Consider the following 72089-nt stretch of genomic DNA (forward strand, 5'->3'; position numbering starts at 1 on the left):
TGATTATCAGCGACTGAGGTAAGCATCGCGTAGACCGGTAATTCGTCGAATGCAGTTTCACCAAAGTTCTCCCTCAAATATTCGTGAAAATTAGAATTTTGTGGATGAAGACAGAGGCGCTTGGAAATAACAAATGATGGTGCGGGGAGAGCGCCCCAGTTCACCTTCTCGTTCGTTGGCGCGATGCCGGCTTCTCGTGAGTGGGCTGTGCTCGACCATGACGTCGGCGTCACGTGACGTCGCAATCGGAAGTGGATCAATTGTTGAACCCCGGAAGTCAGTTGTTCCGCCCCTCACGCCAGAGCCAATGGGCGCTCGTGCATTGTGCTCGCTCGGTGCTGTGCCCGGGTCGGGCCCACAGCATCATGAAACCCTAGCACGCCATCGGTTAATTTCCACGGCATACCCTCCCGTGTGCCCTTCCCCCTCTCTCTCTCTCTTCCTCGTAGGGACCCACTTCTTTTTTGGTGGCACTAGGTTTGAAATGGAAATAAGGAATGCCAAGCGTATTAGGGCAAAAGGAAATGTCGTTCATCTATGTATGTGCATCTGCAAATCACTCAACAATCCGATATGTGGCAGGCATATAAGGTCATCAGCAATACTACATCCAATCCAATTCTTCCACCACCACATGGCACCCCGTGATCCACGTGGAAGGGTGGCGACTAAGCGCACCAACTCATGTAATATCCGTCACAAGCATTAGAAATGTAATGATGAGTAACCACGACACTGACTACACTCAGAAGACAAAGAAAGAGTCCCATTTAAAGATGCGGGCTCACATATAACGCAGTTGCTAGCTGTGAGGTAGCATTCCACTCATGCAGGAAAGACAGTTCACAAACCCATAGCGATGCTCATTGCCCTCGATCGAAAGAGTCCGATTGTGTTGTCGCAACAGCCGTTACCCCTGGATGGAGCGTGGCAAACTGCCGTGGGGGCATGCGGCCGGGAGTGGTCAGTCAGCCAGCCATGGCATGCGCAATCATAACACAAATACCAGTTTGATCACGAACTCGAACCAAGTTAATCACACGAAAGAAAGTAATTACACGCATGGATGCATATTCAATCGCAGGGTATATTCGAATCACGTGGGAGCAATGCCACAAAGATGGGTCTTCCTAAGAAGCATGCTGCATATCGACACATATGCACACGATCAATATTAATTTTCATCCCCTCCGCGCCCGCGGTCACACTTATTTTGATCTCTAAAGGTGCGAGAAAGGAATGCAAATTTTAAATCTATCCGTTCTACAATAGATCTCCCTGATTTTACGTTGGTGATATGATCTACCATAGTAAGTAAGTCGGGCCGATATAAACCACTGCTGCTATCCCGTATTGTCCGTGGGAAGAATGAGTATTTGAATCTGCTAGTTCGGCATCTATTCCCCGAATTACATAAACATGATCCAAGCGACCAATATTACGCTTTTCGAACGCGTCTGGGGAAAAGGTATTTCTGGTCAAACTTAGTTTCCCAAAATCAAAACCCACTGCCACCCAACCGAGCGGTGGCATGCAGGGTTATTAAAAAAACTAAACTTACTAAATCCAATCCGCTCCTGGTGCGTGTAGCGGGGGTCTTAAGTCACCTTCCATGTAAGCACGATGGGACCATGTATCATGATGCAATGGCTGCCGTGGAATGTTCGTTGATTCAATGAAACTAATGTTTAAAGAATAATTCAATACTAGAAGAATTAGGCCAGCAAATCAAAGGTTTCTTATCCCATTACAACGATTGCGACGTTATAATCGGTGGAGAATCCGATGCCTCATCTATTTATTGGAGCAAATTTAGAGTCAAAACGGGGGGGGGGGGTAGAGACAAAGATATCTGAGAGTCGCTATTCAATTCTTTCACGTTAAAGTCCTCCCATCAACTTGGGGTGATAATATTCTTGACTGGATAGCAACGGATATTCCCGAAAAAGTCTTAACCAAAGAAACTATAAAAGGAATTAGTGACCAAAGAGCAGTAAATGCTAAGTTTTCGCTACATGGGGTCCGACATAAAAGCCTAAAAGGAAAATTTACTTGTTTAAAGAAGGGAACTATAATCGCCTAAAGAACGTGCTACAGAATCAATTTATAGTTTTAAGAGAGATAGTAATTAGCGAAAAATTGAGGACACGTGGAATCAATTCCTTGAGATCACGCGCTCAGCAGTTTAGAAGTTCATTCCCAGTTAATTTATGTAAGACAACACGGTACCTAGAAGGTACAACGCGGATGTTAGGAAAACATTGCGACGTCAAAAGCTGTGTCATGCCATGATGCAAAATATTAGGGATGATATCTCTGTCGACCAAATGATTGAGGTCTCTTGTGATTGCAAGATACCTAGGGTGAATGCCAAGAATGATTTTCCAAAAGCGTTAAGCGAATATAAAAGGAAAATAATAGCGAAATATTTTTACGAGAATCCGAAAACATATTGGTCGCCCGTCAAAGAGGTTCAGGGAAATAAGTCAACTGCTGATTCACTCAAAAATGATAAAGGCGAAAGAGTACCTTGCAGTTTGGAAAAGGCTAACTTATTAAATTCCTTGTTTCAAAGCGTCTTCACCAATATCTCACCGAATGACTCCGATAGCTTACCAAATCGTAGTGGCCAACCGATGCCCAAAATTGAGATCTAATATAGAGGAATAGAACGTTTGCTGAAAAATAATAAGCCTAATAAATCCTCCGGGCCCGATCAAATACCCGCTCGTATATTTAAAGATCTAGCTTTGTAAATTGCGCCGAATCTAAAAATTATATTTAAGAAGTCGCTGGTAGATCACAAGGGTCCCAGAGACTAGAAAACGTCTAACGTAACATTAATATTTAAAAACGGAGACAAGGAGGACCCGAGAAATTGCAGACCTGTTTCCCTCGCATACATTTAGTGCAAGAATGATCTGGTACTTTCCCGGCGAATAATGTTTTCCAAGATTATTCGGGTCTCCCACCGGGTCCACGTTCGTAGGGTTGCCGACGTTTCGATGGACGACTCGGCCATCGAAACGTCGGCAACCCTACGAACGTGGACCCGGTGGGAGACCCGAATAATCTTGGAAAACATTTAGTGCAAGGTTATGGAACATACAGGGTTCGTCCGGAAAATAAGTGTACTGACTCCCGGCTGGGCGCGCTGCCCCAGGCGCGCCCAGCACCGCTCTGACGGGCTGCGATTGGAGGGGGGTATGTTGGCAAGCGACGCTGAAAAAGGCAGTCGGCTCTGAGCTGTGGTGTAGTGAGGAGCTCTGTTAACGCGAACCTCCACGCTCGACCCACGTCACGGAACGCGATGCCGAAGTTTTTGGAGCAGCGTTATTCCATCAAATTTGCGGTAAAGCTTGGGAAATCGTCTACCGAAACTGTCGGTATGATTAACCAGGCTTACGGGGAGTCAGCCATGTCCAGAAACATGATCTTTCGGTGGCACAAGATGTTCGTGGAGGGCAGAGAAGAGGTCGACGACGAGTCTTCGAGAGGTTCCCGATGATGCCTTCGCGGGAGCGTTCCAGGAATGGGAACGCCGCTGGAACAAGTGTATCGACTCACAAGGGTCCTATTTTGAGGAATATTAGCTTAAGATATGTAAAAGTGTAATACATTTTTTTTCCTGAGCTCAGTACACTTATTTTCCGGACGAACCCTGTATGGTTGCTAGTTCGATCGTGAGACACCTCGATAATCAGAAGTTATCCATGAAAAATCAGCACGGTTTCGGAAAGGTCGATGCTGCGGGACACAACTTGCACTTTTTGCTCGTGATACGCTTACTTCGGGAGAGAGAGCGATGTTCCAGTGAACGCGATTTTTCTAGATTTTAAGAAAGCCTTCGACAAAGTACCTCGTGGTAAATCACTCACAAAGCTAGAAGCATATGGCATGGGTAAGAATATCCGGGGTTGGATTAAAGACTTTTCGAATGGTCGGGTACAAGGAGTAGTCATATATGGAGTTAGCTCAAATGCAGTAGAAGTTACTTCAGGTGTTCCCCAGGGAAGTGTTATCGGACTTCTTTTATTCCTACTATTACGTTAACAACATTGAGTCCGTAGCCACTAATAAGGATACGTTTATTTGTCGACAATGCAGTGGTTTACTGACGTTTATATTCGTAATCCTGAGGATAAAGCAACTTTAGCAGTTACACCTATCGGTTAAACAGCACCGATGCGACACATGGAAATAGGAATTAAACTTTAAAAAGTGCATTCTACCAAGAAGTGGTACAAATGTCGGTCATTAACGTCTAAACACGATATTAATTGCAAAAGTGGATATCCCTGCAGTTAAATACATTAATGAAAATGATATGATATTTTATTGGAATAGAATATTTCGTGGAGTAAAAGCGACGGATGGTCATTTTTTAAGAATGCCGATATGTCCTTGTAGCAAAGCTGGCCCTCGAGGCCACGGACGAATGAGATTCATCCGGATAGCAGAAGTACTGCTAAGATTAACACGTGGCTCCCCGATGCTTCCCGATGCATCGCGAGAGTCGTGAGACGTTCCAAGAGTGAGACGCAGCAATTCGCCGCCCTTGAGATAATATGGAGCAGGCGCCACTTGCTTTATCTTTCCGACGCGAATACGCGGAATTTCTTTTTTAATACACTGCAGTCTAGCGTTAGGATATGATGCAGGGGGAGATTACACCGAGACAATCTGGAGCCGAAAGACTACTTCCTTCCCCTAGCGTGGTCGGACAACATCGTTCTGATCCATTATAGTTCGTGGGAAAAATGACACCTTAAATCTATCTGTTCCACCCTTAATCTCTCTAATTTTATTGGCATGACCTCGCCTACCCGTAATCCAGAAGCAGAAGATTGACGCAATGACTCTCTCCGTAAAAGTAATTCTACATCTACATCCACGCAATATCCCGCAAGGGCATGTGGCGGTGGGTGTTAGGTCATCAGCTATGCATGCAAAATCGCAAGCATGTAAACGCTCCGGGGTTCGTTATACTGCCGAGGCATCGCAGTTTGTAGGGCGTAGGTTTCACGAACCCTTTTCGAGGGTTTAGCGCAGATGGTAGGTAAGAGCGCAGGTCATGTATTGGAAACAGTAAAGTAAAATCCAGTGCTTTTTGTCACTTCAGATCAAGCTATGACTCTCAGATCACAAAAATAAAGGAGTAAATAAACACTTGCGTTAAAACGGCATATAACCCACGTAGAATCATTACAATTGGTTCTTCTTAAAACAATGCATCTACATCAAAATAGTACCCCGCAAGCCAACTCAAGGGCGTGTGGCGGGGGGCGTTAGGTCACCACCCGTTAAGGAGAATAAAACCGCTTGCAAAACCAATAAATTCATGCCAATCTACACCCAAGGCTAATATATTCTTGCAAAAACCCTCATAACTTACACGCATACAAATACATATATTATCAACTAAAATACATATGCGCCTGCAAATATACCTTATGTCTTTCCAACGTTAAATCTTGTCCTGACTTGTAAATTAAATGTCTTCAATATTTCTACAGTGCCTTTGGTTTCTTCCTATTATGATTACTGATTGTTCGGGGAAAGAATGAGTATTTGTATCTATCTGTACTGGAATATATCTCCCTTATTTTATCTCTGTGGTCTGATCTACCCAAATAGTGGGGGGATATAATAATTCCTTTAGTGTCGTCGTTCAACTCGCTTGTTCAGAAGCTTTCTAAGAGACTAAGGTCTCACTTGCTCTCTTAGTACTCCAAGTGGCTCCCAACCTAAATCCCCTAAGAGACCTGTCACACTTGTGTTTTCATCATAACAATTTTTAACGAATCTGGCGGATTTTGGAGATCGGTCGGGACCTGTTCCTGCCTGTGAATCCCGGGAAAAACGATCTCAAAAGGATTCCTCCGTCTTCCATCGAATCGTGAAACTGCTGAATATGAGGAAATAATGTCTAACATAAGTGGGAACGGGAATATTATGCGGAAACCAGAAATAATTTGCCATAGTAAATTTCCAGGGGGGAGATTGACACTTCTAATATGATGATTCACATATACTAACCTGGAATAAAGAAAGAGCGAAAACTATTGGAAGAAAGTTGCATTCGATATAATATCTAGGATGGTTTTGAATAGCTATCTTCTATGTATGGGAAATTACAAATACCCTGGGAAACCTCAATCAAGGCTAGCAATTGTGGTCAACACCATTGAGCATTTGGGTGAAGAGTGGGTTTCAATGAGGGACAGTTCATCAAAAGTAGGAGTACAAAAACTGGATGCAAAAAAAGAGGATAATTGGTGTGTCTGTGCCGCTCTAAAAGTACAATGCAAAGATCCAAAACCGTCTGCGTTGGATGTAATAAAGCCTTGCATGGGGAGTGCTTGGCCAAATGCGATTGCTGACGGTGTGAAAAGTACTTTCTTATATAAGGCATTATATTTCATGAACAAATGGGAATATCGGAGTCAAGTTTTGATATGTTTCATTATTCTATGCATGTACAGGTTGTAATAGTTATACAACTGTATTATATGTAACAAAAATTTGGTGTTGCAATTAAATTTTTTTGTGCCAAAAGTTTTTAATGAAATTACTTTTTATTCTGACACATGCTATCAATTTTTAAATATAATCGAAAATATGTTTTCCATTTTCGGGTAAATCTTTAATATCCTTGACCAAAAAACAGAGTCACAAAAATTATTTGGAAAAACGGTTAAATGTATCTTGAGATTTGTCTTCGTGAGATTTGTGTGCGTAAATGAGCGCGGGGATCACGGTGGCAGCTGCCTTTCATGCTAATTTCAGAAAACAAAACATGAAATGGCGACGTATCAGCGATCGCCCTCGCAATGCAACGCAAGCTGGGAGGGAGGAATATGGACGCCCAGGGCAAAATATCCCTAACCCATTGATCTGAATTTTAATATCAGAAGGTGAGACTTTGAATGAAACAATAGCGTCGTGTCCGCGGCGCAAAATATACAATGCGTAGTCAAATTAACGGCGTCACACTTCTTTGCCCATTTAAAACCCCATCGTCACGCCCCGTTACGCTTGGACAAACCCCTCACTCCGTCGCACGCCGACCCGCTCGCTCTTTTTCTCTCCTCGAATTGATTCTGCAGGCAGTCGACGCAGCCGGCAGGGTTGCAGAGACGCTTTCCAATAATCTCGCGGCCGTCACGGCAGCCGCCGGACATTTCCGTGTTGAATGACTGCGGGGAGGGGGGGGAGTTAAACAATTCCAGAGCACATAAAAAAAATACTGGACATTTTAGGCAAAAAAATAAAGAAGTCTCATGCCGTAATGCCCGACTTTTTATTATTTCTACGACGAAGCAGCATCTTAAATGCAAGGGCATGTCAAAAGGGATTGCGACCGTAGGCGATTTAAATGTACTAGTCGAATATGAGTTTATATTATTTATTTATACAAGTAGTAGGATGCAAGATCTCTCGCGTAAGGGAAGTTGAACTCCAAATTTTTTCTGCAATATTCATCTAATTAATTATTGCAATCGTTTTGAAACACGTAAAACATACAATGGACCTATGCATTGCAATGCATGCTATATCTGACTGACAAATGCATTAGACGTACTCGCATTTATTTTACATTGGCTTCCATCTCTCCGCTTCGATCAAATCTTTTGCTTCTGTTGGTGCTTCAGTGGTTTTGCGCCCTGCATGGCATTAGTTTAATCCTCTTCAAGGAGTATTGGGGAAGGAGGCGACCGACGGCAGAGGTCATTTGTGCCATAGGGGATGGATGGGAAAGGAGGAAGGGCGGAGAGAAACCCGGCGTCGGCATTAGCGTACTCTTGTCGAGGGGCGCCAAGGGGCCCGCCGTTTAACTGTCCCATCCGACGGACGGCGCTAAGGGCTCTCCAAAAAGCACCTCAAGTAGGGATCCTGCTTTTCGGGACATGGTGCAATCGATACGATGTACGTTGATCGATCAGCGTTGCGCTTCGAAGAAGAACCTCGACCACTCCGCTTGTCTCATTACGGATTTGTGTGGAGGCTGGACTCGACCACGGCAACGTCAACTGACTGTCGCAATCGGAAATGTATCAATTGTTGGACACCGGAAGTCCTTCCGCCCTCCTCCTCTCCCTGCCTCGTGAGAGTATTGTGTGAAACCACGAGAGGGTGCAGTCCACTCGCCATTCCATTTCATGGTTTTGGTCGCTTCCCGGCGGCGGTCAGTTCCAGCGACTCTCCCTCCGCCCACTCCGTCCCCGAATCGGATTGGGTCGCCGTCGCCTCATCGGCCGCGGACCCACCCTCCCTCCGCGGCGGTAATGCGCACCTGAGAGCCCTCCGATGGGTTGCGGTCCCAGCAGCAGGGCCCTGGACGGGGCCCGTGCTCGAGGACCCCCAGGAAGGAGGCCGCAGCTGGGTGGGGTGTCCACCGGGTGCGAGGCGGGTGCCCGGGAGTGGCGAGGCCGCGGGAAGGACTTCTTCCTGCCCAACACCGGGCTCCGGTTCACCCGGAGGCAGATGGAGAAGCTGGATTTCAAGCTGACCAAGTTGGCCTCGTCTGCCTACGAAGGAACCGAGGGCTCGAACGGTAAGTGGATCGCTGCACGCGCACGCCTGCGAGGAACAGAATTACGTCAGATGGAGTTCCCATAAATTTCTACCGTCAACTTCACGGAGAAAGTGGCCAAAGTGATAGCGCTTCAATTCGAAAAGCATTTTCCATTGGAATTTTGGGATTGATGAGATGAAAACCACACTGAAAGCGAGATAAAACTCTTGATGTAAGTGTATGTACATCGGGGGCAAGGGGAGGTCACGCCTCCCTGCGCCCACCATTACGGGGCACCCATTAATTTAAGCGTCATTTATTTCGTTGACACAGCTATCCAAACCAAACAATGGTGTGCGCTGGAAGAAAACGTACATCTGTGGAAGGAAAGGGGGGAAGTGGAAAGGTAATGATTAGTGTGGAATCTTTGCTTGTACTTGCGTTTCACTGTTCTCCCAGCCTTATAGATCATGCTGATTAATAACAATTAGGTGTGACTCTGAGTTTGAATTAAATTTAAATGTATTAAAAGATATAATTCTAAATCTGAAAACGCCTGTAGGTAACAATGGCCTGGGTCAATTGTTTTACAGTTTTTTGGAGAAACGAAGGTGCACTAATGAAATGTGCTGACTAGCTCGTCCAATGGTGCCATTTTGAAAAAAAGACTTGAAGCTTCTGTGGCTCATCGTGGATTGTCGGTGTTCATAAGTTTTAATTTACTTGGGTTGGCTTCAAAACTTCGCATGTTGTAATACTACTCATATGCTGCAAGAGCAGAGTTGCTCAGCACTACCGAGATGGCATCGCGATTTGGTACCTGGCCAAAGAGATGAGAGAGGACGGCGAGGAGAAGTCGATGGAGAAATTCAGCTAACGCAGTGCTCTTCCGTCAGCGGCGAGCCTCTGTGCTTCTGCGGCTGATGGCGTGATGACTTTTTCTCGAGGACCGTCCCATGTGCCTGGGCCGCTCAAGTAGTAGGTGTCAGGGGAGGCGACCGACTGCTGAGGTTATTTGCGCCGTAAGTGGGTGATCCAGTGGAGGTAGGGTTTTCAGGGAAAATGGAGAAGGGCGGAGAGAAATCCACTGTCGGGATTGGCCCACTCTGAATGGGGTCTGCCTAGGGTTTCACTCAATCAAACGTCCCATTCGACGGACGGCGTATTCAATTCAAGTTTTAAATCATTTTAATATGTCGCGATTACTAATAAACCACGAAGCTCCTGTCGGGCGGAGAAATATTTATCCCCGTGGTTTGGATATGATTCGAGTGAGACTTGTAGGTTTGTGTCTTGTAGTCTTGTAGGTTCGGAAGAGCTGGCAAACGTTTTGAAAAGAGGGTCGGCTTCATTATCTGATGGAACTATGAAGAAAACTAGCAAATAAATAGGTCTATGGGTATATAACCGCTTTCTAATGAAATTAATTGAAAATTTCAAAATTTAGTAATCTTTCCCTGATTTCCGATCGGCAATACAGCTGTGAATAACCAAATTTCTTTAGACAAAAATCGATAAGATATCGGGCACAAACAACCACTTCGTAAAAAGGGCGATAGGAAATACTGATCGGGGAGCATTGATATTTAGACTTCTTTGACGTATTTTCACACAAAATCGTGGAAAGGGAATAAATATACATAGATATATATGTTTCTTGCAAACGATTTGAAGCACCTGAATCCTTTTTCGGGGATCTCTCTATTAATTAAATTCAATCATTTTATCCCTACATTTCCGACCGCTATTGATTGTTTGATGTTTTTACATTAAATAATTATAGTTATTTCTTTGATTGTGCAAACTTCAATGTCATATTAAAAAATAACCTTAAAACATTCTCAACGCCTCAGCTGATTTTATAACGCCGAAATATGTTTCAACCATTCTTGCAGTTCGCTTTAAACATCTTTGGTGAATTCCATGGAAAATTAATTACGTCACCGTAACGTATTACAAGGAACAACTACGCTGAGTTAAACTGCTTGACTGTAAGTGATACTGGAAGGAATTAAATTTTTAGCCTAAAAGCCTCTACTGTGGAACAAAAGTCCCATTTAGCGAGGTTTTTGGTTGGATTAATTTATTCATGCGATTCGTATTATTATTAATATTATTAGTAATAGGATTCTGCCTTTTAAGCTAGGTTTTGGATGGGCATAAATTATACAACGGTGCAACGCGACACATTCGCATGCCTTTCCCAACAATTCAAAAACTGACTCCACAATGAACCCTTCTTCAACTCCGCATCATTCCGTTCCACTCGTCTGTCCCGTCCACTCACACTCAATCTCTTGCTTGCTTCCCCTCCATCGCAGTCCTCAACATCCAATCGAAACGCTCTCACCCATCCCTCTTGCCTCCTTTGGATTTCACCTGATAATCCCCTCCCCTTCCCCACAATGCCTAGCGTCTCTTTCTTTGCTTTCCTTCTTTCCCTTTGCCCACACTACCTTTCCCAGCCTTGTTGCCACAAACACGTTTCGAAAGGCTTCATCACGTGCCTGTCGTCTTACTTCAACCCCCATGCTTCCGCGCCGTATAATACCACGCTCCATATCAAAGTTAGTAAATGCGACACGAAGTTTAAGAAAACGCTCAATCCGTTTGGGCTTTTGAAATAGGGGGAAATGGGAATTCATCTTGTTGGGAAGTACTTCTTTCTCTTTCCGATACTCAAAAAACCTCGTGATGTCTCCACCACCACCAGGCCTCCTCACTGATGGATGACGCGGACAATCTGCTCATCCAACTTGCTATCTCTTACTTATCTATTTCTTGCTCTTCCAAAATTTCATGCAAAAAACTGATAATTACTGATGGCTTTGAGCCGAATAAAATATACCCTTTAAGTGATTGATTTTGATACACTTGAAAAGTCTATTACTTCCTTGCGTGAAACTTGCCGATGGATGAGGCTGCGTATAGTCATTGTTCTCTTCTTGGCAAGCTCTATGAATTCCTCTAACTAGACCCTTGCCTATACGTTCGTCCTTAAACGTCCCTAAACCTTCTTCCGTCCAAATTGTAATAGTTAAAATTTTCCTTTGGTTCTTTGAAATGTTCTTTTTTATTGGTCCTCTGTTTCGTGCTTACAGAAGCTGAGTCAATGGACACTATGAAGTTATTATGATTGCAAGAAATCACAGGGAATCATCAACACAAGGTATCAATCCGAGGATTGGTTGGCAGAGGCTCTCCAATCTGAATCCTGTTCCTACCAATCCCTTCAACCCCTCAGGGCTCCCTGCTCTTACATTTTCCATTGCATGTTTCTTGCAGTTCATCCTTGCTCTTCCTCTGTAGTTTTACCGCTCTGTACGTCCGTGCAGTATTCCTCTTTTATTGTTTCTCTCTCTCTCCATTTTATTCAGCATTCTTCTGTACCGCCATGTTTGCCTGGCTTCCAATCTAATTATCTCAGTTGCTCCTATCGTCCAACTCTCGCATCCGTAGAAAATAAGACTCCATATTGTATGATTTTTAACGAATAACTTCTTTATGCCTTTTTGCAAGGGAGAGTCAAATGAAAGCCTCAAAAGTGCGCTACACTTTCGAAACATCGTGCCGATGCCAACTTTTGATTCCCACAGCCATGCTATGGCATGGTTTGATGAGTGGCCTACAACTAGCAGCACGATACCAGAACGTAACAATACCGTGGAGCAATAGTGTAAACATGGCAGCTCCCCTTTCAACATACCACAAAGAAATAGCGATCTTTCATTGGTTTATTCGGTAATTAGGGGGGGGGGGAGTGAAGCATGTCTAAATTCATCTAGAAATGAAAGTTTAGAATTACGGCCGCCTATTTCACTCTGGCAAATGATGCCTGGACTTCATACAGAAGCTCTTAGACAGAGCTCCAGGTATTTCCGCATCACCGGCTCCGCCTGGGCAGGCACACCGTGTTATGACGGCAGAAGCTTTGAGAGCTGTTTTAGCAGTTTTATTTTCTAGATGGAAGAGGGTTTTCGAAACTCTGAAATACCTGTATTGTATGCCAAAAGGAATAAATATGAAAATGGTATGAATGAGAACCTTCCAATGAAATCAAGATTCAATTTCAATTGAAGATAACATTTCAATGAAATACGAGATAAAAAATATTTGCATTTCAAGGTTTGCATTTGACTCAGCCTCGCAGTCCTATTTACCGCTATAATATTTGCTTTTTCTAATAGGAATCTTCGCCATTCCTATTCCGCTAACTGTGTCCATCTTGCTCATTCCAGCAATCGTAGCACTCGGTCGATCTCTCCTCTGCGATGAGCCGTAGAGTATGAACAACTTCTCCTGTTCCTCTGTTTCCCATTCCAAGTTGTCCCCCACTCCTCAGCACCTTCTGCGTAGCCGCAAGTAAAGCGTCGCCATGTCCCCACGACGCATCTTACGTTACGAACGAGCACCGCTCCGGAAACAATTGAGCGGCAAGGCTGAACCACTCGCTCCACCACGCCAGAGCATCATTCCGTCGCCTAGAAATTTCGAAGTTTGCATTGCGTTCGCTAACAAATACAGCCGAACGTATATTGCATAATTTGACGTGATACCAAAAATAATAATGATGGATACATTTGGTCTTTTGTTTTTGCAATTGTTTGATGGTTTTCTAAGAAATAGTCTTTTCGTTAAAATGATTATGCCGTATTGTAATTTTCAATAGAAACATGATAAAGAATTTTGAAAAAAAGCAATGAAATAACTAGAGACCAAATCTTCGGGACCAGTTTATTTGTTTCAGGATGATAACCATTTTTTTCAATGCATAAACATTAAGATTAGACATGACGTCACAAAGCGTCCGGCCCGACGGGAGTGATGAGCCCACTAAGAGTGGGCTAAGGCAGATTCCCAGTCGCCCTCCCTCCACACCCACGCACTTCTCCAAAATAAGCCATCTGCCCCCGTAAACCATCTCTGCTGCCGTACCCTGATCAACCACCCTCACCTCCAAGCAGCATCCCGTCCGATAACGCGCAAGGAAACGTGTACATTTCTGCCCTGTTTCCCCCATTTCCCGCGGTGCAACCCTGCGCCCGTCCCTCTACTCATCTCTCCCTGGAGTCTCACCCCTGACCCGTTTGAATTCTCGCCCTCTCGAGGCACGGGGAGTGAGCACCGAAGCGCCACGGGCGCGACAAACATGGCTGCATTTCATGGGTTCATTCATTATCTCAGCGGAACGGAAATGGAAACGTAATTGCCGTCCGCCTAATCGTCGTCAGCTCGGGGCCTCCCCCCCCCCCCCGCCACAAGATATCGCCTCCCTTCGCGTCCACGCACGGACGAGTACTTGAGCCGCCCCCGGGTCTCCCCAACCTCCTTCTCTTCTCCCTCCCCCGTCCCTTGCTTGCGCTCTTAGGGCTGCGGTGGACCCGATTAGCAGCCGTCTCCCTCCAAACAGGCCGCGCGCATTCCTTTACCAGCGTCTGTTTAAAATAAACATTTAGAAGGCAAGGAAAGGCTAGCAGACATAGCGATTATTTCGAGATTTATCGAGAAGTATTGGCAATGTCAACTATACCGACACAATGGGCCAAATCGACATTTTCATCGAATTCATTACCTCGTCCAAAGCAAAAATTTTCCTATACCGAAAATATCGGCATGTATAAATGAATGCATATAAATTTAATATATATTATTATTAATATTATTAGGTAATCTACCGGTTAAGGTAGCTTTTTGGATGGACATAATTACTAATTGAATAATTTGTGACCCCTAGCAAAACACAACATCCTACTCTACATCAAGTCCCTCTTCAGTTCTGAATACTTTCTTCCTCCCTTCATCCCGTCCAACATCCCTATCCTGTTCCTTCCCTTTCCTCGTTTGCCTAACATTCTCCCCTCTATTACAGTCTTCAACATCCCGCTGCCGGTCAATACCCCCTTCATGCACTTTTCCTGCTTCCATAGGATTTCCCCTCCTAAGTACTTCCTCATTTGTTTTCTTCTCTGTCCATTTCACCTTCTCCATTCTTCTCCACACCGACATTTCAAAAGTCTCCAGTCTACGTCTATCCTCCTGCTGCAATGACCACGTTTCCGCGCCGTACATAGCTACGCTCCATATCAAAGATTTTACGAGTCTCTTTTTAACATCCTTACTCAAAGTCCCTGTCATCAACTCCCTCCTCCTTGGGAAAGCCTCTTTGCTTAGCGCAATTCTTCTCCTTACGTCCCTACCACTTTGACCGTGTTGGTCCAAAAAACTACCGAGATACGTAAACTATTCTATCTGCTCTAGTTTTTGCCCTCCTATTTTAATGTTTAGCTTAGTCTCTTTCTTTCTAGAGAATCGCATGACCTTTGTTTTATTAATATTGATTCTCATCCCATACCTGTCGCACTGAATTTCCAATTCACTAAGCATTGCTTGGAACCCCTTGGCTGACTGACAAACTAAAGCTTGATCATCAGCAAACCTAACTGATTTTAGGAATTCCCCGCCCACTTTCATTCCTACCTCGAGTTCTTCCCATGCCTCTTTAATCATTTCCTGTGCATACAGGTTGAACAGCGACGGTGATAATGGGCAACCCTGCCTTACACCTCTTCCTAACACTGCCCATTCGGACTCCCCGTTCCCCACCCGCACCTGACCAGTCTGAGACATGTACAGGTTGCGGATTAGCCTCTTTTCCCTCCAATCTATTCCTACTTTCTGCAATTAGTTTTCCCCAATTCACTCTATCAAACACTTTTTCGAAATCTACGAAACATGCAAATACCTCCTGGTTGTGTTCTATAATCTTCTGGATTAATAATCTCATTACTGCAATGGCATCACGCGTACCTCTTCCCTTCCTAAACCCAAACTGATAATTCCCTAAGTAATCATTTGCCCTACTCTCTATCCTTTTGTTTATGATCCTAAGAACAACTTGAGTTGCGTGGGATATCAAACTTATCGTCCTGTAGTCCTCACATGACGTAGCCTTTACCTTTTTCGGAATAGGAACTAAAACTGATCCCACAAAGTCTTCCGGCCAGATTCCTTCCTCATAAATTCTACGGATCAGCCCATATAGCCTCTTCCTCCCACATTTTCCTAAGCATTTTAAAAGTTCCACGGGAATGTTATCCACCCCCACGGCCTTATTTAGTTTCATCTCCCTTAATGCCCTTTCTATCTCATTATCTAGTATGCCTGGACCTAAGCTATCTTCCTCTACGTCATGTTTCTTTTCTATGTCTAACTTTGTTGGTCTAAGCTCTTTACTATACAGTTCTTCTATATATTCCTTCCATCTCTCTTTGATCTTTCCTGCGTCAACTATTACCTTACACGCCTTATCTCTAACTCTCTCGTTGATCTCCCTTTCTTACTTCCCGATAAAGATTTGACTTGGCTGTACAACGCACGGATTTCACCCTTCCTCTGGAGACTCTCCATATCCTCGCACTGCGTCTTCCACCATGCTTATTTTGCTTTATTTGTTGCCCGCCTCAATTTATTGTTTAATTCTTTGTACTTCATTTGGCCTAATTCTGTATTTACATTCTTCCATTTTCGCCGCTCATCCATCTTTGTAATCATCTCATCTATGATCCATGGTTTCCTAGTCCTTTTAGCGTTAACGTTTCCAATAGTGTCTTTTGCGGCTTTAGACAACCCTTTCTTGATACTTTCCCATTTTTCTTCGATAGGACTTTCTTTACCATCGTCCATGATTTCCTCTACCGCCTGTTGGTACTCCTTCCTTTTCAAACCATTCAATGCTTCTACATTCCATTTTCTAACTCGCCGCCCCTGCCTTATCTTTTTGAAACCGACTACACATTTCATAACAAATAAATTGTGGTCAGAGTCCGCATTCGCTCTTGGGAAGCTGTGGGAATTTATCACACTGTTCCTAAACCTGTGTCTAACCAGGATATTTATCTAGCTGATACTTTCCTGAGTCACCTGGCATTTTCCATGCAAACCTGTGTCTTTTGCGTTGTCTAAACCAAGTGTTGGTGATCACGAACCCCTGTGTCCCCCAGAACTCAACTGCTTTCTCCCCGCGGTCATTCCTCGTGCCTAAACCGTAGTCCCCGACCTCGTCACCATCTCTTCCTACGCCTACCGTCGCATTCCAATCCCCCATCACTGTCTAATGTTTCCCTGCAGGAACACACGCGATTATGTCGTCTAGCTGATCGTATATCCTATTGACCTCTTCTTCCTTATGGTTGCTCGGTGGCATGTATACCTGAATAATAACCAAATACGTCGGTTCTGCTTTTATCTCTACAAGTAATAATCCATCCGTTTCAATCTCTGTGTTGACTACGCTTCTTCCTACCTCTTCATTTAATACTATGGCAACCCCTCGTTGGCTCTCGTCCCCGCTGCTGTATATTATTCTATACTGATCACTCCAGTAATCCCCGCAGTTTTATATTATAAAATTTCTCGACGTGAGAAAGATAATAGTTAGTAGTCCTTACACTGGGCGAAAAAATTCCCAGTCGGATGTTCTATTTTTTAAATTAAAAAAAGCCTGCGATAAGTAATTGTCTTCAATCCCGGCCTAATCACAATCTTCGGTGAATGGAGTCGTCCTTCCGTTGGAGTCTGAAGTAGTCTACCTTGGTGCGCTGCTGATGGACCGCCAGCTCAACTAGAAATCTCAGTGCGAGCGTGTCCGTGCAAAAGGATTCTCGGCGTTGAAACGGCTTTGGCCAATTCTTCGTCCACCGGTCTTTAGCATGGATCCAGAGGGAAGGCTATTTCGGACGCACCAGTAATGACGCACGCATCGCCGGCACGGTCTGGGCTGCCGAAGACGAGTCTCGCTCGAATTTAGGTTGTGCGGAATGCTGCACTGCGGTGCATGTTGGAACGAGACCTCCTACGACCTCGTGTCACGCGTGTACCGCGACGGAGGCACACGCTCGACGAACTTCTGCCGAGGACAGCCCAGGATTTCTTCGGAAAAGCAGCCGAGTCTTAGTTTGCTGCTATTCTAAGAACGTCAGATGTGCAAGTCCGGCCTTGGGATCGCCACATGCGACCCATTGCCGGTCTTCATCTCCCATCAGTCCTCCCGCCGATGAAGAAGCCCAGAATATGCTGATGATACCGCCGACCCACAGAGCCAACATGAGAAAAACAAAAACGACACCAATACGTCTTAGAGGACAAACACCACCAGGGAGGAGGACCGGGACGACTCAGCACAGGAGAGGACGTCGTAAAGAAAGGCAGGTAGAGGACGTCGCAAAGAATAGATTTAAAGAAAGTCGCGCTCAAGAAACTCGGCTTCATTAAACGATTGGTGGGAAAATGAAATGCATCAGTGAATGAGAGGTGTAATATCGCTGCAGTTAGTATTTGGAATATTTCCCAAGCACTTGGTATTCTTGGGAGAAATCGTTGATAAAAGAATGGAGTTAGGAAAAAATCCTCTAGATTCGTTAAAAATTGTTTCGGTAAGAAGACGAACGTGATGGGCTTTATAATGGGAGCCGCGAGGGGATTTCAGCAACATACAGAACACATGAGTTTAACAAATTCATGCAAAAGGGCTTATTATGGCCCCACACTATTCAGGTTGGTTAGAGCACAAATATAAGGTTAGATAGCCAGAATCCAGTACAGATAGATATGAATATTCGGTTTTTCCTCGGGCAATCAAGAATCATAAAAGTAACAAAATTACAGCCGATATTGTGTAAAGTGGGACCCAGATTAAACGTGGCGTAGAAATGTAGTGCGTTCGCAGATTATTATGTTTGCGTGTATTAGTTGATTGAATGAATATTTACTTAAGCGTGAGTTAACATAATTTTTGCATGCCCGTGTGGATGTACAATAGTATGTTTTTATTGGTTTTTAATGTAGCTGCATTCTATTTTGGAGGTGGTGTCCCACTACCCCGTACAATATGCCGTACCGACGGATTTTGGGGTAATTTATAGATGCAGATAGATGTGGATGGAGTGCTTGTAAAAAATTAATCAAGTATGTTTTTCCACGGGTAGGCATGAGCATTGCTTCACGAGGTGAGCTTCTCTGCACTAGTTTCAAAGATGAATTGCAAGAATCGTGGTCGCAGATCAGAGTTTGAACGCTTCACTTATCGCGGAGGAGATAATTAGAATTGGCAGTGTACAAGTTGTATATATTTTGTCGATACACTGCATGCTTTTTTAATTCGATAGACCCATCTCTTTAACGGTTCTCCCGCATGATTGGAATACGCGTATTTTATTAATGAATGCTTTGCCTGTAAGTTCCTTCTTTCGTGTGATTCACTTTGTTCCAGTGCGTGATCAAACTAACATTTGTCTAGAGGTGTCATTCCTGGGATTGTGCATGCATGGCTATTGGCCTAAAACCCCTTCCTTGCGGCGGATTGCGGGGTATTACATAGATGCACATTTCCATCTACCTAATTGCTTTCACAAAATATACCGGGAAGGTTCAACGTCATCGTCAATCAAAGCAATGGTGTTATTATTAGATAGTTGGGAAGCCACCGCATTGATAATTGTGTAATAGACTGGATACATTAATCAGACAGCAGACCTCGAGCAGAGGGTCGTTATTGATGGCGTATCGTGAGACAGAGTAAGGGTCTCATCGGATGCTCAACAAGGAAGCGTCATCGTTTCGCTATTGTTCCTTTTATGCATCAATGACATCAGTTTTCAGGTTTACAGTAAACTACGTCTCTTTTCAGAGGATGCAGGCACGTATTCAGCCAGAAAGATAGGGAATCAATTTTTATGACCTCATTGCGATTCAAAAGTGGTGTGAGGTATGTGAGCTAGAATTTAATTTGAAGAAATTTGGAGGAAGAGTATATCACCCGAAAGCGTTAACAACATACGGGAAACCACCATAACAAACTTAGAATCGGAAAAATATCTGGGTGTTTGAATAAATAACGACTTATCCTGGGGAAAACACATTCGCGCCATTTGCGGCATAGCAAATAAAAAGTTGCGGCTCACGAGAAAGATACTTATGAAATATAATGAGAGGCTCAAAGAGCTTTGTTATTTTACATTAGTTTGGCCCCACGTAGAGTATGGTCCGAATGTATCTGATTTTTTACGAGGTAGGGTTATTTATGGAATTAGTTCGAGTACAAAGGAGAGCAGCTAGGTTTGTGAAAGCGTAGTTGCGATGTATAGCGTAATAATTTCACGACACAATTGGAAGAATTGGGGTGGGAACCACTAGCCCCGTCTTACCATGATAGATCGGATCACATGATCACGGAGATTGATTGTAGGACGGATAGATTTAAAATGGCATTGTTCTCCTTGTACAATAAGAGATCAAATTACTAATGATTACAGGCGTGAATTACTAATGATTTCACCCTGGTGGCGGCGGGGTAACGTCCTCGTCTGCCATTCCAAGGGTCGCGGGTTCGATTCCCGCCTGGGTGAGTTTCCCTCCATCTAGGGCTTGGGTGTTTGTAAATGTAACCATTGTTATCATTGCTAATAGTTCGATGTAAAGGCCAAAATGTGCTGTTTTCGGACTAATACTGAATAAATAAATAAAATAATTATTATTTGTAGTGTATATATTTTGTCATTAACATGAATGAATCTTAAATATACCCATTTTATGACTTTGCTCCGGCATCATTTGAGTATTGTCCTATTACTGAGTGTTCTTTCATGCAAGTAACTTCTTGCGTGGTGGCTGTTTTTTTTCGATTGCATGCTCCAACTTATACCTTTTTAATAATTGTACATGTGTAGATTTACGTAACATCTCCCACCACACGCCATTGCGGTGGCATGCGGGGTGTCATGTAGATAGAGTTACACGTAAATGCACGGATTGTTAGAACATCCTAGTAGTTGAAGTAGTATTAGTATTTAGGGGAGGCGACTGACAGCTGAGGTAATTTGAACCATTTAGGGATGGATGGGAAAGGATGAAGGGTGGAGGGAAACCCGGCTTCGGCATTAGCCTATTCTTGTCGAAAGGTGCCAAGGAGTCACACAGTTTAACGTCCCATCCGACCGACGGCGTACTCACACAAAGTGCTCTCCACAAAGCACCTCAAGTAGGGATCGGGATGCCATCGAAAAATAGCTACTGTCTCCAGGAGTCGAACCCGGGACCTCTCGGTGGGAAGCCTGTACTTTAGCCACCACATCATCTCGATACCCTAGAACCTCGTTTACAGACGTGCAGAAGGAGCATAAATTAACGTTTGGTTGATTTGATCGCAATGAGGTTCACAAAACACTTTCAATGTTGTAATTATCAAAATATCTTCGTCTGCTGCCAAAAATAATGTTTGCTTCCAAAACAAACTCCGTTTCCGCGTCTATTACGTCTCCTCCGTCGTTTACCGTATTTCCGTGCCAATAACAATTTTTGGCAAGTGCGTGTCTAATGCCTTTCAGTGTTGCAGCTTTTTTTTTGATTAGTGACGATTCGAACTGACATCCCCGTCTGCAGAGTATCAGGATTTGCATACGAATGGAATGGATTGCATCATCGCGCTACTGAGTTTAAACGGCCGTGTCAATCGGGCGGAAATCCTTCGGGGTTTTCCTTCTGAGCGATAGGAGCGGCGCTGACGTTGGTGCTTCAACTGTCACATGGAATAAGTTGTCACATGGAATTCCAGAACGACCGTCCCTCGCGATTCAGAGGAGGCATTTTCTCCGACTTAAAATACCGTGCATTATACATTATCGCTAATTAATACTCACTACTTAAGTTTAGAATTATGTAAATGATTAATTTTCAATCTGCAAAGGAGTAACGAAAAGTTTATTTCATTTCACTATATTTAAATCTGATACAACTAAAATACAAATACAAGTTACTTGTCCAGGTAATGTACTTTTTCTCTAGCAAAAAAATTTAATTTTCAAGAAGATTAGAGAGAAGCGTTCGGTTTTTTCTTGTTATGGAAAACGGAACTTTTGGATATCAACGATAACAGTGTGAGTCAGATCTGAGTGAGATCAGAGTCCCATTCGTCTGATTCCTGTCCTTCAACTACATGTACGATATGTTGGCACGGCTGACCCAACCAGAAGCAATTACCATTGCTCCAAACCGTCAAGTTGTGAGAAACATTAGAACGCAGAAGAACTTCGTCGAGGCAGTGTTCCACGGGGATTAATTGGCAGCATCAGCGGGGAAGAAGATAGAGGGGATATGGAAAACGTTGACCCAGAGAAGTAGGCCGTAATTCAGCTCTTTGTGCGAACCAGTAGCAATGGATCAGAATATACCATTATTATGCTCCGGAACTAAACCCAAAGAGCAAACAAAAGTTACAGAATACCATCTGAAAGAATTTTAAGCAAAAAAAAGATCATGAAGGAACCATGATATCACAACTGTATTTAAAAAATATATCACAATTATATTATTGATAAATACTTTAACTTGAGGAAGTTATCCTTTAGCTGAAATAGCATAAAATTTATAATTAATAATTTACACCGAATGAGATTTCCTGAAAGAATTTGGAATGAAATTTCATAGTCGTGAAGATGCCTCCATAATAGTAGAATTTCGGAACTTCTAAAGGGTCGAGGAAAACGTGGTAATAAGGGTTGTATAGGTTAATTTGTTGCATTTACGAAGGAGAAAATTGAACGGAAGATTTCTTTATATTAGTATTGGTCCCTGTTCCGAAAACAGAAAGGCGGTCATATGTGAGGGCTATAGAACAATGCCTTTGATTTAGGAAGGAACTAAGATAATATTAAAGACCAAGTATTTTTTACCTTTCACGCCTCTGGTAGCCCAAACACCTACCTCCTACGTAAATAGAATTTTCAAATTTAACCAGTTCTATTATTTTCTTCGGCATTCTCTGGGCTCACAAAGTTAGGCGTTCCTTCGTTTTTGCAAGACGATTGGCATCCCTCGAAATATATTTATCCATGCGTTACAAAGCAACGATTTCAGTTCTAGCGGATGACTCCGTAAAAAGTTACTGCCGTGGCATCTCCCGCAGTTTCTTCGGATGCATCTATCTATCTTACGAGCTCAAAGGAGACATAAGTTTTTCATAAGAACTTGGCAGTGCCATACCAGTCAGTCTGGTGGATATTCCTTTCGAGAACTCACCGTGATGTCGCATTTTCGACATCCGCCCGAGGATTTAAATGGGCGTTGTGCTTCTCCATCGTTTTTCCCAAGTTGATTGAGTACTTCGTGTTTCAATCTCAGACGCGAGGGAAATGAAAACCATATCATAGCTGTCCGAAAGAAATATTACTACCTGCATACACTGGCCCACGAGCTTCAACTAATATCACGATGTGTTGATTGCTGTACGCTTAATTCGTTCTTCATGCCGGGGACTTTCTTTTCCAGGGGATTGGTGCGATACTATGGCCGACGAAGGAGTATTGGCGCTGGCAGAGTCATCTACTGAGCGTTTGGTGCAACGCCTGGTGTGTTCTGTGGGGATGTCCGATCCGCGGTTTGCCTCCAAGTTTTTAATACCTCTTGATGCACCGGAAAAGCGCAGGCATCGAAAGGTCTGTATGAATAAAAAACATATCCTATTATGATCAAATAATAAATATAACACAAACGTAAATATGAAAGCTTGTGAAAGCTTCTTTGCATAACCTAATTCTTCGTCTTTCGAGTATGTACTTTGATCATTTGGTCCAGTGTACATATTTCCTGAGATAGTTAAACTGTTCCACCTGCTCTAGTTTATGAACTCCTTTTTGAATATTTATCATGACTTTATACTAGAGCACCAAGGATACACAGGGTGGGAATCATAGGTTAGCTTTTGTTTTCCTCTTCTATTTAAGGCACTTGGTAATGTTATGATGGGTTCACTTAGGTCTCCGGTTTCACTGCTCCATAAGGCCGGCGAATCCGCGGCTCTTAGGGCCCGCGTCGCCGAATCGGATATAACTATACGGGAGCTTCTGTCTCGGCGGAGGGATTGCCCCTAATGGAGAGGGGGGGAAGACGCTTTGGACGCGAGTCCGGAAACTCACCGATATTAGGGTGCTACTCGGGTTCGCCCCCCGGGCTTTCTCTTCCAAGGAAAGTGTCGTGCCTCTTGGTAGTAGGTTTGATGTCTGGAGGGTCGTCTCTCGGGGGCAATAGGTTACGCTGCGGTGTGGATTGGCAAACGCGGAGGCAAAACTATTCACGTCTCCAATAGGTTCCAGTTACTTTAGGATGATTGCAACGAGGTTCTTGCCGCTCCTACCTCCGCCCCAAAGGCCCCGCTTCGGCGTGAGGGAAGGGAGGGAACCGTAGGATTAGGCGGCACATACTATATGTCCGACGGATAATGCCCCTGCTGCGCCGCGGAGTCCAACTGAAGGGAGATGTTGGATTCTTGTCATCTTGACGTATACCAGGCGACGGGATTCCCCAGGTGTACTGAACTCTGCCCCTACGCCTCCGTAGCATACAAGTCCTCTTCTCGGCGTTTCACCGATCGAGGTTTTTCCAGACTGGAAGCGGTTGTACCAATGAGGACACTCTGCCCGACTCGCAGATTCATTGCCGAACGCCTCTTGAGTCATTGCACAAGTTTCAGTTGCACTTTTCCCCAGGCTAAAACCAAAGTCAATGCACACGCACTGCCTCTCCAACACCTTCATTCTCACCTACACTAGAATTTATACTGCAAGCGTGTTCAAGCTCAGACAAGAATCGCTGTTGTGCGCAGAAAAGTCAAGATAGGGCAGCGAGCAAGGTGCTGTTTTACTTCTCACAGAGGCCGCTTGAAGGCGAAACCTTACTGCTCGCGATCCTAGCATTTCGAGCGAAAAAAACCAGTCTCATATTCTATGTACAGACCATGTACCCAAATGCTCTTCTTTGTAACTGATTTTGCCATATCACCGTGAAAAGTGCCGTGCTAATAATTATTCTGCGAAAAAGGGTATTGCATATTGTTTCTACCCATGTTGTGGATGCAAAAAATGGGATGAAAATGAAAATGTTGAGGTAATGAGAATCTCAGGCGTTTTTAGGGGATGGGGGTGGCAGGCTCAAGAGACCTCACCGGGAGGCACAAACTCCAGTGTCTACGCATGCCTACGGCACCGCTCCAACCTTTCCAATATTCACTCCACATGGCCTGGAGCCTTCCACTCCTCCTTCACAAGGCTGTCTTCTTTTCATGTGCATGCAGGCAGGCCGTAGTCTTCGATACCTCGTGCGGTTGGACGCCCTGTCCTCGCCAGCCATCTACCCTGAGGAAGACGACCACGGGGGCTGCGGCAGCAGTAGTCGGCCTACTTGCATTCTACTGGAGGGCGGCGGCGGAGAGGTGACGTCGGAGGAGGGGGCAGGGGGCAGGAGGATGCCCTGCACCCCACAAGGGTTTGCCAGGGTCAGGCTGCAGGGTGAGGGGGTAGAAACTTGGGCGGAATTCATCGGGCAAGATGGCTACCTAAGAAGGTGGATACGAATGCTTTTTGTGGTTACTTTCTCCAACATAAACGTCTTTTGGGCGCGTTATAAACATTTTTAAGAACTTTCTGGTATTTTTTTAAATTTAAATGCATATCATGAATTATATTCGTCAGGACAATGGGTTGCGATTTTTGCAGCTCTGTTGAAATGTTTTACTTTATAATATTCGTAAATAGCAGTGCATCGCATTGGTGCATTAGTCTTACAATTATTTTCCTGAGTCTTGTCATGGTGATATTTACAAAAATAGATGCCCAATTTAAAAAATATATCGGAATAACATTACACGAAATGTATAAATGTTTGTATGACTAAGGAAAATTAAAGATCCATTTTATGATTCAATGTCAATGTCAAATAAATTTTTTAGAGTCTAATATTTTTATTAATTATATTTAAATAATTCATTTCTTTGATATTTAGCATGTGTTTTCTCCTTCATTGTGGTCACAAAAACTATATTCATGGAATGGCTAAGGGAATGCCGGACAAGGCCAAAAGATTTTGGTTACTGATCAATGCAAGGAGGAAGTCACTCTGAGTCCCAATTTCTGAATTTCACAAAGATGAGTTCTTTCTGGGTAGTGACCATCCCTCTGCTTTCAATAACTACTCTTGCTCCAACTTTAACCTCAAATCTCCCTCCTCCCCTCCCTCACCACTTCAATTCATTTCCCCACTATCCCTCTCCTCTGTTTCAACAAATCCTCAGGAAGTTATGAACTACCAGAAATAAGTATAATTGTATACATATAGTTACTCATGTATCATGATACATGGGGTGAAGTCATAACTAGAATAAATATTTCTTCTTTTTCAATTGGAAAACCCAGAGCCATACCATGTTTTGGATCAACATTTTGAGCTTTTATTTGATAGGTGGGTGTGTACTTTATGATGTAAGGACATTGATGAAGAATTGCTGGTCGCATTTCCCAAAGATTTTGGAGTGAAATTGTGTCACCGCAAGTGATAGAAGTACTCACTCACATTCATTCATTCCCTATACATCTCATCTCGCTCATGCAAATGAAGGATAATATTTGGTTAAACCCCATTGATTATTTGTGTTGCTGGCATGAGTTCCTTTTATACGTTTAAGCTTTGAAAGTATTAGATGAATGCTCCCTGCTCTGTCCACCGACTCTGATCGCCAGAGAATCATGTTTTGGGGCAGAATTATGTGCCGGTCTTTTTGGAATTATTTTTTTGATCCTTTTATAATTGTTGTGCTTCAAGAAATAGGATTTGGTTTTAGAATTGATGGAGTGTTAGTTTACTCAGCAAGTTTGAATACAGACCTTTAAAATTAACATTTCAAATTACTTGGAACTGTTGAAATTGTTAGAATGCTTATTGGGCTTGTTAAGGTACAGAGATCATTTTTATGTAATGCGCATGTAACACTTGAAAGGTTTTTATGATCAAATGTCATTTTTAAATATAATTGCATGGATTATGCATGAATATGAAATTATTTGGTAGATGATTTTATAGGTGATTTTTTCCTGTGCATTGATTCAAGTAATTTCACCATAAGCTCACAAGTCACCTGCTTAAGGTCCCATGCAGCAAGAGAGCACCAGCACCAGGTTGTCCTGAATTGTTGTATTATGAAGTATTATATTCAACTGTATTCATAATGCCATGAAGATTTTTTAGTGAAACTGGGGAATTGGCTAGATGGTAGCTCCAGGGGATATCATAAAAATAGGTCGTAGATTTGGTAAATTATTATAATAATCGGTGATTTTAGTTTGCCAACAATCATTAAAGTTTCTACTACTCTTTAAAAAAATATGCAGTAACCATGCAGTTATATGTATAGCTTTAATTATTATGGCAAATTATGAATGATATATTACTGACTCAATAAAAAATATCCATTATTTACTTTAAAGTCTCTGTAGGATGGAAAGCAGTGTTAAATTGCAATGATTGGAAGGAATTGTAATACATTTTTGAGACAGAATTACGTTTATATGGAATTTCTTATCTTAAGAATTATCATATCCTATGTTCTGGGGAAATTTAGTAATGTTAAATCAATTGGTAGCTTACCTGTCAAGTCATATCTTTTCTGATTGATTCTTAATATTTTCACGCCCATTGATTCGACTACATCTTGCCACCCCAGTTGTTAGTAGCCTTAATACATATCCTTCATGTATATTATGCACTATCTTCCCAGCGAAAATATTCAAAACAATTATAAAATACGCAAATTGCCAGCACTATGTTTCTTAAGTCCAACAACTTTTTTTGGCATAATTGTAAACATTTCAAGAGAATCAAACTGTATATTTTTAAATTTAAATTTGTTCTGAAAAGCATTTGTAATTTAAAAATCAAAAAGAGTGTAATAATTTCTGGAGTAACTCGATTTACTATAGTACCTGAGCACTTAAAATTTATGCCATGAAAATTTATGTTATCAGATGTGATTCCTTGATCCATTTTCTTCTTGATCCTCAGTGATAGACTCCAGGAGCATTTTGTTCACCTCCTGTCAAAGGCTGCCTCCCTTGAAGCATCTTCCACCATCAACTCCTCCTCCTCCCCTGACTCTGCGGAGTCCTTCCCCCCACCTCCACCGCCCCCTCCTCCTCCTCCGCTGTGCCCTCTCGATGTCGACGAGTCCACACTCTGCGGCAGCCCAGGGAAGATCCTGGACCCAGTGACGCTTCATCACACCATCAAGGACTTACCTCCATCGCATCAGATTTTTTTTGGACCAGGTAATATCGCATCTGCTAAAACAAAGAGTAAATACGTGTAACTGTTGGGTGATTGGGCTGGCTTTTGATTCAATGTTGAGTGTGATGAAATTTCATGAATATGTCACAAAGGTTGTATGACTGCAAGAGAAATAGTTGTGAACTTGGGATAAGGTAATATATTTTTATGAATTTGAGAGTTTTTAAAAGCTTAACGAAAGTAACCATGCGGTGCATGAATTTTCTCTCCTTAAATTCAAGTCTCTTCATGAAAATTTTTACTAAAAGGTGGTGTAAGAGGTGGTAAAGATACTAAAATCATAAGATGATTATGCTGTTTATTGACCTTGATTGCAGTGGTTAATAATTCTATAAAATTCTAAGTGATCCACAGTAGTAGGCTGATGGGATAGGCGAAAAAAGAGATCATCTTGTGCTAAGATCAACTGTGTGTGAAATCACACTCTAGCATCTAGGGGTGCAGTGCTAATTCCTGAATTAGTGATGGTATCCATGCCTATTTTCAGGCTGCTTTTTACTCTAAAAAAATAAATTTCCAAAAAATATGATAATGATCGCAATGTTGCAATCATTTGGTAAATTTTCCTAGCATCAATATTTTCTTGGATTGCTATATCACTGAAAGCAGGTCCAGGTGGCCAAGGTACTCATTCATAGGGTTATCATCCATCTTTTGCTCTCTTAAAAGGAGGGTATATACATATATTATTGTGAAAAAAAAGAGGACTAGAAGTTCATCTTGGATGAAATATGAGGACAAATTTATAATGCAAATAAAAAAATAAAGATGATATAAATCACACTTACTAATGTTTAAGATGAGTAACTTCATAACTGTCTTGATAAATAAGTTCTTTCTACAGCTCTGGATTGCCTCTCAAATATGTTCAATGAAAACTCCATGAAATATGTTTGAAATGATATAGCAAAAAGAGAATTCCTTTCACAGAATTAACTCAAAATCAATTCCTTTCTTTTATCCACTGACTTTTTGTAAGAGAGGATTTCTCTCTTTCTCTTAATTTGCATTGTGAGGATGAATGGCACAGAAAAACTGGGCCAGTCCCAACAACTCTGAATAACCTCCAAAGACTTTTTAATTAGGTACTAAAATATGTGGTGCACTTTTCATGCATAAAATGTTTTCAAAGTCTTCATCATTCATTTGACCCACAAAATATTTCTTTAGTTAGTTAAATTGGTCTAAAAACTTGACATCATCAATTGGCTCCCCTTTGTCAGTCAAGTAGCAAATTCTACATTATTTCCATTTGGTAACATATCCATTTTCATCTGCATAAAACAGGAAATGGATTCCATTCGGTGAAACCACCTATTCAAATATTCCATGTATTTACTATATACATATTTTTTTATCACTGGAGCAGCTTCACACTTGAGTGCAAGTCCTTCATTGTATTTTTTGATAGCATTTTCCTTTGTCTTATTCACATGACACTATGACCCATTTAAAAAATATATTTTCTTTCACTGAAATTAAGATATCAAGTATTACTCCAGGTGAGTCACTTTCAATTCATTGTATGCATGTATGAAATGCACTTCATAGTGATTGCATGGACCAACGGTGAATCTCACTTAATTAATTCTCAATGGACATTTTTGTCACTATTAGAGGTATTACTTGGGACAGAAAATAAACCTGTAAAGCTGAAAACACATCTATGATTCTTGAGATGATTGGAAAAAATGAAAGCCATCTTGCCTTGTAGTGAGAAAGAGGTTTTCTAAATGTAGTCAATCATAACATATAATATTTTTGAGCTCTTCAGTCTGGACTCAATAAATATGAAAATACTGTTGAGTTTTAAAATGAAGTTTATTTATTTATTTTTATTTAGGAATTACGTTGCAATTAGGTGATTTTCCTGGTGGCAACGGTCAAGTTTGGTCAATGATCACTTTTACAATGAAAAATACATACATGCACTAGAAAAACAGATAGGAGACAAAATACACTTACATACAATGACACTTCCACATCACATACAAACAAACTTCCACATCACATACAAAATGCTGTCCACATCACATACAAATAATATTTTAATAACTACAATTAAATTTATCACCCAGTGGCTGCTTTACATTTATACTTAAAACTTCTAAAATTGGATGGAAAGGGCAAGTCAATTTTGTGGTATGAAATAATGAAAACTCCAGAATATTCTCTGATAATAATGATAATCCTCGACTCGATTGCCTACTTCTGCATAGTTATTTAACCCTTTGCTACCCATTGATACCAAAAGATGCAACTGTGGTCTTCATTAGATATCATACACTATTGTGAAGTATGTGGACTACTAATCAAATGTCTACCAGGAGGAACATATGTAAATTTAGGTGCAAGTGCAATGGTGAATGTTCATGCTATGTTTTTAATGTTCACACTAAGTTCCAGCTGATAGAAATTAGATGAAAACCACATGAAAAATGCTGTGTAAGTATATTATTGCGTTGAGCCATTTAAGCTCTCACTCAATTTAAAGCATAGCTTTTCCATTATTTTAAACCATTAAAAAATATCCTTTACAATGGTTAGTTATGGCAAAAACAAAACTTTGCTTTTGTTAATTTGGGTATTGGGGATAATAGATGGATCTACAATTTATTTTAGAGAGCTTGATTGAAATTTTTACTGTATCCCTAGTTCTGGAAATTCCAAATTGCCAAACATACATATCATTTGTTTCAAGGGAAATTATCACGTATGTGATAAACACATTACATACCTGCTCCCAATTATTATCCATTGTGGGCTTATCCACCTGAATAAGTAACTTTCCCTACTTAAAATTAAATGCCATATTTATAACAACAGGATGTAACTACAGAATTTGTCTTGCAGTATTATGTTTACTGTAATAATTCTACATTTTCAGCTGAATTGAACTTGAATCGTTTCCCTGACCCAAGAGATTTCCACATAACTATTGCGAGAAGCAATCCTTATGCTGAACTCCTGGTGACTCCACTTTCACCGACCATTCTTGCTTCAAAATCATTCAGTTCCAGTTTGCCTGACCAGGAAAAGGACAGTTTGTCACAGGGGAATAAGCTAAACTCTCAAAGTCAAACCATAAGTGTGTGCTTAACACTTGGAATTGGTTTTGACAGTTGGCCTCAAACAGCAGACTTTCCTTTTAGAATACCTTTGGGACACATCAATGCTCTTCATTACTATCAGACAGCTCTCTATGTAAGTATGATTATTAACATGGGTTATTTTCATTTGTCTTCAAGCTAAGCATCTCATATATATAACACAGTATTAGCAACAAATTTCTCTCAAATTACTAGGATTTAAAATCTAAATTCAATAGTTTGTCTTACATCCATTATTGGGATGTTCTTAATAAATCAATGCATTGTTGAATTGAGAAGTGAGGCCCTTGGCTTAAAATTTCAGCCTTTCAGGCATACCTTCTGGGTGAAAATTTTTTACTGAGATTTTCTGTTCTCTGCAACAAGCTATTCTATATTGATTCATGATTAGATATTAACATTTTTCTTACGTCATTCCTAATGAAAAACGCCCAATATGTTCACTACCAAAGTGTGTTATTTCATTCTAATCAACATTGCCTTTGGGCAGCATTATCAGTTGCATGCAATTCGTTGTGATACCCTCTGTTTTTAATGCAGGGTTTCTATCTGATCCCTGGAAGACCACATCACACATTACGCTGTGAGTCACCTCGAAGCTCTGTTTGGTTGATGGCATCACCTGCCATGGAACTAGCGCTTTTATCTCATTGGTGTCCTACTCAAAGCAGTTCAGGGAGGTCCTTGTCTGCAGTGGAAGCACTTTTAGAAGGGATCCAAGGACAAGGTCCTGGAAGGAAACTCCTTGGGGCAGCAGTGTCTTGCAATAAAGAGAAACAGGTAATGCTGTCTTTGATTAAAACATAACAACATACAATTGGCTAAAGTTTACTCTACCCATTGAAATCTGTTGGTTCCAAAGGTTATTCACATTGTCGATGCACAAATTTCACTTTGGATAATTGAATTGGTAATGTAAGGTAGACAAAGAAACATTTAGATATCCACAAAAGATTTGGTGTTTTCTCAGTGTATGGTTGTGGTTAAATCTTTGCAAGCTTACCACTTGGTCAGGGTATCAGCTGCCAATGTTTTGATTAACACCCTGCAGATGATGACAGAGTTAGTCACCAATATGTCAGTAGCTGACATCCTGACCAGGTAGAAAAACCATGAAGACTTCATTACCTATGCCTCATATGCTGAGTCAATTCCTTAACCAAAACTGAACTGAAGGAATGAGCTCATCAATTGGAACCCTTTGAGATCAATGGAAATAATAAGTTTCAGAAACTACAATAATTAACAGATCAGCTATGATGTATTTGGCTGTACCATATTCACTACCTTTTCGGCTCTGAGCTGCTTGACCTGATCAATGAAGAGTAGCAAATAGCCTTTGTAGTAACATAATAAATAATTATTAATACAACTATATTTAAGGGGATTGAGATGGTGTGGTAGCTATTGTACTGGCTTCCCAACCAGAGGGCCTGGGTTCAAATCCCGGCGGTGTTGGATATTTTTCAATGGTATCTCGATCCCTACTTGTGGTGCTTCGTGGAGGGCACTTTGAGCGAGTACACCATCCTTTGGATGGGATATGAAGCCGGCGCCAGGCTCCTCTCCACCCTTCATCCTTTCCCATCCTTCCCTAATCGCAAAAATGACCTCACCTGTCATTTTTCTTCCTTAAATTCTAACAACTATATTTAATTGGTATTATGTGGTTTAGATGTTTTTTGAGTGTGGCCTAAAGATTTGTTAGTAGTCTGCAAAGGTATCATAATTTGAAGAGGCAAGAATAATACTCTATTGGGGGTAAATAAACGTTAACGATGCAAAATATTAAGCAGAAATAATTTAACTGAAGAAAGAAATTGTGTATTCCCAATATAAAAAATTTGAATAAAAATTTATTTCAATAAGCTGATTGCATATATTGCAGAAATGTTTCAACAGGATCCTCATTTTTGTTTTTTGAACTCTTTTATCTTTCTGCCAATTATGTTAGGAGCAAAATTTCAGAGGTCCCATGAGTTGTCCTGACATGTTTTTTTTTATTTTTACATACACACACATCTTATAACAAGCAGTTCATCACCAGGATCTCTTCTTGAATCAAATTAGGTACTTCTCCCTCATGTGGAAGCTTGTAATCCTTTTCTTTAAGGAGCAGTTTCCTTTTCTTTTTGGTTGTAAATGATGATGAAGAGATCCCATATACAGTGTCCCATTCATCTTTGATTTGCGTAGACTTATCTCCTTTCAAAAACAAATATTTAATGGCAGTTTAAATAACTGAGTGTTCAAAATAACTGAAATTTTGGTTTACCTTTCAATGCATGAGCAAAAACATTATTTAACTTTTGTTGAGGAGTATTGGTGTCTTATGTTGAGATCGAAAAGTTTTCAGATCACCCATGTAACCTTGAAAGAGATATGAAAGGATCATTACACATCTTTCATTGCTTAAGGGTAATTGATAAATCTTAGAGGGAAGTTTCTCTCAGTGAGATGAACTCTGATTAGAAGAAATTCTGGCTGGGTGGCATTACAGACAATATGGAGGCTTGAACCATCATCTACAGTGACTAAAGTCATGGCTCTAGGGAACTTTATTGGTTGTGATAGAGTTTGTACATGATTACAAGATTTACCTAACCATAGCAGAGTTTTAGAAACTCCACAATTAGGGCTAAGAAGAAGTGGCTGAGGAAATTTCTTTGGAGACAGTAGGGGGAGCCCAGAGGAGCATTCTTAGCACTAAAATTGAGGAATTGTGCTCTTCATAAGATAGAACTCAGGCCATTATTGAAAAGTAGCACCCTAACATGGTAGTGGTGATTAGGAGTATTAACCTATTTGCTGGCAATCATCATCATCATTATTGGTCGTACAATCCTAAGATTGGTTGACTGCAGCCCTCCACCCTACCCTATCTGATGCTAATTGGCTTACTCCCTGGTTGTTTTTGCAAAGTACTTTCTTCTTTATTTGTCCCATGTATTTATCCCTTAGTATTCCTCTTGGGACTCTTCCCTCTATTTTTCCTTCTATCATATTCTTCACGAATCCATTATGCCTCAGGGTGTGGCCAATCCATCTGGTTCTTCTTTTCTCTATGGTGTTCAATAAGGTCCGTTCTTCATCTATTCTTCTGTATACTTCTTCATTTTTTATTTTATCTGTCCATTTAATCTTAAGCATCCTCCTTCAGCACCAGGTTTTGAAGGATTCTAGTCGTTTCTGGTCTACTTTTCTAATGGCCCATGCTTCTGATCCATAGAGTGCCATACTCCATTCAAATGTTTTTATGTATTGTTTCCTTATCTGTAGTTCTATCTTCTTTGAATATAGCAGTTGTCTTTTCATTGTGAATGCTCTCTTAGCTTGAGCTATTCTTCGCTTGATGTCTGTAGTACTTCTTCCGTGCCATTCGATGGTACTTCCGAGATAGGTGAAGGAATTCACTTGCGCGAATTTTCGTCCTTTCAGTAGGACTACTCTATTCAGCTTCTCTCTTCCACATACTAGGATTTTGGTCTTTGTCTTGTTTTTGTTCGTGTTGTATCTTTGTGGAACTTGATCTAATATGTTTAGTGACCTTTGAAGGTCCTCCTGGATCTTCTATCATTGCAATATCGTCAGTGAAGCATAGCATGGTTATCTCTTCTCCAATGATCCTAATTCTGTTTAATCTGATGCCTTGTGCTTCTCTCATTACCTCCTTCAGGAAGATGTTGAACAATGCAGATGAGAGGCTGCATCCTTGCCCAACAACTCCTTCGTTAATTTTAGCCTCTAAATGGATTCCATCTCTCTTTTGCATTCTGGCCACTTGCTTCTTGTGTAGCTGTTAGATTATTCTTCTGTCATTGTAATCTATTCTGAGTTTTTCCAGCAGTCCAAACATCTTGTTCCTTTCCACATTGTTGAAGGCTTTCTCCAAGTCCACGAATGCCACATAGAGTCGCTTGGTCACGAGTATTGTTTTCTCTAACATGATTCTCAGAAAGAGTATGGTATCCCTGGTTTCTCTGTTCTTCCTAAAGCCAGATTAGTTTTCTGATATGTTATCTTCAATTTTCCTTTCCATCCTTCAACTTATTATTAGTGTAAGTATTTTTGATGCATGTGACATTGTTGTGATCTTCTTGCAGCGTGGTGACGAAACAGGATTTAGGATCTTTAGCAATTATTGAGACGACATGTTCAACTTAACGTGGGGCCGGAAGTGACGTTTAAAAAAAAACGACTTCCTACTTTTATTCTACAAAAACAAAAGCAAACACATACAAACATCGCTCAAGCCAGCCCAAAAGAGACAATGTTACCAACCTTGTACAAAACAACAGCAACTTGATTACACATATACAACACCCTCACTTAATCTAGTTGCCCCAGACATTCACATCCTTCATGCAGTTAAAATGTTTTTTCTTAGATAAACTTTTAGTTAGCATATCTGCAGGCATCTCATGTGTTGACTTAAATTTCACAAACACTTTACCATCTGTCACAGCTGTTTTTACAAAATGGAACCTTACATCTATATGCTTAGATCTTTCCTTTACATCAACACAATTGGCATTCTTAACTGCTGACTGATTGTCATTATACATGCACACAGATTCTGTGCCAAATATTTTTCTGCAATCCTGTTTCAAAATTTCCCTCAGGATTCGACACAATATAATAGCTTTCTTGGTACAAGCAGTTAGGCTGACATACTCTGCTTCCGTTGTGGATAAAGCCACACAGGATTGTTTTTTACTTTCCCATGCTACAGCCCCTTTAGCAAATTTAAAAACATACCCTGTACGAGATAGTCTATCAATCTTATCACTGGCAAAATCTGCATCAGCATAGCCCTCAAGGAACCCACCAGATTTTGAGTAGGCAAGGCGATACGTTGATGTGCCCTTTAAATATCTCAAAACCCTTTTTGCCAACTTCCAATGTTCCATATTAAAGCTATTATTAAACTTACTTAATTTTGAAACAGCAAAAGCAATGTCAGGCCTAGTACAGGTCATTGCGTACATTAAACAACCAATTAATCCTTGATAAGGTACATCAGGACATTTATCTGGATCTCCAGGAGCTACATCCAACCCAACTTCCATGGGTGTAGAGGCTGCACAAGCATCAGACATGTTAAACTTAACCAGCATGCTTTTGATGTACTCTTCCTGATCCAGTTCAATTCCCTCACTGGTTCTAGTTAACCTCATCCCTAGAATACTTTTGGCCTCTCCAAGATTTTTCAGCTCAAAATGTTTTTTTTAATGATGAAACTAACTTGTTCACAGTGTCACCATTCTTACAAAACACCAAAAAATCATCCACATATACAGCTATTACACAAATATCAAGTCCAATACCCTTAACATAAATACATGATTCTGTTGTCAAATTCTTGAAACCAAGACCTTTAAAAATACTCCGACATTTGTCATACCATGCCTTGGATGCTTGTTTTAAACCATATATTGCCTTATGCAGCAAATACACCTTACTCTCCGCCCCTTCAATTACAAAACCTTCAGGCTGCTCAATGTAAATTGACTCTTTAAGATCACCATTCAAGAAGGCTGCAGTCACATCTAGATGAGTGATATTTAAATCTAGCTCCACAGACAATGCAATCAACAATCTCAAGGCAGAATAACTTACTACAGGAGAGAATGTTTCATGGTAATCAATACCATACTCCTGGGAATAACCCTTTGCTACCAGCCTTGCCTTGAAACGCTCTATTTCCCCAGCTGCATTCACCTTTCGCTTGAAAACCCATTTACATTTTACAACTTTTTTGTTTTCAGGCAAATCAGCTAAAGAAAGGACGCCCTTCCTTGCTAAAGCTTCCCATTCTTCCTGCATGGCCTTCCTCCATTCATCCCCATTTGAAGACAAAGCTTCTTGAACAGTCTGAGGATCACAGTACAAAGACATTGGTTGATTACAGGCTGAATTAATTGATGCCAAAAATAAAACATGATCTGGAAATTCCTTTGGTATTCTATTCCTAACAGGATACCTACTTTCTCCCGGATCAATACTCTCCTCCCTCTGGCTATCATCACCTGAGCTTGAATTTTGCCCACAATAGACACGACCACTTCCTTCAGTCTCAATGTTTGAGGTATCATTATTACCCTCACTACTTGTGCTAGTGTTTTCATTAGTTTCAGCCTGATCATTTATGCTGACCTCTGTCTGGGGCTGGGAGGTGAAACACACGCCCCCCCCTAAAAGTTCAGGCAGAATAATTGTATTCCTCAATGTTTTCCCAGTTAAATGCTCTTCCCTGAAACTGTCCTCAAAAAACACTACATCCCTCGCTTTTGTTACTCGTCCAATGTTTTCAGGATTCGCCAGGAGATAACCTTTGGATTCCTCACAATATCCGACAAAGTAATACCGTTTGGATGTGGCATCTAGCTTTTTTCTCATGGCCTTGGCCACATGAGCATAGGCAATACAACCAAACACCCTCAAATGACTAAGGTCAACCTTATGACCTGTCCATCTCTCCTCAGGTAATTCATTCCCAATTCCCTTAGCTGGTACTCTATTCTTTAAATACACAGCTGTTTTACATGCTTCAACCCAATAGCTCTTAGGTAACTTGCACTCGGATAACATGCATCTAGCCCTCTCTATAATGACGCGATTTGCCCTTTCAGCTAGCCCATTCTGCTCAGGATTATATGGTATCGTTGTCTCATGTTTTATTCCCTTTGCTCTAAGCTCTTCTTGCAGAGCCCGCCCCATGTACTCACTACCATTATCCGTCCGCAAACACTTAATCCTGTTCCCCGTTTCATTTTCTACCCTAGCCTTAAAGGTTACGAAACATTCTAGGATAACATGTGTTTCCTTGCCTTTAATGAAGAAGGCAAAAATTTTTCTAGTGCAATCATCAATAAATGTGAGCATGTACAGTTCTCCCCTATTGCCAGGAGGGTCCATTGGACCACACAGGTCTGAGTGCACCAAACTCAGCTTTTCACTCACCCTTTCCGTTCTCGGTCCCACAGTGAAAGGTTTTTTAACAAGCTTTCCTTCTACACATGCCACACACGGTTGAAGAGGCTTATTACATGGATAATCCAGACCACTGGCACGCCCCCTTAATGTCTGCATATTTTTAAGCCCCAAGTGCGCTAACCTTCTGTGCCATAATAGCTGAGAATGATTCCCTTCAGTAGTTGCAGCTAATCCCACAGCACCCTCCCTGACAACATTGTCACCTGAGGTACACTGTTTTAAATCTAGACTGTACAACCCATTCTCCTCTGTTCCCGAGGCTTGAATGACTCCCTTTACATGTAAAGTTTCAGCATCAAATAGTTTGCACCCAGATGAATCAAATAAAACAGCAGTACCCTTTTGCACTAACCTATTTACAGACAACAAATTAGTTGAAAGATCTGGCACATAATTAACATTTGATATGGTGGCAGTACTTCCCTGAATCAAATCCATTGATGCACTACCAATACCTGACACTTTGATTTTGTCATGGTTAGCAACTGTTACTTCGTCACTTGCATCTGGTCGAAAATCTGAAAAGTACTCCGTAGTTCTTGCCATATGGGAATTCGCCCCAGAATCAATGTACCATTTATGACTCCCCACTTCACAACGAAGGGCTGTCAACCAGGCAACTGGATTCCCTTTCTTGGCACCCCCACTTGATTTGCTGTTCCCGCACGACACCTTTGCCCCTTCCTCGGGACAATCGCTCTTGATGTGCCCGATCACTCCGCACTTAAAGCACCTGGCCTTTCTCGGATCGAAGGTGGACTTCTTGTTCTGCTTACCTCTGGCCCCGGACGTACTCGAACTCTGCTCCGAGGACGATGAGCACTCTCCCTGATGCCTCTGGTTCCGCTTGGCATAGAATACAACCTGCTGCTCCTTGGAATCTGTGGCCCGTTTGTACCCTTCCTGCAGTAGCCTCTGCTTCACTAGGTCAGACTTGATGACCCCTGTGACTGTATTCTCTAGAGCCATTCGAAACGGTCTGTACTCAACCGTCAGGCCCCGCAGCATCAAAACCGCGAGCAGCTCGTCGTCAATCTTCTTGCCAATGCTTTTTAGTTTCGCATCGACTGTTGTGAAACGTTGAACATAGTCCTCCATATTTGTGCACGTTCCCAAATTGATGTCGAACAGCTGGTCTATAAGGGCGACATGCCTGTTCACACCCTTATCTTCATAGGTGTGCTGCAGCTTGTCCCACATACCTTTGGCCGTCTTGCACTCCATGACTTCCATTTTCGGTCCTTGTTCTAGTAGCAAATATATTTTCGCCCTTGCTCCCTGTGACTGCTTTCGTTCATGAGCTGACGCGTCCATTGCTACTTCACTCTCCACGTAGTCCCAAAGGTCTTCGTGAAGCAAGTACATTTCCACGTCCATTTTCCACTGCTCGTAATTCACCGATCCTCGCAATTTATCAATTTGAGGCAATGAACCTCCGTACGTGATGTTGTTGATGACATTTGATTCCATTGTACTTGTCATCCAAACACGAGGCAACAATTTACGAGTACAGCTCGGTTGACTACAAGGCCGGAATCAGTTTAATTGAACCTAATTATCTCATGCAAACTGATCTCACACTCCTATTTCCACATTCTGGGCCCATAACCTGTTGTGATCTTCTTGCAGCGTGGTGACGAAACAGGATTTAGGATCTTTAGCAATTATTGAGACGACATGTTCAACTTAACGTGGGGCCGGAAGTGACGTTTAAAAAAAAACGACTTCCTACTTTTATTCTACAAAAACAAAAGCAAACACATACAAACATCGCTCAAGCCAGCCCAAAAGAGACAATGTTACCAACCTTGTACAAAACAACAGCAACTTGATTACACATATACAACAGACATAAGACTCAAGGTTCGGTGTTCCTAACATTTCTCTTTCCTCGTCTTCTTTGGTATTGCGATCATCAAACTCCTTTAAAAGTCTTCAGGAAGTCCTGTCTTTGTAGCAAACTTTGATTATTCCGTACAGATTGTGTTTGGCTTTGTTTCCGAGTGCCTTGATGATCCGTTGATTTTGTCTTCTCAAGGAGCTTTATTTTTCTTCAGGTCTTTTACTGCTCTATCAAATTCACTCCTCAGTATACATGGGCCTTGGTTTTTGTCATCTATTTCACTCTCGTCCTTCATCAGGTTTTCTTCCACCGGCCTCAGACCTTGGTGGAGTTCTTCAATGTATTGCTTACATCTATTGCAATATCTTCACTTTCTATCAGTATATCCCCCTTTACATCCCTGATGTTGCTGCTTTTCATCTTCCTTTCTCCGTAATGTTTCTTTACCAGTTTGTATGCTATGCCGGTATTTCCCTTCTTCATTTTTTTGTTGATTTCCTTAGAGCAGCCTTCTATTTAATTCTCCCTAGCCTTTTTGCATTCTTGGTTACATTGGTTCTTCAGCTTCTTTTAGGGCCTTTCCTCATCCTCATTCCTGGCATCCTTGTATTTTCTTCTTTCTACTATTAGTTCCCTTATCTCCATCATGATCCATGGTTTCTTTGGCTCTCTTTCTCACCAGTTGCTCTTCTGCAACTTGTGCAATTACCCTCTTCAGCTCATCCCATCTCTCTTTGGTGCTCCTTTCTCGTTCATCACCTAGTTTGCTGTCAATGGCCATGGTGATTCTTTCTCTGCTGTCTTTTCCACCAGCAATTTTGAGTCTCACCTTAGCCCTTGTTTGAACTTCTTAATTTTCTTGTAGCAAAGTTGGCTTTCCATGATCACTAGGCTGTGATCGCTATTTATAACTGCACCGGGGTAGCTCTTGCACTTCTTCACCTGGGCCTTTTAACTCCTTCTTGCTAGAATGCAGTCTCGTATTTGGTATCTTGCTATATTCCCTGGCATCTTCCAATTGTACCTCCTTCATCGATGCTGTTCAAAGAGGGTGTTAGCTAATTCCACATTCTTCTTATTGCAGAACTAGACTAGTCTTTCTCCTTTGGCATTCCATTTTCCCAGCCCAAAATTTCCGACGCTTCATCCTTTTTTCCTTCTCCTATGACTGCGTTCCAGTCTCCTATTATGATGAGATATTCTTTCCCCTTCACCTGTTTGAGGGCTTCATCCATTTGCACTGACAATGTGACTGCCTAATTTAGGAATTTTCAAAGAGTCCACAACACCAGGTTTCATTGGGAGGGTTCTTCTCCGTACTAAAAGAGGCAAGATGAAACAAAAGCCTCCCTCAGCAGTGCCAAGAGACAAATGAAAGAGAAAACATCAGAAGTACAAGGTGTCCATTGAAAGATATCTCATTTCTGAACAGTAATCTTTCTGTTTTTCTCCAACAGTCATAGGATATCACCAATCCTCTTGAAGGTAACTACAGGAGAAAAATTAATGTTCACTTTAATATATGGTATTTACTTGTATTCTGTATTGTTTTAATTTAATCTTTAATAAATGCATGTGTTCTTTTTTATTATAAATAATGAGTATTTGGTGTTAACTTTATTGAGATCGTAATTTTATTGGCCTGGAAATAGATTAATTCCCTCTCCATTTTTGCCGGTGGGAAAATTCATTTAAATATTGTACAGGTCAGATTTCATATGGCCTGCTGAAACAAAATTAATATTAACTACTGAGCACCACTTTATTTTACTTCTTATCTGCTAAATGTATGATTGGATGAATATTTATGAAAGTCATATCAGAAGTTTGTCATGATTTTGGGACACAAATATGTATATATATACTCATTTTGTTGGAAATTTTTAATAATTAATACTATTATTAGTTAAACAACAGATATTCAGCATATTCAGCAATAACCAGTGTATTGGCTTTCCATTTTATATGCATAGATACAATTGAGGAGAGTCACTCTTGATTTGCTGCACACAGTCCATCTAATACATCTGGAAAAAGAAAGTCTGGGTGTCACAAGGCCTGGGGGAATTGGAGGTGATGGTGACAGGAATTGGAATTCCACAGGGACCTCAGTGTCCATGCAGGTGCTTCTTGTGTTGGATTCGATAGTGGGAGCTCTTCACACTCAGAGACAAAGACATTTTATGTTTCCTCATTGCAATGTTGTTTTCCTCAACTCTTTCCCACAACAAAAAATGAGTGCAATGCGGCAGAGCAAGAGGTGGGCAGCTAAACCAAGGAAACCAAGGCCTTTACCGGATCCAAATTTGCAGAATAAAGGTAGGTATTATTACCTTCAATGTCTCATACTTTAATTATTAATGCTGCTTACTTGGAAATTTCCATTAAGATATAATTGATTTGCTCAAAAAAATTTAGTAATGCTTAGATAAAATTGACTATTGGACTTTCTCTGAACTAGATCTATCTAAAAATCTGTTAGGTATAGCACTATTTCATTTCTATAATACAATACATTTTTAAGGCTAGTAACTCCAAAACCATCAATTCTTCCATGTTTATAATATTGTGGAATGAATTTCAATAGAAAATTTTAAATCTTCATCAAAAGCCAGTTGTGAATAGTGTCATCAATTTTTTAGGAGCCAGTTAATTGATGGTGCAAGAGTGATTTGGATAACTTTGAAATATTTGAACATCAAAATATCCTAGCAAGTATGGGAAAATGAAAGTCAAATACTAACCCTGATGCTATTTTTAAAAATTAATTCCAGTGGCAAATTTTTGGCAGAATGCAATCATTTTGTCGGGAAACCTAGGATCTGATGATTTCACCTCTAGTTCTGAAGAGGAGGATGCTGATGATGAGGAGGAGGAATTCCTGACGGATGCATCTCACGTGGAGTCTGCATTGCGCTGCCTCCACCTCATTTCCTCTCCCCTGGGGGAGCCACTGGAGGAGGACAGGGAGGGGGAAGGGGCAGAGGACTACCAGAGACGCATTGAAGTTGAGCTTGCCCTGTCCAAAAAGTGGCAGGGAACACTGATGAGTCTAGTGCCTACGCCAGTCACAGATAGCAACCTATCATCAGGGCCAGTTTCTCCATCATCGCCCACCTCAGTGTTCTCGTCCCAATACCTTTCGTCATTGCCTGCCTCTGCATACTCTACCCGGCAGCTCAAGTATATCCAGGAGGCTGTGAGACAGGTTCTCAGGGTTAAACAAATCACAAACCAAGTAAGTATGTATGCAGAGAACACTATGACCCCCTGCACACATGCATAATGCCTTTGTTCTGACCGTTGTCAGAGTTGCTTATTTCATATTTTTCCCCTGACCAAAATTCCTTTAAAAAATAATTCAATTCCTCTTGACATCGGATCCAAGCCTTGGTATTTTTAGAATTAAATATCTGGTGGCTTTTGCTTCTTTATAATTCTTTGTCATTCACTCTTGTATGCCTCCCGAGGGAAATTACCCTAAGGTAGAATTCAGATGCACACTTTGATGTCTCTTAGATGTTTGGAAAGAGGACTTTGTCAAAAGAGTCATGCAATGCAGTATTTTTTTTTTTTAAGGTAATCTACCGATTAAGGTAGGTTTTTGGATGGACACAACTACCAAACAAATATTTTATTGCTCCTAACAAAACACAAAATCCATCATCCTACTCTATATCAGGTCCCACTTCATCTCTGAGTACTTTCTTCCTCCCTTCATCCCGTCCAACATCCCTATCCTGTTCCTTCCCTTTCCTCTTTTGCCCAACATTCTACCCTCTATCACAGTCTTCAACATCCCACTGCCGGTCAACACCCCCTTCGTCCACTTTTCCTGCCTCCATAGGATTTCTCCCAACAAACCCCTCTCTTCGCCCACCATACCAAGTACTTCCTCATTTGTTTTCTTCTCTGTCCATTTCACCTTCTCCATTCTTCTCCACACCCACATTTCAAAAGCCTCCAGTCTACGTCTATCCTCCTGCTTCAATGACCACGTTTCCGCGCCGTACATAGCTATGCTCCATATCAAAGTTTTTACGAGTCTTTCGTTAACATCCTTACTCAGAGTCCCCGTCATCAACTCCCTCCTCCTCATGAAAGCCTCTTTGCCTAGCGCAATTCTTCTCCTTACGTCCCTACTACTTTGACCGTGTTGGTCCAAAACACTACCGAGATACGTAAACTGTTCTACCTGCTCTAGCTTTTGCCCTCCTATTTTAATGTTAAGCTTGGCCTTTTTCTTTCTAGAAAATCGCATAACCTTTGTTTTATTAATATTGATTCTCATCCCATACCTGTCGCACTGAATTTCCAATTCACTCAGCAATGCTTGCAGCCCCTTGGCTGACTGACAAACTAAGGCTTGGTCATCAGCAAACCTAACTGATTTTACGAATTCCCCGCCCACTTTCATTCCTACCTCGAGTTCTTCCCATGCCTCTTTGATCATTTCCTCTGCATACAGGTTGAACAGCAACGGTGATAATGGGCAACCCTACCTTACACCTCTTCCTAACACTGCCCATCCTGACTCCCCGTTTCCCACCCGCACCTGAGCAGTCTGAGACATGTACAGGTTGCGGATTAGCCTTCTTTCCCTCCAATCTATTCCTATTTTCTGCAATATACTCATTAGTTTTTCCCAATTCACTCTATCAAACGCTTTTTCGAAATCTACGAAACAGGCAAATACCTCCTGGTTGTGTTCTATATTCCTCTCGATTAATAATCTCATTACTGCAATGGCGTCACGCGTACCTCTCCCCTTCCTAAACCCAAACTGATCATCCCCTAAGTAATCATTTGCCCTACTCTCTATCCTTTTGTTTATGATCCTGAGAACAACTTTAGCTGCGTGGGATATCAAACTAATCATCCTATAGTCCTCACATGACGTGGCCTTTACCTTTTTCGGAATAGGAACTAAAACTGATCTCACAAAGTCTTCCGGCCAGGCAATGCAGTATGAGCATAAAATTTCAATTTTAGAATGCTTATGGTTATGAAAGATATCATATCAAAATTCATCAAATCTCATATTGAGCATCTTAAAATTCTAAATGTTGACTTCCCATATTGTTATTCCCTCCAGAGGGAGAATTCAGTGCTTTGTATTTTATTTGTTTGGCAGGTGAAATGACATTTGGCCTTGTTCATAATTAAAATAGTTATTACTTTTCTTCTATAATAATCTTATAATTACTCATGCAATTTAATATTTAGATACAATTTTTACGCTCATTTCCTTAATATCTCGTGCACTTTTTCCTTGATTATCTTATTTTGTCTATGAATGCTATGCTATGCTATTAATGCATGCTATGGATTTAAGCTATAGCCCAATTCTCTTTGAGTGTCATTTGTTTTTTTTCGAATCAGGAGCAGCAAAATGTCACTCAGAGCATGGGAGTTTTGCGCTCTAGTGGACCAGTGGAGGAGCTGGCTTACACTTTAGCGTTGTTGTTGGATCCTTCAAGCATGTATTTGGATGGAGTATCATTTTGCTCTGCCCGTCGAAGTCAAACGAGAATCAAATGGTGGCAGAAGAAGAGCAGCAAGGTGCGAGATGGACATGGGATGAGGCGATGGAAGGGAAATAGAAATTTATTCTCCATCGGGAAATCAAAGGAAGTGAGTTTCCATGGTGACCATTGCTCTAGGCAACTTTAAGTAAAGGTGATTTGGGAACTGTTGCATTTGCCTCGGCTGAATATCATGAACTCATGCTGAAATGGAACAGTGTAAGGGCAGTCTATGCTTGTAGTTTTTGAAAATACTATATTGAACTAGAGTTATCTCTTGATGATCTATGCAAAATGAAGCATGATGAACCCTGGGTAATCAAAAAACATGGATTACCAAAATATGAAGAAAAAATGTCCTGATATAAATGGTTATGAGACAGAATTTTCGGCTAAGGAAATTATATTTTTCCACTTTTCATATTTATAAAGGTTTTTGCATAAACACAGAACTATCATTGAGTGAATAGCAGAGCAGTTTTTTCTCAGGAAGCTAAACCAAGCAAATTGCCAGGTAAACAACAAATGACTGCTGAAGGACAAATATTGATGACTGATTGCTGATATGGATTCATATTCCTTACATATATGATACTACTTAAAATAATGTACTGATAGCTGATGACTTATTTGTTACAAAGTAAAGCCTATGTATTTGCTTGCATTAAAGGAAAATATGGAATTCTCAGGGCTAATGAACACAAGGGTAATGATAATGGGAAAGTATGGATGGTACAAAAATTTTTAAATCAGAACATTAAATACTATTATTGACAACTTTTGATTTGGTGAAATTAAAAACTAATAAGTTATCTCAGGCATTTCAAACTTGTATTTTTATAAAAGTATGTTGAGATTTCTAAGAATTTAATTATCTTCACAATTATCATTCCATTAAAATTTTGAGACATTAGGGAGAGTACGGATCATCAAGAGTTTAAGGTAATGGTCAACAATCTTTTTCATGAAAATCTCTTCTGCAAACTATTTGGGTTTTGTATTGCATGGGAAAATATTTGCTGAACTCTATTTCATTCATTTAAATGGATGGAGTAGTGAAGGAGTGACATGACTGTTACTTCTGGTGCCATTGGGCCTCTTTATTCCAAATCAATGAGGAGTTTAAAGGGCACTCCTTGAATGATTATGGTCACAGTGTATTTTACAATGTTTGTATAAAAAGTATCAAGGAAAGTTTAGGAAAAATTGATTTATTTTGGATATTGCTATATTGCCTCAAAATTCTTCAGAGTACGCACTTTAGTCAGCAGCTTTGTCATGACTCAAAGGCTCCCTGGTTGGCAAATTAGGGTCCCATGGTGGTGTCCTTTGAGGGAGGATTTCACATCTGGGAATAGAAAATAGTCTGCTGGTGCCAAGTCAGAACTGTGAGGGGGTTTGGGCAATCATCACAATGCCACTGCAGAAGGTCTTTGAAAACAGATGCTTGAGTCTGCTCTTGGTCATCCGTCAAGACCTTTGGGAGGATGAGTCGAGCGGAGACCTTTCGCATTGCCAAATTTTGAGTTATAATAGTGTGCACTGTCATCTTATCAATGCCAAAGGGATCTGGGATCATGAACACAGTTAACGGATGGTATGAATTCAGCTGTTTATGCACACGTTGCATGTTGGTTGTTTATGCTGTCGGCCATCCAGTGTGAGACTCGTCCTCCGTACTCCCTCCATCGGTCTTCTTAGAGCACCTTGAGCCACTTAAAAACTTCAGTACGTGACATGAATTCATCCTTGAAAACTTGACCAATTATGTCCAATGTCTCCATACCCTTTTTCCCCGGCCCAAAAACAAAATTTGATGGCATGCCGCTATTCAATCGTAGACTGAATTTTGCACTAGCACCGAGTCACTTGACAGGGGTCCACTAAAAACACAATCCAGTCATAACAAATACTTGCAGGCGATTGGTGCTTGGGGAGCATTGAAATTCAGACTCCCAGCCACTGAGTCTGCATGGTGCAAGTGCACTGCGACGTACAGTCACACCAGGGAAAAATTGTCAATCATACTTTTTATCCCTATGATAATAAGAAACATTGATTTCTTGCAGTTCTCTTAACAAGCAGCATGGCAGCATGCTTGGCAACTGTTGTAATGGCATATGTTAGCCAATGGTATTCAACATCTCCCTCATTAATTCACCATCAGCGGCAGTGAGTACATAATAGATAAATTTTAAGACTTCTCTGTGGGCTAATTTTCATTATTTCTTAAGCATTTTGCCAGTTACACCTGTATTTTGTCATAAATAAAGGAAGTGGTATGGAATAATGGTTTTCTATTTGTTTGTTAAATTACTTCTTCTTTCTTTTATGGTATGAAGAATGTTTCACCCATTTAATTGAGCACCAGGAAAAGGAAGGCCATGATTACCTAAGAAACATCTTGGTCTTTATCTATAAATCCCCCATCCTAGATTTTAATAGTTCCTCATGGCAGTAAAAAACATTTTAATACTCCAGCTATTCCAATTTATATTGAAATAAAATAATTCAACTTTTCATTAACATGTCTCTGCATTAATTTTTTACTTCCAGTCAGAAGACGGAGCCATGAGGAGATGGTCAGAAGTCGGGAATTTTCCAGGGAAAAGACTAGTTGTTAATAAAACAATGAATGCAATGATACATGACAGAGATACCTTAGCTGCTGACTTATCTGATGACAACACCTTTGTGCATTACCTTTTGAAATGGCTTATTAGAGCTAAAAAAGAAGAGGAAAAGATAATGCAAACTTCAAGGACTCATGGTTATGGAATTGACGAGGTAAATAAATATGTTTTTATCTCTGATGCCCCTGTGGGTTTGATTGGCCTCTTAGGACATGATCTATTTTAATGAAAGATATTATATTTTTCCATTGAATGAGCATTTATAATTTACCTCCACTATATATTTCCAGAATTGTGTTTGGAACGAGAATTCTCTCACTCTCAAACGATGGCTGACTCTGGGAGACAAGAGGAATTCTGGGGATGGGTACATGGCACAATATCTCACATTACTCTATGCTTCCTCTCTCGAGAACTGCATTCACTTGGAGGAATATTTGAGGCATGAGGAAGAGAAAGGTCAAGAACTCTTCTCTTTTGGGCTGTGGTCTAGTCTTGTGGAGGAGGGCCAAATCTTTCCTGATGAAGGTGTCTACGATGCCTGCAGTAAAGGCTGGAAGTGGGCTCAATCTATCCTTGATTCTGACAAGGCAATGTCTTCTAGTGGCCTTCTTCAGCTTGTACTGGCTCCAAAACCTGGCATGTCTGTTCGGCAATCTTTTAATGGTCCAAAATCAAAAGATTCTTACAATTATTACCTTGATCAATTAAACTGTGGTTCCTCATTGACACTACCAAGAACAAGGGCTGGAGCAACACTTCCGAGCAGAGCTCAGACTGCAAAGGCCAAAGGTATGAACGACATTAAATATCAGCTGATGGCCATTAGGTTTTTTGCAAATAGTACCTGCTTGGCTATCTCTGAATCCTGGAGATGACTAATTTATTCCCCTAGGCCAAGGTTGGGGAAAATTTCTGTGAAAGGGTCATTATTCTTAGCTGATGGATAGCGTCCAATGCAAAAAGCATATTCATAACTGTTTGCTTTTGAAGTGAAAGTAGAGACCTGGAAAAGAGTTTTTATTTGACATGGAAATAGGCTGGAGTATCAACTTAGGAGTTACGGTAATTTTATGAATTTGAATTATGTCATCTTGACTTCTGCTCCAGGTAGATATGATGAATGAATAATTTTATTCTTTCTCAAGTATGCATACATTTGATTATTCAATAATTTGAAAATAAATACAATGCCAGCAGACTGAATTAAATATAAACCATGTTATACATATCCATTATTGAAATAGAAAGAAAGACTCGTACTTTTCCACAGATTTTATTATACGGCACGACGCATTTCACCGACTTGCGGCATCATCAGGTACAAATTTGCAAAACAGACAGAGCAAGCATATATACCCTCAGGACAGAGTGGGGGCGGGGAGGGTTGGAAGGATTTGAGAGGGGTGGGGGCTCGCAGGTGCGTTGATGGATTGTTTTGACCATTTCCAGGCTAATTTCTCGGAGAGGAGTGGGGAGGGGTATGGGAATAATTGCTCATTACAAAGTGTCGTGTTGGGGTTCACCAAGTGCCTTCTAATCTCTAATTGCTCGAGAGCGTTCATTTTTAATCCTTTTGGGAGTGTGTGTAATATCTCTGGGACAAAGTCACTGCTGTGGTTGAATTCTAGTAAATGCTTGGCGAAGAGAGAGTTGTTATTCTGATTTTTGTGACACGATTTTTTTGTCACAAAAATCAGAATAACAACTCTCTCTTCGCCAAGCATTTACTAGAATTCAACCACAGCAGTGACTTTGTCCCAGAGATATTACACACACTCCCAAAAGGATTAAAAATGAACGCTCTCGAGCAATTAGAGATTAGAAGGCACTTGGTGAACCCCAACACGACACTTTGTAATGAGCAATTATTCCCATACCCCTCCCCACTCCTCTCCGAGAAATTAGCCTGGAAATGGTCAAAACAATCCATCAACGCACCTGCGAGCCCCCACCCCTCTCAAATCCTTCCAACCCTCCCCGCCCCCACTCTGTCCTGAGGGTATATATGCTTGCTCTGTCTGTTTTGCAAATTTGTACCTGATGATGCCGCAAGTCGGTGAAATGCGTCGTGCCGTATAATAAAATCTGTGGAAAAGTACGAGTCTTTCTTTCTATTTCAATAATGGATATCAATTACTTCCACGAAGTGAAGCCTGAAACAATAGAACATGTTATACATTGCTAGAACGAGTGTCTTTTGACATTCTTTTCTACTCCTAAAGTTGATGATAGTCACCTTACTTCAGCATACGAGTATTCATAATTGTCTTATCTATTGATTTGATGTTATTGAGTTTGCATAATCCCTAGTATACACATATTTTTGAACCATCGGTGGAAATAATCAACAATCTCCAATTACACGAGAATATATCCCTCCCCCTACCATAAGCAAATTAAGGAAAGTGTATGACATTATTTGTTGTCTTTTAATTGAAAAATAGTTTTGTTTGATGTTAATGTATAATAAATTCACATAATAATATTTATAATTTTTGCACATTGACATAATATTTAATAGCTTAAAAAATTTTAATTTTTGTTTTATGAAATAAAATTTGCCTATTACATTCTCTTATTGTTAAAAAACCCATATTAGGAAACAATTTGCAAGGGATTGCCAATGATCTTTAATGCAAAATATCCTCTGTAGGCAAAATCTAGCCTTTGCCATCTTTTACAAAGGGTAGGGGTATGCTGTTGCTGGACCAATGTAGGCTTTGGACAATCTGTCCATCTTTCCTCCATTTCTTAAAACCACACCTACTCCTAATTCCTCACCTATACTGAATGGAAAAAATATCTCTATAATTAATTTAGTATCTCCTTTATGTAATACTACTACGGTTACCTACCTCCTAGGTATAATTCAAATAAACATTCATTGATGAATAAAACTATCATAAGTCCCTGTCAAATATGGTACATTGTGTTAGTAAGTTAGTTCTAGTGTTAATTGGATATTATTGTCACAAGCCATAACTTATTCTCTTCCATTCTCGCTCCCTCCAGAATTTCTAACTTTGCGCCTTCAGAGATGCCAATCCCAACATGCAAAACCTAGAACTGCAAGTAAGCCTCTACATTGTTACCTCCGGGAAAGCAATCCTCTCAGTAAAATCATTGGTATGTCTCATCGCCAGGGGCAATACAGGGGGCTTGGGACACCCGTGTCAGCTTTGATTGCAATGCATAAGTTCTCGGTGAGTATCAAGCATCACTTGTGAGTATGAGGAAGGGTTGAAATATTATGGAATCTCTTCATTATTCCCAGAGCTAAGGAGTCCACATATTTATGCTGAGAATATGCTCTTAGATTTTGATTTATATATTTGTATCACTCCTATAAAACATTAATTTTGCCAATTTTAACCTAAATAATAAAAAGATATTAATGTGCAGATTAAGTTATGGAGTTATTTGTCTGAAATGTTGGCTGTATATTACAACTTTAGTAATCATAAATTTGATGCAGAAATGCTCATAAATTAAGAGATGGACAGTGACAAAATTGATCTTTTTGCTGGCATATGGTTTGTGCATAGTATAATTTCAAATTTTAAATGCATATATTTTATTTAATATTCCTTCCATCAGCAATGCTATTCTCAAGCTTGTTAAAAATAATATTAGATATCAAAACAATAATTTATGGTACCATATTATTTATTGTGTAAATATTAAGAAGTGATTTATTAAAATGTTTATTATAATTTGCACGAGTAACTTAAGTTCCTAGAACTATCTCTTTGATTGTCTCAATCTCAAGCATTATCATTTTTTTTAATCATCTGATTTGATATATTGTTACGGGCAATGTACAGAGAATTATGTGTAGCTGAATACTGCAGGGAAAATCATAAAAAAGTCTATGGATTTCAAATTGTTCATAGGAAAGTAGAAAAAAACTATAATCCTTGGAAGTTTTCAAAATTGCTGTTGTAAGTCCAATATAATTTATTCCGCTGTGGATTCCATGATTTAGAGCTGTGGAAGCCCATTTCAAGTCACCATAATTTCATTTTTCACGAATAGAAACATAATGGTTGTGGCATGGAGTTATTTGTGATTCACAAAATAAGGCGTGGAGTTTGGAGCCTGGCTGTTAGCCCTGCCAGTAACATTAAAAATTAAAAATGCTGCTCCCATGCCAATCAATCCTCTTAATCTCAGTCTTCATGAGATGATTCTACTCTATTAAATCTTAAGATAAAATGTCTCAAAAAACCTAAAGCTTCATTTTTAGCCGTTTCAAGGAAGTTTTAAATATTTTCTTCTTCATTTTAGGTGAAAAGGGGATATATTTGGTAGGGATTTCTTTAGTTTGAGAGTGGTGGTGAATGATTTTTGGCATTTGCTCATTCGGGGGTAGCTATGACTGCTGGAGTAGTTGAAAAATTCTTCAAAAGATATGCCTAGAATGCTAATGAACCAGCCAGCCACCAACTTTTTAGTCAGCTTAGACCTACTTTTTATTGCATTTTATAATCATTTAGATCTCTACCCTTCTGTGTCTTTTAAAGACAAATTTTACTCTTCCACAAATCTGTATTTGGCTGATTTTATTTTCTTTTTATAAACATAACAGTTTCATGTTTAACTTTGTGGAATTCCTTCATGGTGAGGGTAAAAAAGAAACTTTACACTTCCACCATAAAGATTAAATATTTCACGACCATGGTTTCGATGTTGCACATCATCGAAACCATGGTCGTGAAATATTTAATCTTTATCGTGGAAGTGTAAAGTTTCTTTTTTACCCTCATTATTATTTTCTTTTATTAATTTAGTACCCTGCAAGCTACCACTAGGGTGTGAGGCAAGGGGTAAATACACACTAGACTTACGTACATTGACCCAAAACACCTCTACCTCCTAGGGCAGTCGGGCTAACATTATTTTGCTCTGATCTATTATCATTCATTGGAAAAGTGACATTTTTAATCTAACTGATCTGCAATTAATCGCTCTAATTTTACTTACATGAGATCTCCTACCATATTTATACAGGGCCAATAATGCATTTTCAACATCACTGCTAAAGAGACATCCTTCCAATTAAAGCAAGATATTTAATCCCTAATTTAGCCTTCGCTCCACAGTTGATTCCCATCCTAGATTCTCTTACAATTTTGATGTGCAATTCAGTTTATTATAACAGCGTTTCACAAATCTAGCTCCTCTAACACTGCACGCAATCCAATTTGGCAATCAATCCAACTTTAAAAGGATTCCATATACTAGTGGCATATTCTGAGAGCGAAACCTTTTTTTTTAACATATTAGCAAATACTAGAAGCTTAAATGAATAGTAGATGGTTTTTTAATTCGTTCTTACAAATAGAAAAATTCTCATCCTAAAGGTTTTACAGGAGATATCAGTGTTGCTACCCGAGGATGAACACCAGCAGGTCTTAGATTCCATCCACCGCGTGTCCAAAGTGTCCCGCCGTCGCTGTCGCCCTCAGAGACGTCTCGGGAATGTGACTGGAATGGGATACGGAAAATATAGGGTCAAGGCTTGCGACTCCGAAAAGCAGCCAGTGGATATGAATGAAAACGAGAAGATGGCCGACGGATTTGGAACTGTGATGGGCGCCATTGGTACAGCGCTTGGAAGCGGGGGGAAAGAGCTCCTGATGGACAAGAACCATGCGGATCAAAATGTGGACGATATAGCGGAAAGATCGGAGGACGGAAGGGGGAGGCTTTGGTATCTCTGCCGCGTCACGATGGGACAGCACCAGGCCAAGGGCACGCGAGAAATCGGTCTGGCTCATGGTGTTCGCAACTTCGCCGTGCTTACTAGGGACCCTTCCACGGACAAGGGAGTCGTGGCTACTTCTCCCGGGGACGGAGGCGTGGACCCCCGGCGAAGTCACCGCAGCAGACAATCCAAGTCGGAGATGGTGACCAAATTGTGATTAAATAATAGTCAGTCAATGGTTTTGTGCTCTAAATTTAAGAGTTAAATGTGTATTCAATTGTTCCCGGCTCAACCTTGCGGAAATTCATTTTAATAAAATCAAGAATACAAAGTATCTTTCCACTGTCCTTTATTTGCGTACAACCGATTTCAAGCGTCATCATCAGGTCTGATGATGACGCTTGAGCGTTGAAACCGGTTGTACGCAAATAAAGGACAGTTGAAAGATACTTTGTATTCTTAATTTTATTAGTTAAATGTATATTAATATTTGTTCTTGACAAGGATTTACTTTTGTAACGTTTTCAGTTTTGAGAATATCTCAGCATTTCAAAGGGTCGTGGTCAAAGGATTACCACTTAAGCATTATTGCGTTGTATTGAAATGAGTAATGCAGTGACTTCTAGTGAGTTCTTGGATTAAAAAGCCACGATTGTCATGCCCACTTCTACCTGAATGTTCACAAATTCCTTTACCCAGTTTGAAAAAATTAGATGATTTGTTGAAACATTGAATACAAGCAAAATATTGCTAGCAATTTTGCTTGTATTATTGCTCTAATTTTTCACTGATTTTAATTAGATTTGCTTTTAATACTAATACAATTCACTGGAATGTAAGCTATTCAGTGTTCAAAGGTGAGGAATCGTAATTAATTCTTGCATGCAGAATTGAAACCTGGTTAGTGAAAAAGACAAACAATAAAAATATATTTGTGATTATATGCAATAATTAATAATTTATCGGTTTTATAATATTTGATGATAATGAAAAACATATATCGTTTATCATATATAACATACTACCTTGATCAAAAAGTTCCCGGAATAACCATCGTGTGGCGCTCCCATCGTTCCGATTTGAGTTCTGTTTTTTTTTGTTAAATTGGTACATCTGTTGTTGATATTCCCTTTAAATCTTAGTGTCATAACTTGACATTTGCGAGACAAGTTACGTAGCCAAGAGTACATCTATCTCTGTGTGTGTTGGCGATTTTTTACAATTTCAGAAATGGATTTAAATTTGCAACAACGAACTTGTATTAAATTTTGCGTAAAAAACGGATTTAGTGGCGCACGGACGTTGGAAATGTTGGAAAAGTGTTTCGGCAACGATTCTCTAAAAAAAACGGTCGTTTACCAGTGGCACGAGCGGTTCAGAAGTGGTCGTGAGTCAATCGAAGATGATGAACGCAGTGGCAGACCATCGACATCGAAAGTCGGTGAAAAAATTGATAAAGTAAAAGAAATGTTGGTCAATAACCGCAAATTAACCATCAGAGAAATAGCGGAGGACTTGAACATTGCCTATGGATCCGCCCAAGACATTGTGGTTAATGATTTGGGTTTCCGTCGTGTAGCAGAGCCAAAAGACCTCAATTTCATGCAAAAAAGAGACCGTGTTGACGTCGCAAAAGACATGATTTGCGAGGCTGAATCCGATCCCACATTCATCAAAAGGATCATTACTGGAGACGAGACGTGGGTTTATGAGTACGACACGCAATCCAGACATCAGGCAAGTGAATGGCGTTCACCAAATGAGCCGAGACCAAAAAAACCACGTCGTTTTCAGTCAAAAAAGAAGGCAATGCTGACGGTTTTCATGGATTACAACGGTGTAGTGCATCATGAATTTTTGCCAGAAGGCCAGACAGTAAACAAAGAGTATTATTTGGGCGTTATGAGACGTTTGCGTGAAGCAATTCGCCGAAAGAGACCAGAAATGTGGGCAGAAAACTCGTGGATTTTGCACCATGATAACGCACCGTCGCACAGTGCTATCATTATTCGTAATTTTTTGACGAAAAATGCAACAAATACCATCCAACAGCCACCGAATTCACCTGATTTGGCTCCCTGTGACTTCTTTCTGTTCAATCGAGTTAAAAAACCATTACGGGGAACGCGTTTTAGCAGCCGAGAGGAAGTAATGGAAAAATCGCAGGAAGCACTGATGGACATACCGAAAACCGAATATAAAAAATGTTTCGAGGATTGGATCAAGCGCTGGCATAAGTGTGTTGCAGTCGATGGGGATTACTTTGAAGGGGACAATATAGATTTAGATGAATAAACTTGTATTTTTAATTTTCTGAATAAATTCCGGGAAATTTTTGATCAAGGTAGTATATCTAAACCTCATGTGTTCTAGTTACAATTACTACTTTATTAAATGGGAAAATCATTTTATAAGTAAGGCACGCGGTAGTCCAGGGGTAAAGCATTGGACTAATGGCCGGAGGGCCCGGGTTCAATTCCCGGGCAAGCCTCTCTGCGCACCTGCAGCTCCACCCAAGCTGTGCGATTTTTCGGGTACCAGATCTCCCTAGGTAACTAAAGGCGGCACAGGGAAAGGAACTGGCCCCCCTATCCTGACGTTGCATTTCACACGCCGTCGGGCCAAGCATTTGGTGAACTCCCCCTTCGCATTGGGAAACTAACTGCCCAATCACCTACAAAACTGACTTTCTGGTTGATAACTTTGCTCATGGTTTTAATCTTGCGGGCTTTTGCGGCAAGCTTTATTTTTAGCCAAGTGTCGTGATTATTGAGTGTAACAGCCTGGATTTAGCTCAGCTACTTCATGAAAACCTCCTTTTTTTGATAGCTATGATAAAACAAGTTTTAAGGGTTATTGAATTCTCGTATAATGTTTCCTCAGTCAAAGCCAGCCATCAGTTTATGTTTTCTGGGGCAGCTGAGATGAAGATAAGAAATTGTGTTGCAAATAAGCAGGAGTGTAATCATACGTGGTGCGTGGTGACGTGTCCCCGAGGCCACAACAGTCAACGAGGGACTCCCAACAGGCTCGATGGTGTGGACTGATAGCGTAAAAATTGCGCCGAATTGCGACTCATTTAAACGAGGACGAGTAAATTCGTCTTCTCATTCTTACCGGCACGCGTTTCATTGTTCGACCGGCGTGGAACTAATGGCGGTCGCCAACTCGAAACGGTGCGAACTCGGCATAGCAGATGTCGGTCGCCTCCCCTAATAACGGCTACTAACTCGGTATAATGACATCCTTGTGAGCTCGTTTAACTCTTTCGCTTTTCCTCTAGCACCCTTCATGGCGTCATGATGCCCTCGCTGGCTAATTGTCTCAGCCTTCCCTCCCACTCGAGGCACTCCGATCCAGGGCCTCTCCCCTCATGACTCTCCTGGATTGCAATTTTCACTTTTTTTAAGGTAATCTGCCCGTTAAGGTAGGTTTTTGGATGGACACAACTACCAAACAAACATTTTACTACCCCTAACAAAAATCAAAATCCATCATCCTACTCTTCAGCTCTTTCAGGTCCCTCTTCAGCTCTGAGTACTTTCTTCCTCCCTTCATCCCGTCCAACATCCCTATCCTGTTCCTTCCCTTTCCTCGTTTTCATAATATTCTCCCCTCTGTTACAGTCGTCAGCATCCCACTACCAGTCAACATCCCCTTCATCCACTTTTCCTGCCTCCATAGGATTTCCCAAAATAAACCCCTCTCTTCGCCCACCATACCAAGTACTTCCTCGTTTATTTTCTTCTCTGTCCATTTCACCTTCTCCATTCTTCTCCAAACCCACATTTCAGAAGCCTCCAGTCTACGTCTATCCTCCTGCTTCAATGACCACGTTTCCGAGCCGTACATAGCTACGCTCCATATCAAAGTTTTTACGAGTCTTTTCTTAACAACCTTACTCAGCGTCCCTGTCATCAACTCCCTCCTCCTTGTGAAACCCTCTTTGCCTAGCGCAATTCTTCTCCTTACGTCCCTACTACTTTGACCCTGTTGCTCCAAAACACTACCGAGATACGTAAACTGTTCTACCTGCTCTAGTTTTTGCCCTCCTATTTTAATGTTTATCTTAGCCTTCTTCTTTCTAGAAAATCGCATAACCTTTGTTTTTATTAATATTGATTCTCATCTCATACCTGTCGCACTGAATTTCCAATTCACTCAGCAATGCTGGCAAACCCTTGGCTGGATGACAAATTAAAGCTTGGTCATCGGCAAACCTAACTGATTTTACGAATTCCCCGCCCACCTTCATTCCCACCTCCAGTTTTCCCATGCCTCTTTAATCATTTCCTCTGCATACAGGTTGAACAGCAACGGTGATAATGGGCCACCCTGCCTTACACCTTTTCCTAACACTGCCCATCCGGACTCCCCGTTCCCCACTCGTTACTGACCAGTCTGAGACATGTACAGGTTGCGGATTGGCCTCCTTTCCCTCCAATATATTCCTATTTTCTGCAATATACCATTAGTTTTCCCAAATTCACTCTATCAAACGCTTTTTCGGAATCTACGAAACAGGCAAATACATCCTGGTTGTGTTCTTTATTCCTCTCGATTACCAATCTCATTACTGCAACGGTATCACGCATACCTCTCCCCTTCCTTAACCCAAACCGATCATCCCCTAAGTAATCATTTGCCCTACTCTCTATCCTTTTGTTTATGATCCTGAGAACAACTTTAGCTGCGTGGGATATCAAACTTATCGTCGTGTAGTCCTCACATGATGTAGCTTTTACCATTTTCGGAATAGGAACTAAAACTGATCTCACAAAGTCTTCCGGCTAGATACCTCCCTCATAAATACTGAGAATCAGCCCATATAGCCTCTTCCTCCCATATTTTCCTAAGCATTTTAAAAGTTATGCGGGAATGTTATCCACCCCCACGTCCTTATTTAGTTTCATCTCCCTTAATGTCCTTTCTATCTCATCGTCGAGTATGCCTGGACCTAAGTTATCTTCCTCTACGTCTTGTTCCTTTTCTATGTCTAACTTTATTGGTCTACGTTCTTTATTATACAGTACATCTATATATTCCTTCTATCTCTTTTGGATCTTTCCTGAATCGAATAGTTTCTTACCCGCCTTATCTTTTACTACTATCATCGACCTTCCCTTACTACATCCCGATAAAGATTTAACTTTCCTGTCCAGAGCACCGATTTCACCCTTCCTCTGCAAACTTTCCATATCCTCGCACTGCGTCTTCCACCATCCTTCTTTTGCTTTATTTGTTGCCCACCTCAATTTATTGTTTAATTCTTTGTACTTCATTTTGCCTAATTCTTTATTTACATTCTTCAATTTTCTCCGCTCATCCATCTTTGTAATCATCTCATCCGTGATCCATGGTTTCCTAATCCTTTTAACGTTAACGGTTCCAATAGTGTCTTTTGCGGCTTTAACAACCCTTTCTTGATACTTTCTCATTTTTCTTCGATAGTACTTAGCTCCTTACCATCCTCCATGATTACCTCTACCGCCTGTTACTACTCCTACCTTTGCAAACCATATAATGCTTCTACATTCCATTTTCTAACTCGCCGCCCCTGCCTTATCTTTTTGAAACGTACGCTACATATCATAACAACTACATTGTGGTCAGAGTCCGCATCCGCTCCCGGCAAGCTGTGGAAATTCATCACACTGTTCCTAAACCTGTGTCTGACCAGGATATAATATAGCTGATACCTTTCTGAGTCACCTGGCATTTTCCATGTATACCTGCGTCTTTTGTGGTGTCTAAACCAAGTGTTGGTGATGACTAACCCCTGTCTCCCGCAGAACTCAACTGCTTTCTCCCCGCGGTCATTCCTCGTGCCTAAACCGTAGTCCCCGACCTCATCACCATCTCTTCCTTCGCCTACCGTCGCATTCCAATCCCCCATCACTATCAAATGTTTCCCTGCAGGAACACACGCGATCATGTCCTCTAACTGATCGTATATCCTATTGACCTTTTCTTCCTTATGGTTGCTCGGTGGCATGTGTACCTGAATAATAACCAAGTTTGTCGGTTCTGCTTTTATCTCTACTATTAATATACCTGCTCTATGTCGACTACGCTTCTTGCTACCTCTTTATTTAATACTATGGTAACCCCTCGTTGGCTGTCGTCACCGCCGCTGTATATTATTCTATAGTTATCACTCCAGTAATCCCCGCTATCCTTCCATCTTACCTCGCATGGACCTAAAATATCTTTATTTCCCCTTTCCATCTCCTACTTAACGTTCTCCAATTTCCCTGTCCTCATCATTGTCCTAACATTCCACGTTCTTATTCTAACTAATTTGGTCTTCTTCTCCTGCGTCTTCCGTCCTGCTGCTGCTGGTTTTCCCCTGCAAGGGTGTCGTGGGATGACGACCGCGGAAGCCTTGCCTCTCCCGCTGCCGGGCACGATACACGGCCGATTGGTCCGAGCCCCGTAGTTGCCCGGACTCAAAATCTCTTTATAGTCCATCATGTTGATCTTAGGAATGATAATTGAGGTGGTTTCCCGTTGCCTTCCTCAATAGTGTTTTTAACGTGACACCATCACTTATTGGCCGCCCCACTGGGGTCAGACGCCATTGCAGCCGCCTCACTGAGGAACAGACGCTGCGTTGACTACCTTTCGTCTCGCTCCTAACCTTGAGCAATCTGGCATGTGTGACCCTACCAAGAGCAATTATGATTACTCCCGCCAGCACAGCTCTAGGGGTCATCGGAACGCACAAGCCCTTCCACCATGTCAAGGTTGTAGGTCGGGGAGGGAATTTTCGCTTGTCCGCTAATTTGAATGCAACTTTATTTTAGGACTATTTCTTGAATTTCGCTCAAAACTTTGATTGTTTTGTTAGGTGAATTAAATGACGGAATACCCAAAACGTATATCTCGTCATTATCTTTCCGGATCCAACTTTGACTCCCAACTTTCGCTCCCTCTCATTCGCGCGGGCGCTGCTGGGCGTGGCTCGACCGCGTGGACGGCGGAAGACGACGGAAACACTTCAGAAGCCGACCGCGTGAGTATCCTTTCATTATTTATGCGTATGGTATTTATGCGTTGGTATCAACAGCACCACATGTCTGTTAAATAATTAGCAAGCGCAGAACTATCATTATAAAGAAGTCATTGACCGACATCTTTTCTGGATGGGCGGCAATTCCACTCTGCCCCTTGCCAAATCAGAATTGCAATCACCCAAGCGGTCAAACTTAATTTCAGTGTCGCCGAATTGGACGTCGATCGACCGAAACATTTTGAATTCCGTTTTTATATCCACGAAGAAGAGCTAGTCTCATTCCGATTTTTATTGCCGGCTTTCGTGGGCCCGCCTTTCATAGTGTATGTTAGCAGTTCAAAAAACTACTGTTTTTATAACCTTCACTCATTGGTTGTACATGCTTTTTTCAGCTGACATTGCTCTATTATTTAAAACCATCAGTCATTTTAATCATAAGATTAGTTTAATGTAGCACTCTTTTATTCTCTATTCAATGTTGATTTCCTCACCCCCTGATAACTACTCAAGCTATTTTCTTCACCATTCGCCGCGACTCCTTTGTTTGCCCATTGTTGAGCTTCTTTTGTTTCCTCCTCTAGGTATACATGTTGAAGAATGTCGTCGAGAGGTTGCATCCTTGTCTAACGCCGTGGTTAGTTCGACTTCCCCTATTTTCCTTCCGTTTTTCATTTGCATGAATGACACCTTCTGCCGTTGTAACCTATTGTAAGCGCTTCTGGTATCGTTAATATTTCATTCCACTCGCCTCTTTCGAACGCCTTCTCTAAGATGCTCCATTTTATGGATTCTTCACATGCTTCATTTTTCGGCCAACACCCTCAGCCTTCGTGTGACCTCTCTTGCTCCTCGGATTTCCCCAAATCCGGATTCGTTACCCTCGAGGATTTCCTCTTTTTTTTCTTCTCTTCTTCGGCTTATTTCCTGAGTAAGTATTTTTCGACGATTGAGAAATCAAGTTCCATGTTTTGTTTAGTTCGAATTCATTTCCTCTTGATTTCTTCGGTATTGCAGTCATCACCCTTTTCTCTAAAGTCCTCTGGCACTGTTCACCTATCGTAGCTAACTTTGATTATTCCAACTAGAGTATTCTTCGTTTTGACCCCGAGTACCTTGATTATTTCTCCGTTTATTTTGCCAACCGGGTTAACACCAAGGTTAACAGCCTTGTTGCTGATACGGTCTTGCACGGCCCTGTAAAAATCTCTTCTCGGCATTTCCAGGCCCCGTTTGTCGTCCTCTGTCAGGATTTCTTCTTTAAATAAGTCATCTTCAATTTTCTGGGATTGGGTAGTGTTCTTCAATATGTTCCTTTCATCTATTTTCAGTAAATATTTGTTTATCATTCGTCATGTTTTCGCTTCACCAGTTTATTGCATCTTCTCTGTTTCCATTCCTTATGTTTTCATTGATTTATTTGCAGCAGTTTTCCATTCCCTATTCTTTGGCCTCATTACACTGTCGTATGAATTGGTTCCGCAACTTCTTATGCAGGGTCCGTACAACAAATATGGTGACTGGTTCGCTGTAGCCTAAACGGAGCGGTGGATGGGGGACCGACCAGTCGGATCGGTAGAGGGGTCCCCCACCATTCAGGCGCACTTTTGTTCAGTCGCCTCCGGGCATGCGTTAAGACAGGAGGTGGTTTTTTGTGACGTGTGATTGTTTGTAGTGTCGTCGCGCCAGAATGGAGCGCACCGTCGAGCAACGCTACGCTGTGAAGTTTTGCGTTAAACTGAGGAAACCCATGTCGGACACCCCTGAACTCATTTAAGAGGCTTATTAGGATGATACCTTAGGCCGCACAAGAGTTTTTGAGTGGCACAATATGTTTAAGGAAGGCCGGGAGCTCGTCGAAGACGAGCACCGCGTCGGACGCCCGACGACCGCTCGAACTGATGCTCAGGTGGCCAAAGTGAAACATGTTTTGGACTGTGACAGGCGTTTAACCATCGCCCTTACCATTGAGGAGACCGGTCTTTCAGTCGGATCATTGCCCTAGTTAAAAAATTACCTGTAACAGAAATATATCAAATATCATTACCATTACCATGTTTCTGAAATAGGTTTAACTGGTCCACTACAACCTATTGAGTGGAACAATTTACTCTTCCACTTTCTTCATTACCTCATAGCTTCTTGCGTTGTTGATGCTGGCCATAATGTATGTGTTTACTTTCTCTAATGCTTTCTCTCCCAAAAAACATTTTCCCTTTCTTTAGGCTTCTTTCCGTTCGGGCCATTTTACAAATTATTGTGCCTAACTGAGATCCAATTTCCTTTTTTAAATAGTTCCCTATTATTTCGATACTCCTTTTCTCCCTTTATCAATAGGCTTCACTACCTTGCTTCGAAGGACGCTGTCGGTTCATTCCTTTCTCAGTTTTCTCGTGTCCAACTCATTTTCGTCATTATTTTGCAGCTCTTTGTAACCATCGTTCCACATCTTCTTCTTTTCAAAAGATCCGTCGCTTTCATCGCCCACGTCTCACGGGTGTAGAGGAGTGAGCATTTCATTTTTATGAACATTTTGCGGCTCGAGTTATTTGCCTTCTAAAGAGACAACGTAAATGAAAACACAAGTCGCTTCAGAAGCGAGGCTTATTCAGCGTGAGCCGCTTTTCCTTTTTTGTTTGTTCCTCCAGATGCCGCTGCGATCATCGCGGACTAAACTAAATATTTTCTCGTTCGTAGCGTTCCCGCTTAAGGCGTCATTTTGTTGCAATCGCGGGCTCATTGGACCCTCTTGAACGTCGAATGGCCGCTTTTGGGCATCGCACTCACACACCCCGCAGACAATGGACGGGGGCTGGGGAGATGGCGGGGGTTGGCGGTGGGGGGGGGGAGTGAAGACAGGCTCTGACGCTCGCCACACTTCCCCCCCCCTCCTCCCCCCACACTCCCCTCCGCCTTTATCCCGGATTAATTAGGCCACACGCTACTTGCCATATTTCGAGGTGTCATGATAAACAGAGAGAGAGAACATTTGACACGGATTGCCCTCGCTACTTGTCACTTTCGGTGTAAATAAGAGGAATTTTTTACAACTCTCTCGCTATTTACGAATCAATTTAATTTTCTTTTAGGGGGGAAAAGAATTGAAGTAATGTGAAGATACATTTTTCCTCGCATCGTTTCCATCTTGCGACAAAAAACTTGGATTTTATGGTTCTAAATGTACATTTTCGCCACTTCACGAAGACGACGGTTCTAGAGTAAAGTGGAACACTTGTGTCTTATTCAAGCCGAAAGTTAATTTTTTTACCACCGATGAAAAGAAAAGAGAAATAAGAAATTGCTTGATTCGGTTATGAAATTATAAAACCGCTGAAATGTTTGGCGTACTTTTCTTTTGCTTCCTTCGACGCCCAAGGCTATATTATAGCATTAACAATTGGGGCACTTTTCCTAGCTCAGCACGTGTAGATGAGTCTCAGCGGCACCGGAAGAAATTGATTTTGTTGACACCTGATTCGTGTTTTTCGACGCGCTTCTTTTGCCTATAAAGAAATGCATTTAGTTTTCTCCGCGGGGAGGAATACTCACCTTAATCTAGTGATTTAATCCAGAAGTTGGGATGTTAAGACATCCAAATAGGCTAACAAAAGAGATAAAAAAAACAGCTACAAAATGGATGCAAGAATAAGGGATATATTTTAGCAATATTATCAGGTGTTAAGCAGTAAAAATTAACATTTCTGAAAACATATTGCCGTTCGGTTTCATTCTTAAATCCATTAGCATATGGCCAAAAATATAGTCGTACTTATTTAATGGAAAAGTAAGATGCTTTGTTTTAAATTTCGAAGAAAAATCCGTTTCCGGTCATTTAGCGTACACTTTGTCATGAAAGATGATCCCTCCATATCTGTAGAAGTTTAAGGGAAGTTTTTCAAGGAATCGTGTCCAAATATTTAAATAAATGCTAGCGCAATAGAACTTTTCAGATATAATCTCGAGAAACTTGGGAAGTTGAATATATACGAGTAAACGGGAACCTTTGATCCAACGTTGAAAGGTTTTAAAAAACGAAAAAACTAGCAGAAAAATGCATTTATGGCATTGTCCCAGAACCTCCGGTTTTTGCTAATAATTAAATAACAGGAATGTTGAAAATTTCGCTACTTAAAAGATTTGGATATTAAAATACATAATTTTAAGATGCACATTACGTTACTCGATGACCGTCCTTCACTAGCCGTCAATAGTGACTTTATCTTCCATGATCTTGTGTTGGAGGTATTCACAGGATCAATAGATACGTTTTTTTGTTCGTTAATAATTTGCATGCGTCAAGAACGATACGTTAACTCTCCGCTCAACAAATAACAAAAGTCAACATGTGTGGTCACTGCACAAAGTAATAAATATCAATATTATAATTATTTGAACAGAACACTGGTTAACAAAAATAAATTGTAGAATATTCCATGGCAATTTCTATCGGAGAAATGCTCGGTGGAAATATTTACTGCTTTACTGACTTAACTAATAATAATTGACGGTTGAAGTCGCATCTCTTATGAGGACTAGTATACCTAACCAAAGGATTTAATGTAGGAATATTAAAAAATACCATTACTTCTGAAGCATGTAACTACTTAGAAAAGTATGTGCATGATGAAATACATGAATGTGCTTGGCGTTTGTTAAAAAATCATTAGAAAAATATTTTTGTGATATTTTTATATCAAAATGAGGTTCATGGTATTAGTAAAATGATAAACATACGTATTTATTGATTATTTTATGCGTCGGCGTGGATAAGTGATTTAAAAGAGGAAAAATGCATGCGGTGAGTAAGTTGCTGTTGCTCGGGAAAGTTGGGTCAACACTAACATTGGAAATAAGTTTGAATGATGTGATCACCGCTTGTTGGCAGTGATGGGTGGTTTAAATTAGCACTGCTTTCATTTCTACTTATTTGTCACTTATTCCTAATTTGCTGATGTCTTACGTAAAATACACCCTTCCGAGGATGGCAGATGTGCAATCGAAACTAAATCGTGAGAAATAATTCGTTTCGGAGCGAATACAAAATTAGAGCAGTCGAATACCAAAATATTTAGTTCCTATTAGAGCATATGGGCAATAAATAATCAGCAGACTATTTACTATTGGAGCAAAAGGTAGATATTCTGCTGCTTGAAAAGTACATTCAAGGAAGGCTTTTATGAATATATGAAAAGGATGCCCGATTGGATTTACCAATTTTCTTCGCGTAGAAGCGCCCATCCTTAAAGTTTTTTTGCTCCAGGTCATCCTGAGAAGATTTATTAGAAAAGCCAAGAATCTATCGGGAAAATATTGCGCAATATTTTCCCAATAGAGCTCCAGCTAGATAAAGAGATAAATAAAAGAAAAAGGTTCCTATTTTAATTTGTGTTCTTTTAAATAGTGAACATTAACTATTTATTTTATTTATATATACCCTCCAAGCCACCGCCAGGATTTGTGGCAGAGGGTGAATTGATAAGTTATTTTGGCCTGTAAATGTCTAGATATTTGAAATAACGCTTTTGCTGCTGACATTCTTCAAGAAAGACGATGATCTCCCGAAGTAATTTGGTGTAATTCGAGAAACGACAATTAGACAAGATGTTGAGGACGTGGGAATTAGAAAATATAAAGCGGGAGGTGGAGGGAGGTACTTGAGGGGCGTGGGTGGTGAGATGGGAGGGTGGAAGGCGCCATTTTCGAGGCGACACGTTTGGAGCGATACACAATGGAGGAGACGAAAGCCAGCGAGGGGTGGAAAAATAGTATAGAGCAAAGGGATAGGAAGATGTGCAGGAAACACAAAGCAGTTGAACGGCAAATTATAATTATTAGGAATAAAAGCGGCGCCAAAGAACAAGGTCATTATTTCAATACCAGAAAGTGATCATAAGGAGGAATTAATGGATGGCACCATTGATTGGAAGGAAATGACTGCGGTGCCTCTGGAAGTAAGGTTTTGATCGTGTTGGGGCTTTGGGAGAGGCCAAAGGAGGAGACGGGAGTGAGGTAGTTGACCACGGATCAGGACCAAGGAATGAAAGTGTGAAGAATGCAATTGAGGTCTGCGGAGTAAATGGTTATATCATCAGGGATAACTGTTTAAACACCGAAATAAACGCGCAATAAATAAGTAAACTTTTTTTGCGATTTCAGAGATAAATAATTAAACTATATTGTGGCTAGCCACAAATTTAGGAACAGCGTAAATTATTTACGCAGTTTCCTAGAAGCATAACTGGATTCAGAGCAAAATTTAGAACTGCTGAAGTGTAAACGTTAAATTCTAGAAAATAAAAAAGGAAGTAGGATGAAATGTGAAATTATTACCCAGAATGAAAAGAGAAGAGGAGTAAGAGTGAATGGAAAAAAATGAGAGAGGAGTGAGGATAGGGAGACGGCTGCAAAGGAGAAAGATGGGAACATCTCAAAAGCGTGTGATCGAAAGAAGCGAAAGAAAGTATAGCAGTAGGAGAAGATATGTGGGAATAAGAAATGTGAGAATGTACTCTCAGAATTAGGAAGAAGAAGTTGAGAGAGAAAAGGAGCGAGCTGAGTGGGGGATGAAGAAGGGAAAGAAGGGCGGTGGAAGGAAAAATGCTAGGGAACGGAAAGTTCATGGATAAAGGGTGAAATGGGTTCGCTGTTAATTAAGATGAAAACAATATCTGGAAGTGGGAAGAAACATCCGTGAATACTATTAAACATACGCTAGGACAATTATCAATTGAGTCAGGTAAGATTCATGAGAGAGAGAGAGAGAGAGAGAACACAGAGGATCTATGTGGTAGAGATATTAAGGAATTACGTTTAAACATAAAAAGATAACATGACGTAGCTGGGGATACTTTAAGTGAAGGAATACTTGACTGTGAGAGAGAAACGAAATTATTGAAAATAACATCAAATAAAGACCTGTGAATAGATAACACTGTCGCGGAACTGCTTACAAATTTAGGGAAACGTTGACTTGTTCATGAGCTCATTCAAACCATTTATGATGCAGAGATGTAGCTGTAACGGTTCGTCGTTAGTTCCCTTCTCAAAGAGGAAAAGCTAGCTGTAAGTGATGACTTAAGAACAATAAGTTATATGAAGATTATTGGAGGAACTAGGTTGGGAATCACTCACAGAGATTAAAGCACAGATTAAATGTCTTACATGCATTGAAAACAGGTCTCTTTCGCGATCACGTTGACACAAGTATAAATACTCTTATCGTACTACGGTAGGAGAGACCATGCCGACCAACGAAATGAGAGAGGTTAAGTGTAGAGCAGATAGATGACATGTTTAACACGGACGATAAGGAGGATCAGAATAACTATTCCAACTCGCAATGGGAGGATATATTTCTTCTTTCACACTGAGCAGCCATGTTGTCATTATCTTATCTAAAATAAATGGAAAAACCTTTTTGTTACTGGCAGCTCCTCCCGCATGTGTGGAGAAGTGCGTCTCACTGAAGTGCCCTGGCACATATACCTGTCATTGTCATGATCTACATTATTTGAATTATTTTTAAAATGTGTATTGTAAGAATTTAAGTTGTAACTTAAGATAAACTTATTTTTTTATTTTGAATGTCTGATTATTATCACTATAATTTGAAGGTAGTAAATAGTGTACGTAAAAGTGTACATTAATATCACTAATCTGAAACACTTAACCAAACCGAACATCGGTTCGGTGACTATCGGTGGCTGAATGTGATACCTAGGATACAGGGTCCGTACAATAAGTATAGGGACTGGTTCCAAAAATCAAAATTTATTGCAGTTATCATTGCAATTACTTACCCCCATCCACCGCTCCGTTGAGGCTACAGCAAACTGGTCTCGATACTTATTGTACGGTCCCTGCATATCACTTCCATCCAAAAACGTGACCATGATTCCTAATTTGCCCGTTGAATATTTATGGGAGAGTACGTTTCCTCGAAGATTGTACTCCCTTTAGCTGCATCTCGCGGTGATAAATCTCTCGCGTCTTTACCCGCCAAGTGCTCTAAAGTATTAGGAATCGCAAAATGAGCGCCGAATATTGAATTCTCCTGGTGTGAATGTTCCACGGTGGGCGGTGGACGTGTTTTTTCTTTTATTGGATTGGCCTGCTTACAGCATGGACTCCACCCACGTGCAGTCCCCTCTAAACAAGTGGGGAAGTACGAGATGTTGGCGCGATTAACATTGTCACTCTCGCTTGAGGGGGATTGGTGATTGGCGCAGACAAGGAAGAGTTTGTTCCAAAAACATTGGCAAGTGTGCGGTGTGCTCGCGAGTTGTTGGGTGTGGACTCTGGGCCAGTCTTCGAAGACACCGCTGCAGGAGCCACGGGCGTCTTATCTCTCGGCGGCATCTTATCGATACATACGTGTATCTGCTCCGGTCTGCGAGCTGCGAGCTGGGTCAGGAGAAAGTCCGACCCAGACGAAGGTCAGGAAAAAGAGCAGAAACTATCTCCCCGAGCAGCGAAGGGGGTGTTGGAGGAAGGAAAGGACGTTTGCCTTATGTGGAAAATGGCCTCCGTTGCTCCGGAAGTGGCAAAATTGGCGTCCCCGGAAAAGTAAACTTTAGGAATATTCAACCGAATTTAATTAACATAGGGAAGACCGAAATCTCCTCGCTTTTGGGAGTCATATTTGAAATGCAAAATGGTTGCCATTTCGCAACTTACAATATATTTTAAATTCCAATTCATTCTATTATTCTTTGTGTTACCTAATACGACGGATCTTAACGCACTGACAACGTTCGATACGATGAAATCGTTTGAGAAAATGAATATCTTGCAAAAACTTCCCAAGAAAATACTTCAGAAAGACAAGAAGAGAGTATATGTGAGCAAATATCAATAGGTGATTTTATTGTTTTTGGATTTTCAAAATAAGTTTAAATTGTAAAAAGTGTGACATTAAATGAAAAAAGTAAGAATAAGATCAAATATTATAAAAAAATATTTTTGCTTACATTTTGTAAATTGATTCAAAGTATATACTTTTGGTGGAAAAAAATTCATTTTCAAGTTTAATTAATCAATGATCAATTAATAAGATCAATTAGTGACCATTAATTTGCCGGCCTGGGTGGCGGCGGGGCATGCTAACTGCTAATCCATAGGTCGCGGGTTCGATTCCCACATAGTTGGGTTTTTCTTCATCCAGGGCTTCGGGGATTTTTAGTTGTTTATATTATGATATCATTGTTAAAAATCCGATGCAAAGACCAGAGTGCGGTTTTCGGAATTAAATGTGAAATGAATAAATATTTAATATATTTCCATTTGTATGCCTGCAAAAAATTTGTATCCTTTTATCTTCAATCGCTAGGATTAGACAAGTTGTCTTTTATGAATGAATCAGCGTATTAAAAAATGCGTCGTCATGGACTGTCCATCCGAGGGATGTTTCTTAGCAGCCTTCCACGCAAGCATGAGTCTTGATAGCACTTCCGTATTCCACCCCTTTTTATGGTACCAATATTAATCCTGGGCTTTCCTCACTCGTATTGTAACAGCCTTTAACATGCGTATATTCAATTATAACTTATTTCTCATTATTTTATCTTTTGAGAAGTTTAATTTGAAGTTGGCAAAGAACTAATTGTACACATTAAATGATATTCTAGTTTCAACTGAACATTATTTAATTCATTGAAACTTCTCATATTAGATCTTTGTTTTTTATTTCTTCAAAATGAGTGACCTTGGTTATTCTGAATATTTCACCTTCCCTTGAGTGTCTTCAGGGGAATAATACACTGTATATACTTTCGGCTATATAATGGGAAAGAATTGCATAGGATGGCCGTACAGAAACTGCGAGAAGAAAGCTATCAAAAATGACGGTTAAGGTTTGAAAAAAGAGAGTCGTGAAGAGACCAACTAGTAGATAAAGGAGAGGATAGTCTTGAGAACTGCTAGAAACCAATCTTCGATTTGATAACCCGTTGTGATCACGGAATTTGCACTAGTGAAAAAAATTTTAAGGAATGTAAATTATTTCTTAATTAGTAAAATTAATAGCATATTGCATTAAGTTGAGTAATGGCATTAAATATATCCTTTTTTTCACCCTTATTTCGTCTTTCCCTCTCCGTTAAACAGAAGCCAATCCCGTATATTCGTTCCATTCTGCAAAGTTTACTCATATAATCCAAAATGTTGTATGAAGTTAAACATTAAATTATTTCATACGTTTTGATTGAAATTTATAGAAAAGAAATTGCCATGCTTATGGCTTCTCCGTAAAATGTCTAATTTAAGTGTAAATACTATCAATGCAAATACAAAAGCCATTCTCCGTATTTTGTATCCTTTTTTTAATGCTACCTTTAAATTTGGCAGTCCTTAAAAAGGGTGGAACTTAAAAATTACAATTGAAATTATTTCATGGCCATGGCCATTGCCCCTCAATTTGCGAGCATGAAAAAAAGATGACTATAGTAGTCTCTTACAGTAGTTGGTGACCATGTCTGAAATGCACACTAATTATTAAGAGGCAAGGAGTTATGACAACATACGAAACTAGCAAACTAGAAAACTAGAAACATTTGAGCGAACCATTTACTAGAATATATGCGCTATACGTTAAGTTATCGTAAGGTTATCCACTATTAGAGTGGACCATTAAATGGGGTACAGGTGTAAACTAAAATGAGGGAACCGTTATCTACAGCTGTTATTTGCTGATGGAGTGTGCTTTCAAAACGTTTCTTCTCTTGAAGTAGACTCCCAACCTCCCACAATTGACGCGTATATCGATCTCAGTTTTAGGGATATTCGAGCATGGCAGAAGATTGTGGGCCATGTGCATGCATACTCCTTACTTACTTCTAAATCCTTCTCCGCATATACTTATCCTTTCGTAGCTCGAAAAAAATATTGCGGATGATCGGAAGGATTTCCCGTTCCATATTGATGCGAACCTGACTTGTATCACGATGTCGATGATCTGGAGATGCAGTTGACCGACATTATGTTGAAGAATATACACTTTATCCTTTAGGCATCCCCGGAAATAAACACATTTGAATTCTAAGAGGCATCATTCCACCACTCTTGATTCAAGCAGGCGAGGGGTACGGTGACCTCGCCATGATAATTGATAGGGCCACAGTCAGGGTGGCCGAGCGGTCTAAGGCGCCAGACTCAAGGATGTCCTTCCTCGATAATCCACGAGTGCTTGTGAATTCTGGTCTTCGTATGAAGGCGTGGGTTTAAGTTCCACCCCTGACGGAGTTTTTTATTTTTATAGAACCGTGCATTTCTTGATGAACAGAATGTAAAATAGGGAATGGGTATTGAGACTTCATTTCTCTAAAAGGCAATGTGGCGATGTTCATTTAACTATTGACCATTATTGTCATGAATTGGATTGCAGAGGCATTCCAACGAAGAAAGAAGTGCTTTTCCAAAAATTAGCATTCGATGTGGCTGTGCAGCTACCGTTTCTTGAAAACCATCTTTTTTAACTAACGCATCCAGCGTCTCACGACAGAACTGACTCTGTCAATTTTAGGGCGCCAGACAAAAGGCTTTACTTCTTGCCAATGAGTGGGCGTGGCTCGAGCCCAACTTGTGG

General features: G+C 40.8%; 1 protein-coding gene and 1 non-coding gene across 2 annotated transcripts; both read left to right on the plus strand.

Moving 5' to 3' along the window:
- The first annotated feature begins 8310 nt into the window (after positions 1-8310).
- Positions 8311-54403, plus strand: LOC139698460 (uncharacterized). Its single transcript, XM_071597342.1, has 13 exons — positions 8311-8557; positions 22838-23004; positions 24639-24907; positions 27398-27491; positions 27561-27660; positions 30567-30722; positions 41732-41947; positions 42403-42866; positions 45011-45262; positions 47710-47940; positions 48077-48578; positions 50802-50992; positions 53153-54403. Exons 1-13 carry the CDS (start codon positions 8311-8313, stop codon positions 53711-53713), a joined length of 3450 nt encoding a protein of 1149 aa, XP_071453443.1. The 3' UTR covers positions 53714-54403.
- Positions 54404-71623: 17220 nt separating this feature from the next.
- On the plus strand, positions 71624-71743 carry TRNAL-CAA (transfer RNA leucine (anticodon CAA)). Its single transcript has 2 exons — positions 71624-71661; positions 71698-71743. It is a non-coding gene; the product is annotated as a tRNA-Leu (tRNA).
- Positions 71744-72089: the final 346 nt, after the last annotated feature.

Source organism: Hetaerina americana, unplaced genomic scaffold (genome assembly GCF_022747635.1).
Source record: "Hetaerina americana unplaced genomic scaffold, ioHetAmer1.1.p SCAF_86, whole genome shotgun sequence".
In the NCBI taxonomy this organism is placed as follows: domain Eukaryota; kingdom Metazoa; phylum Arthropoda; class Insecta; order Odonata; family Calopterygidae; genus Hetaerina; species Hetaerina americana.

Bases quoted from the DNA above. Each gene is read 5' to 3' on its own strand.
- LOC139698460 (XM_071597342.1), top strand. From the start codon at position 8,311: ATGGGTTGCGGTCCCAGCAGCAGGGCCCTGGACGGGGCCCGTGCTCGA. The intron at 30,723-41,731 runs GTTTGTCACAGG...GGAATTCCACAG, and splicing joins GCCTGACCAGGAAAAGGACA to GGACCTCAGTGTCCATGCAG. The intron at 47,941-48,076 runs GTAAATAAATAT...ATATATTTCCAG, and splicing joins ATGGTTATGGAATTGACGAG to AATTGTGTTTGGAACGAGAA.